This window comes from Henckelia pumila, chromosome 1 (assembly GCF_033568475.1).
Source record: "Henckelia pumila isolate YLH828 chromosome 1, ASM3356847v2, whole genome shotgun sequence".
Lineage (NCBI taxonomy): Eukaryota > Viridiplantae > Streptophyta > Magnoliopsida > Lamiales > Gesneriaceae > Henckelia > Henckelia pumila.
The window spans coordinates 167,742,201-167,814,289 of record NC_133120.1 but is presented as its reverse complement, the minus strand read 5'-3'; the positions used below and the strand labels follow the sequence as shown (position 1 = coordinate 167,814,289).

Here is a 72,089-nt window from a genome sequence, read left to right as displayed (position 1 = left end):
TTGGAAGCACAATGTAATAGGATTGCATTGCATACTTGCATATTACCTAGGATTGGACTTAGACTCGTGATTGGCAACCACGGATCGATTAGTTAATGGGATCGATCATCCTTAAATAATATATGATATTATTGATGTATGCATGTTTAGACTAAATTGTATGAATCCCGCAAGCATACATAAATTGCATGATGAGACAAATTTTCAAAATAAAATCCCTCATTTTAAATATGATTTAAAATTGATATCAAGAAATACAAAGGGAATTTAAATATTGTTTAAATATTCCTACCTTCCATCAACGATCAATGTATGAGATGCTACCCGCGGATACGGTCCGGCTCATATTATTGGGGGGGCCCGTTCGTCGGAAAGCTGTACATTGGATCGACACATGTTGTAAGTTGGGTGGAACTCCCATGGGATTGGCTCATATTATTGGAGGATCCACATGGCGACCGTCCATCACAACTTAATATTGATGGGTTATCTTGACATGTTATAATAAACAACGTCATATTATTGGGCCCTTATTGGACATGAGGTAAATACATGGGGGTTACTTTGGAAGTAATTGGGCTCTACCTTTGGAAAATTATGGTTGGCTGATATTATTCGGGATCATGATTTGTCAATTGGACTCCATGTTCTCACTAAGGAAAACAGTTTCCCGTTTTTACTAGAGGGTAGTGAAATCGTTAAAATAGTGGGAGTGTAATTCATAAAATAAAATTCGCCATATTTTATGTCTTAGTAAATTAATTAAACAAATCACTGATTATTGTCTGTTTCCTCTTCAGTATTATATTACGATGAATCCACGCAATCCACTGTTTTCAATTCTCGAACAAAACAAATTGACTGGCGCAAACTATACGGAATGGTTCCGTAAGTTGAAAATTATTCTAAACTCGGAGAAAATTTTCTACGTGTTAGAAAAGAATCCTCCAAAGGAAGTACCGGCTAATATAAGTCCGGAAGAATTGGCAAAACTTGATCAATGGTGGGACCATGATATCAAGGCTAAATGCTATATGCAAGCTTCAATGTCTGATGAACTCCAGAGGTGATTTGAGGATGCCGTGAATGCTGCTGACATACACGTGCACCTCAAGGAACTTTTTGGAGCTCAGTCAAGATCGGAGAGGTATGCCACCGTCAGAGAGCTCATGACGAGCCGCATGCGAGATGGGACTTCGGTCCGTGAGCATGGGGTGCGCATGATTGGGCTCATTGAAAAGTTGGTAACACTCGACTTGACTTTGGAGCATGAACTTAGCGCGGACTTGTTGCTTCTATCACTTCCTTCATCGTTTGACGGTTTTGTGATGAACTTCAATATGAACAAGATAGAGGCCACCCTTGAAGAGATGGTCAATATGCTTGTCACATATGAAGCCACACTAAAGAAGGATAAACCGGTACTCTTGGTTGGCTCCTCTTCTAACTCTAAGAAAGGACCAAGTGGAAAGGGTAAGAAACGTTCTGCCCCGCCCAAGAAGATTGTACCAAATAAGAAGGGAAAGGCCAAGGCTTCAATTGGGATAAAAGATGAAAACGTTTGCCATTACTGCAAGAAACCCGATCATTGGAAACGTAACTGCAAGGAATACCTCGAACAGTTGCGAACTGCAAAGGGTATGTTTTACATTGAAATAAATGTTTCGCTTAATACTTCTTCTTGGGTATTGGATACCGGATGTGGATCTCACATTTGCAATGATTTGCAGGTGATGACAAAAAGTCGTAAGCTAAGGATGGGTGAGACCCAGCTAAGGCTCGGGAATGGTTCTAGAGTCGAAGCCAAAGCTATAGGAGACATTTATTTAGTTTTGCAGAACAATTTTAAGTTATTTTTGAGAGATGTTTTATATGTTCCGGATTTGATCAAAAACATTATATCTATTTTTATGCTTGATAGAGATGGTTTTTCTTGCAATTTTGTGAATGGGATTTGCAATATTTACAAGAATGAATGTTTGATTGGAAATGGACAACTAGAAAACTATCTATATAGCTTAAAATTAAAAGACGTTCCAATTAATTATGTTGATAAACCGGTAACAACAATTAAAAGGAAGGACGATAGTCATAACCCGGCAAACCTTTGGCATGCTAGGCTAGGTCATATTTCCTCAAGGAGGATGAACAAGCTAGAGGGAGAGGACATGTTTGATATGTCTGATATTAACTCTCTACCTACTTGTGAGTCCTGCCTAAAGGGAAAAATGACTAAATCTCCTTTCAAAGGGAAACCTGAGCGTAGTAAAAATCTGTTGGATTTGATCCATACAGATGTTTGCGGTCCATTTAGGATTGGTACTAAATGTGGCAACACCTACTTCATTACCTTTACTGATGATCATTCTAGGTATGGGTATTTATATTTAATGAAATATAAGTCTGAAGCATTTGAGAGGTTCAAAGAATTCAAGGCTGAAGTAGAAAAAAAACTAGGTAAAAGTATTAAGGCACTTCGATCGGATCGAGGTGGAGAATACTTAAGTACCGAGTTTTTGGACTATCTAAAAGAGAATGGGATTCTCTCTCAGTGGAGTCCTCCGATGACACCTCAGCTGAATGGTGTTTCGGAGCGTCGCAATCGAACTTTGTTGGACATGGTTCGATCCATGATGAGCTTCACTGAGATCCCACCTTTGTTTTGGGGCTACGCGCTTGAAACGGCGGTATTGTTGTTAAACAACGTCCACACTAAAGCAGTAGATAAAACACCATACGAGTTATGGAATGGCAAAGCTCCTAAGTATTCGTACTTGAGGATTTGGGGATGTCCTGCTTACATGAAGCAGACAGTGGGAGATAAGTTGGATAGTCGATCCACCTTATGTTATTTTGTAGGGTATCCAAAGAATTCAATCGGATATTATTTCTATCATCCTGCTGAAACAAAAGTGTTTGTTTCAAGGAATGCCACCTTCTTGGAGAAGGAGTTCTTATTGGATAAGAAAGGCAAGATGATGGAACTCGAAGAAATTCGAGAAGAACCCGAGATACAAAATAGCGATCCTACACCTCAAGAATCATCACAAGACACGCCTACTACTAGGAGATCCGAGAGGACTTCTAGGCCTCCTATTAGATATGGTCTTATTCTTGAAGGGGATCAAAGTGAACCCGACATTGGATGTGATCCAAGAAACTTCAAGGAAGAAATTTCTGATGCGGATTCGAATTTATGGCTTGAAGCTATGCAATCGGAAATAGATTCGATGCATTCTAACCAAGTTTGGTCTTTAGTAGATCCTCCCGATGGAATTGTTCCAATTGGGTGCAAATGGATCTACAAGAGAAAGCTTGGGCCTGATGGAAAGGTATTGACCTACAAGGCACGATTGGTGGCAAAAGGTTATACTCAAAGACAAGGAGTTGACTATGATGAAACTTTTTCACCAGTCGCAATGTTCAAGTCCATAAGAATCCTTATTGCCATAGCAGCATGGTATGACTATGAGATATGGCAAATGGATGTAAAAACTGCATTTCTTAATGGAAACATTAAGGAAGAGATCTATATGACTCAGCCTGAGGGATACACATCCATGGGAAGCGAGCATAAGGTATGCAAGCTTCAGAGATCAATCTATGGTCTCAAACAAGCATCAAGAAGTTGGAACCAGAAATTTGATGAAACAATAAAGGATTTTGGTTTCATCAAGAACCCGGAGGAACCATGCGTGTACAAGAAAGTAGTTAAGAATGCGTTAACATTCTTAGTACTTTATGTTGATGACATCCTACTCATGGGGAATGATGTAGGGATGTTGCAATCAACAAAGATATGGTTATCAGGTAGATTCTCGATGAAGGATTTAGGCGAGGCATCCTATATTCTAGGAATTCAGATCTATAGAGATAGATCTAAAAGAATGATAGGACTCACTCAATCAACCTACATCGACACCATATTGAAAAGGTTTTCTATGGATGAGTCCAAGAGAGGACATCTACCTCTGTGTCATGGAGTTTCTCTATCCAAGTCCATGTGTCCCAAGACTGACGAAGAGATAGAGAAGATGACACACGTGCCATATGCGTCAGCCATAGGTAGTATCATGTATGGGATGATATCTACCAGACCGGATGTGGCCTATGCTCTGAGCGTCACGAGCAGATACCAAGCCAATCCCGGTCAAATGCATTGGAAAGCTGTGAAGGATATTCTTAAGTACTTGCGAAGGACTAAGAATTTATTCATGGTTTATGGAGGGAGAAAATTGAAGTTGGAAGGCTATACCGACTCTAGCTTCCAATGTGACATGGATGACTCGAAATCAACCTCTGGATTTGTATTCGTGCTCAATGGCGGTGCTGTCTCTTGGAAGAGTTCCAAGCAGGACACCACAGCGGATTCCACCACTGAGGCAGAATACATTGCAACATCAGCTGCTGCTAAAGAAGCGATTTGGATAAGGAAATTCATCCAAGAGTTGGGTGTAATTCCTAAAGCTGTTGGTCCAGTCCCGGTGTACTGTGACAACACGGGTGCCGTTGCTCAGGCAAAGGAGCCAAGGTCTCATCAGAAGTCCAAACATGTACTGAGGAAATACCACATCATCCGGGAGATCGTGGAAAGAGGAGACATCAGTGTCGAGAGAGTGGCCTCTACAGACAATATTGCTGATCCGCTTACTAAGCCCTTGCCAGGACCATTGTTTGACAAACATCGTGAAGCAATGAGATTACGTAGTATGACTAGTTGGCTTTAGGGCAAGTGGGAGATTGAAAGAGTGGGTGCCCGGTTAGCCAACTTGTGGCTAAGAGCTTTTATGGCTCTATGTAAAACAATCTTTTGTTTAATATAATTTACACTTTTATAATGGCATTGACTTTATCTTTCTTCATATTGTTATATTATGATATACTATTGTTGTTTTGATAAAGACCTTGAATATACTATAGTGTATGTAAGATGTGGTAGCACATGGGGATGGCTATCATGAAACACATCTTATAGTCACTGTATATTCTAAACTGTTCCTAGTCAATTGAGCCGTCCGCAAATAAGGATAAGGATCGCTCGAGATTGAGACTAGCATTTGCGATGCCGAGTACCACGTTTCATTGGTATGGAACATAGAGATGTTCAAAGCATGCAAATGGATATTCATATGATGAATGATCGAACTACCCTATTCGGACTTTCCAAGTGGTTATCACTTATCGAGTGGATAAAGTCCGCGGTTTTGGTTGTACACCATTGGTCCTTATTACTTGAAACATCATTGAGACTCTATATGCTAGTACTGTACTTTGACTCGTTTACCGACTCTATTGGGATCATCAGGTGTCAGGATTGGGTACAGTTACGACACATATAGGAGTCGATGCTTTGTTGTCAAGGATTCACCACATACTTGCGAGTGTGGATATCCTATGCGATCTGAGGAGATATTAGTGTGATGAATCTCTGGCCAGAGTACATGATGTGTTTTAGGTTAATGGGTTTTCCTAGTAACACAAGCGATGTCACTAATAGATCTCCAAGATGTTATGCATAGTTATCGAATCTCGAACGACTCTCGATATACCAATGGTTGTTGATTCGATCGGGATATATGGATGAAGGGACCGTACTGTATGCTAACTAAAATCTACTGGTTCTTGCAGGCACTATCAATAATACCTAGGGAATCATGGGGCGATGTTGCTAGGCGCTCTTACCATGATTCGATGGGTAAGTCGGAAATTGTTGTTCCGAGACACAAGGAGTTGTGAGCCCACGGCTAGCTGTATTCCTGAACCATTGAGGGTTACACAAGTAATGGATTACTAAAACCCTGTAGAGATAGTTAAATTTAAAGAGTTAAATTTAATGAAAGAGAAGTTGGACTTCTTAACTAAAGGGAGTGAGATTTCCTAAAATGACATAGGGATGGGCATTTTTGGAAATCACTGAATTCGGATTCAGAAAAATTATCTTGACTCTAAAAGATGCAGAAATGGTTTCTTTGCACATTGGTGAAATCAGTTTATCAATCGGAGTCACGATGAATTTTATATTAATTTCTATAACAACAGGCTTGGCTTGTTGGGCTTAAGTTATGGATTGTGGGCTTTAAGGAGTTAGAGTCCTGATACAATTATAACTAGAAATTATCTATAAATATATGTGCAGTGTTCGAAAATTACGGGCAATTCATTATTAGAATTTTCGAAAACACTACAAAATATTTCAAGAGGATTTTCGAAGTCTTCTGTTCCTTTCGGAGAAAATTCGGTCTTGTGATTTTTGTTAAAAAATTACAATCCGAATTAACAGATCATATCTGTTTCTTCTCTACTCAAACTTCTGATTGATTTCTAGTGCAGTCAATCAGAGGGTTTCTTTTTTTCATTCGTGGACCTTATTCCGGAGAAATATCGTGACGCCATCAGTTCCCGGAATATACAAGAAGAGCAGATTAAATTCTGTTGGAGTCCACAATCAAGCTTTTGCTTGACAAGGTAAAATATTTAATAGTGATTATTTGTTTTACTTACACAATTTAATCGTAAAAGTTTTGATACCCAGATATGGAATCGTTCCATATTAATAAAATAAAATTTTTAAACTTTTGCTGTACCGGGTATCAATTCTAATTGATCTGAACACCGTTTTCCAACAACACATACCATATGCGTCAGCCATAGGGAGTATCATGTATGGGATGATATCTACCAGACCGAATGTGGCATTTGCTCTGAGTGTCACGAGCAGATATCAAGCCAATCCCGGTCAAATGCATTGGAAAGCCGTGAAGGATATTCTTAAGTACTTGAGAAGAACTAAGAACGTATTCATGGTTTATGGAGGAAGAGATCTGAAATTGGAAGGCTATACCGACTCTAGCTTCCAAAGTGACATGGATGACTCGAAGTCAACCTCTAGATTTGTGTTCATGCTCAATGGCGGTGCTGTCTCTTGGAAGAGTTCCAAGCAGGACACCACAGCGGATTCCACCACTGAGGCAGAATACATTGCGGCATCAGCTGCTGCTAAAGAGGCCGTTTGGATGAGGAATTTCGTCCAAGAGTTGGGCGTTATTCCTGAAGCTGTTGGTCCAGTCCCGGTGTACTGTGACAACACGGGTGCCGTTGCTCAGGCAAAGGAACCAAGGTCTCATCAAAGATCCAAACACTTATTGAGGAAATACCACATCATCCGGGAGATCGTGGAAAGAGGAGACATCACCGTCGAGAGAGTGGCCTCTGCAGACAATATCGCTGATCCACTTACTAAGCCCTTGCCAGGACCATTATTTGACAAACATCGCGAAGCAATGGGACTATGTAGTATGACTAGTTGGCTTTAGGGCAAGTGGGAGATTGAAAGAGTTAATGCCCCGCTAGCCAACTTGTGGCTAAGGGCTTTGAGAGTCTCTTTTTGTAAACAATCTTTGTTTAATATAATATACGTTCTTTAAATGGCATTCACTTTATCTTATTATTATATAATGATATATTGTTGCTATTTTGATAAAGACCTTGAATATACTAAAGTAAGATGAGATAGTGAATATAGAGAGATCACTGTCATGAAACACATCTTATGTTCACTGTATATTCTAAACAGTTTCTAGTCGATTGAGCCGTCCGTTAATAAGGATAAGGATCGCTCGAGATTGAGACTAGCATTTGCGATGCCAAGTACCACGTTTCATTGGTATGGAACATAGAGATGTTAAAAGCAAGCAAATGGATATTCATATGATGAATGATCGAACTACCCTATCCGGACTTTCCAAGTGGTTATCACTTATCGAGTGGATATAGTCCGCGGTTTTGGTTGTACACCATTAGTCCTTATTACTTGAAACATCATTGAGACTCTATATGCTAGTACTGTGCTTTGACTCGTTTACCGACTTTATTAGGGTCATCAGGTGTCGGGATTGGGTACAGTTACGACACATATAGGAGTCGATGCTTTGTTGTCAAGGATTCAACACACACTTGCGAGTGTGTATATCCTATGCGATCTGAGGAGATATTAGTGTGACGAATCTCTGGCCAGAGTACATGATGTGTTTTAGGTTACTTGGTTTCCTAGTAGAACATGCGATGTCACTATTTGATCTTCAAGATACATTGCATAGTTATCGAATCTCGAACGACTCTCGATGTACCAATGGTTGTTGATTCGATCGGGATATATGGATGAAGGGACCATACTGTACGCTAACCAAAATCTATTGGTTCTTGCAGGCACTATCAGTGATACCTAGGGAATCATGGGGCGATGTTGCTAGGCGCTCTTACCATGATTCGTTGGGTAAGTCGGAAATTATTGTTCCGAGTCACAAGGAGTTGTGAGCCCACGGCTAGCTGTATCCCTGAACCATTGAGGGTCACACAAGTAATGGATTTTTAATCCCTGTGGAGATAACTAAATTTAAAGAGTTCAATTTAGTGAATAAAGAAGTGGAACTTCTTATTTAAGAGTAGAGGGAGTAAGATTTCCTAAAATGACATAGTGATGGACATTTTTGGAAATCACTGAATTCGGATTCAGAAAATTTATCTTGACTTTAAAAGATGCAAAAATGGTTTCTGTACACATTGGTGAAATTGTTTTATCAATCTGAGTCACGATGAATTTTATATTAATTTCTGAACATGCGGGCTTTGCTTGTCAGGCTTGAACTTATGACTAATGGGCCCTGAGCTATTAGCAGCCCACATTATAAATAAGTTATTGCATTACAGAAATTACACACAACACAGGTCAAAATTTCGAAACCCTAGAGAGCATTCTCTCAAGGAATTCGGCCGACCCCTCCCCCTCTCTCACAGTGTTCGAAAATTCAGTCTGTGAATTTTTGAATTTGCAGACTGATTTAACAGATCATATCTGTTCTATCTCATCGTAGAAACTTCTGATAGACTTTCTAGTGCAGTCTGTCAGAGGGATTAAATTTCTGTTCGTGGACCTGATTGAAGAAACGTTCGTCCATCAGTTCCTGGGATATACAACAAGAGCAGTTTAATCTGTTGGTGTCCATAATCCCGCTTCGATATTTTAAGGTAAAATTTATATTGTTTAAATTTTATGTTATCAATTTTAATCGTAGGAATTTGATACCCATATGAAATCGTTCCATATAAAATTTTAAAACTTCCGCTGCACCGGGTATCACTTTCTTTTTCGATCCGGAGAACGACCGTGTTCCAACATCCACCTCTGTGCTGCCACTTCACCAGCCCTCTCAGCTTGATCCATAAGCTCATCATACTTATACATCATTAGAAAGGTCACCGAGCCCAGGTATCCCGGCCTCCAACCACATCACTTTCCACCTTCACTTCAACTTCCATAAAAATATTTTTCATAACATGCTCTTAAACTTATCATGAAAATTCTTAATGATGCATGAACTTAAAATTCTCATTTATTTCTTTATTTCATGAAAATTTGCCCGTAAATATATACTTAATTTATTTTCTTAAAAATCCTACTTATATAACTAATAAAATACATGCATGAATTAAATATATATTTACGGTTCATTTATTTTTCCAAGGACTTGTTTGAGCTGCTGACCACTAGAGTTAAACTCAAAAATTCCTAGACTGGCCCAAAAATCCAAAACCCAACCTGACCTGGCCCATTAAGCTTCATGGGTCCCCAGGCCCATGAAAAACTAATGGGCTTACTTATAATTTAATCCAATTAACTAATTAACTTAAAATTAAATTAATAAAAGTGTTATTTAACCATTAATTATAAACTAGGCCGATAAAATTATTAAACCCAACAAATCTTGACCCAATAATTCTCATGGATCACACGGCCATGACAAATTAGTGGGCCCAATTTATTAATTATCAAAGCCCATTAAACTAGTTCAATTAATTAATTAACAAGCCCAACCCATTAATTAATTACTTAAACTCTTAATTAATTAAAAATAAAACCCAAGCCCAAATAATAAAATCTAGACCCGGACAAAAAAAAATTTTGACCCATCAAGACTTGACCCAACCCGAACCCGGACCCAAAGACCCGAGCCCGGTTCACTAGAAACCATAGAACCCGACACTAACCTATCCTTAAACCCCTTGCGGCAGCTGCCGCCTTAGCCCATTAAACACCTTGCTCCGGCCACAACCTGCCGGAGCTCCGGCACCTGGAACACCCCAGGGTCCAAGTGCAACCCCAGCCTAGGGCCTGGCTCGAGCCAAGCCCTGCATGGCTCGGCCACAACCCCTAAATCCCAAGAAACCCCACGCAACCCCTCCCCTGGAACAGCCCTTACTTCCCTTAACTTTCCGACCAGCACCGGAAACCCATGGCCGGAGCTCCAGGGGCAACTCCTGGATCAGGCCTGGCTCAAGCCAAGCCTTTCATGGCTCGGCCAAGGCCTCTAAACCTCTTGCAACCTGCGCAGCCCCCTTTTTTGGACAGCAAATGGTCCTTTGCATGTTCCGACCAGCTCCGGCAACCAACGGCTAGAGCTCCGGCACTTGGACCACCCCAGGGTCCAAGTGCATCCCTCGGGCCAGGCCTGGCCCGAGCCAAGCCTTGCATGGCTCGGCCAAGGCCCCTAAGCCAGACAGCTCCCTCTGCCCGCCTAGCTGCTGTCCCAGCCCCTTTTCACCTTGGTTCCAGCCCTTCCAGCCGTGAACCACCTTGCCTAAACCGACCCCTAGGAACCCACCTAGTCCCATGAACGATCATGCCAGCAGTTTGAACCAATCCATGTCCAGAAATAGTGCAAAACCGAGCCATGAAGTACAAAAACATGAGGAACATGCATGAACTTTAATGTTTTTTTTTCTAGATCATAACACATGCAATATCAGATGTTTTAGAATAAAATCTTTGTAATATGATTTAAATGGTGATCAAGAAGAGGAATCGAACGTGCCTTGATAATTATTTAGACGAAACGACGTAAACGACGCGTATCGGGCTCGCCAGGACGAACTGATCTTCTAAATAATCCAAAAACCTTCAAAGATCGGCTATGGGGTTGGGAAAACTCTGATGGAAAGTGAAAATGGTGGAGAAAGAGGGTGATGGAGCCGGCTAAGAGGTGAGGCGTGGGTTTGGTAGGGATTTTGGGTATAATATTTAGGATAATCTAGGTTAAATAATTAATAGATAATTATGATAATTAAATACTCTAATTTTAAACTTTAAAATACATTCTAATTTTCTAAAAATAAGTAAATCTCGAAATTATAATTAATGGGATTTTTAAAGTTTAATAAAAATCATTAAAATGACTTATTTTAGGTAAAAACTGACACATAAATATATATATATATATATATATATATATATATATATATACCATAATTTTCTTAAAATATTACCATAAAATTATATTTTAAGGCTCCTAAAAATCTCATAAAATATTTTGGGTGAAAACTAACATCTCGTCCGTCCACGGTCCAGCCTACGCGATCATAAAATAATTTTCTCAGTTAAACTCATAAATTAAAACATAGCGGTTAAAATGCTGAAATAATATTTAAAACATGCAATTAAATCACATAATTCACATAATATCCCATAAAAGCAATTTAACACATTTTCACATTATTTTAAAATTATTAAATCTCCTAGTTAAGCATGCGGATTTACGTGACGAATTTCTGGGCGTTACAATTCTCTTCCCCTTAAATGGAATTTCGTCCTCGAAATTTGATTTAACTTAGTCGTCTAATAACACATGACTAATTTTTTAAAAAAAAAAACCTATTTCCAAACTTAAATCCCAAAAACATAACTTAATTTGCGTATCTAAAATTCAGCTTAAATCTCATAAATCCTAACTTGTCAAACTTATATCTAAGAATCATAACTTAATCTACCAATTTAAATTTCAAAATTATATCTCCTAAATTATCAAACTTAATTTAAACATATATCATTTTAGTCATCCTCGTGTGTAACGTATCTCAGAGAAATACTACACAACCACATATTTCTTCGCGTAAATCGCAATGCATAACTAAGTATTTTTAACTTTAAGACTGTCATAACTTAAAATTCTCATTTTCATAAATCATTAAAAAATAACTCATGTGTCCCATACATAAAACATAATTTAAAATATTTAAAACTTACAGACTGGCAGTGCGGCTTCTGAGCTCCGAGAAGCAGACTAGTCATCCTCCAAGGACCATGACTCTGATACCAAATGAAACGTCCTAAAACTTCTACTGGTTTTTTTTAAAACTCTCTAACTATAAAATAATGAATATAAAAATATATATGCTCATACATATATATATACATCATACTTAAAAATAACTTTTTTTAATTTAATATACATCTACACGATAAACATAAATAATAATAAAAGTACATGCATGCAACTAAATACCTAACATTAATTACTAAATAATCATTTATAAAAAATTTCCATAATAAAATTTCTAAATAATAATTATACACCAAAATCCATGCAAACTTTAAAATAAAATAATTAAATCTAACAATCATGCATATACTAAAAATCTAAAGAAATTAATCGTGTGCGGAAATACATATTTTAAATCTCAACAAAAATATATTAATAGAGCTATGGTCACGAGTACTAGCCGCCTGGATACTCATACGCCCTCGCCACCAGTCGGGAACACATTGCCATAATTAACATTCTGCTCACCTGCACCATTTAAATCTAGTGAGCCTAAAAGCTCAGCACGTTCTATCCTTAAATAACGAAATGAAACCACATACAAGCACACATCATATAAAATATGTAAATAATAATTATACGTGCATGATCTTAAAATTATATGCATATAAACATGAAATAACTAATTATACAGCTTAATCATCATGCAATAACATAAATAATCATACTTCATAATTCTCATAAAAATGACTTATCATGATTTCTTAGTTCTCAACAGGTCGTATCCATGTCGGTGGACTCATACTAAGCGATTGATCAATCTAAAAACCAACGTATGCGGCGGTGGAGTTTCCACCTCTGTGCTGCCACTTCACCAGCCCTCTCAACTGGATCCATAAGCTCATCATACTTATACATCATTAGGAAGGTCACCGTGCCCAGGTATCCCGACCTCCAACCACATCACTTTCTGCCTTCACTTCAACTTCCATAAAAATATTTTTCATAACATGCTCTTAAACTTATCATGAAAATTCTTAATGATGCATGAACTTAAAATTCTCATTTATTTCTTTATTTCATGAAAATTTGCCCGTAAATATATACTTAATTTATTTTCTTAAAAATCCTACTTATATAACTAATAAAATACATGCATGAATTAAACATATATTTACGGTTCATTTATTTTTTCAAGGACTTGTTCGAGCTGCTGATCACTAGACTTAAACTCAAAAATTTCTAGATTGGCCCAAAAATCCAAAAGCCCAACCTGACCTGGCCCATTAAGCTTCATGGGCCCCCAGGCCCATGAAAAACTAATGGGCTCACTTAAAACATAATTTAAGCCCATTAACTAATTAACTTAAAATTAAATTAATAAAAGTGTTATTTAACCATTAATTATAAACTAATCCGATAAAATTATTAAACTCGACTCATCTTGGCCCAATAATTCTCATGGATCACACGATCCATGAAAAATTAGTGGGCCCACTTCATTAATTATCAAAGCCCATTAAACTAGTTTAATTAATTAATTAACAAGCCCAACCCATTAATTAATTACTTAAACTCTTAATTAATTAAAAATAAAACCCAAGCCCAAATAATAAAATCTAGACCCGGACTAAAAATATTTTGACCCAGCAAAACTTGACCCAACCCGGACCCAAAGACCCGAGCCCGGTTAACTAGAAACCATAGAACCCGACACTAACCTATCCTCAAACCCCTTGCAGCAGCTGCCGCCTTAGCCCATTAAACACCTTGCTCCGGCCACCACCGGCCGGAGATCTGGCACCTGGTCCACCCCAGGGTCCAGGTGCAACCCCAGCCTGGGGCCTGGCTCGGCCACAGCCCCTACATCCCAAGAAACCCCACGCAGCCCCTCCCCTGGAACAGCCCTTACTTCCCTTAACTTTCCGACCAGCTCCGGCCACCCATGGCCGGAGCTCCGACACCTGGACCACCCCAGGGTCCAGAGGCAACCTCTGGAACAGGCCTGGCTCAAGCCAAGCCTTGCATGGCTTGGCCAAGGCCCCTAAACCTCTTGCAACCTGCGCAGCCCCCTTTTCTGGACATCCCATGATCCTTTGCATGTTCCGACCAGCTCCGGCCGTTTGGCACCTGGACCACCCCAGGGTCCAACTGCATCACTCGGACCAGGAATGGCCCGAGCCAAGCCTTGAATGGCTTGGCCAAGGCCCCTAAACTAGACAGCTCCCTCTGCCCGCCTAGCTGCTGTCCCAGCCCCTTTTCCCTTGGTTCCAGCCCTTCCAGCCGTGAACCAGCGTGCCTAAACCAACCCCTAGGAACCCACCTAGACCCATGAATGATCAGCCAGCAGTTCGATCCAAGCCATGTCCAGAAATAGTGCAAAACCGAGCCATGAAGTGCAAAAACGTGAGGAACATGCATGAACTTTAATGTTTTCTTTTCTAGATCATAACACATGCAATATCAGATTTTGTAAGAATAAAATCTTTTTAATATGATTTAAATGGTGATAAAGAAGAGGAATCGAACGTGCATTGATAATTATTTAGACGAAACGACGTAAACAACGCGTATCGAGCTCGCCGGGACGAACGGATCTTCTAAATAATCCAAAAACTTTCAAAGATCGGATATGGGGCTGGGAAAACTCTGATGGAACGTGAAAATGGTGGAGAAAGAGGGTGATGGAGGCGGCTAAGAGGTGAGGCGTGGGTTTGGTAGGGATTTTAGGTATAATATTTAGGATAATCTAGGTTAAATAATTAATAGATAATTAGGATAATTAAATACTCTAATTTTAAACTTTAAAATACATTATAATTTGATAAAAATAAGTAAATCCAGAAGTTATAATTAATGGAATTTTTAAATCTTAATAAAAGTCATTAAAATGACTTATTTTAGGTAAAAACGAGCACATAAATATATATATATATATATATATATACAAATACCATAATTTTCTTAAAATATTACCATAAAATAATATTTTAAGGCTCCTAAAAATCTCATAAAATATTTTGGGTGAAAACTAACATCTCGTCCGTCCACGGTCCCGCCTACGCGATCTTAAAATAACTTTCTCAATTAAACTCATAAATTAAAACATAGCGGTTTAAATGCTGAAATAATATTTAAAACATGCAATTAAATCACATAATTCACATAATATACCATTAAAGCAATTTAACACATTTTCACATTATTTTAAAATTATTAAATCTCCTAGTTATGCATGCGGATTTACGTGACGAATTTCTGGGCGTTACAGGTGACCCCCCCTTGGGAAGTTTCTCAGGGTGCGTGTGAGTGAGGAAATAAGCACGCTGAAAAGATCCGTCTTGATACAGTGGGTCGTTACAGAACAGTGGCAATAACATCACAACAGAACGGCCTAGCAGAGAGAATGAATAGAACTTTTCTGCAAAGGGTCAGATGTATGTTGATTAATGCTTCTTTTCCTAAGTCTTTCTGGGAAAAATCACTATATACTGCTTGTTATTTGGTCAATAGGTTCTCATCCAGTGCAATTGGTTTCAAGACTCCAATGGAAATGTGGAGTGGGACACCAACAAACTATTCAAACTTGAGAGTATTCGGATGTTTTGCATATGCTCGTCTGAAACAGGACAAGTTGGAAGCAAGGGCCATGAGATGCATATTCATTGGGTATACTGAAAGTGTGAAAGGATATAAAGTTTGGAACCTGGAATCAAGAGGTCCAAAGTGTTTCAACACTAGAGATGTAAATCTTGATGAGACCAAACTGAGATATAAAATGAATATGGATGGAAAGGACAGTGAGATCAGTGAAAACCTCAAATTACCGTTTGAGGTAGAGTCTTCCTCATCAGATACTGATTCAGAAGAGATGCAAGATGAGAATTTGACAGCAATTGATCAAAAAGAGGATTTAAGTACTTATAATCTTGCTAGAGATAGAACCAGAAGGGAGATCAAAGTTCCAAAGAGGTTTTGAGAAGCTGATCTGGCTTGGTATGCACTTACTGTAGCTGAGGAGGTGGAGTACTCATAGCCTAATTCATATGCTGAAGCTATGGAAAGTAAACACAAAGACAAGTGGATATAAGCTATGAATGAAGAGATGAATTCACTAGAAAAGAAACAAACCTGGACATTAGTGGACAGACCGAAGCATCAGAGGACTTCAGGATGCAAGTGGATCTATAAATAGAAGGAAGTAACTCCTTGTACAAAACAGATCAAGTATAAAGCCAGATTGGTTGCAAAGAGTTTCGGTCAGGTAGAAGAAATAGATTTCAATGAAGTCTATTCTTCAGTGATCAAACATTGTTCTATTCGAATTATGTTAGCACTGGTGAATCAGCTCGATTTGGAGCTTGAGCATCTGGATGTGAAAACTGCTTTCTTACACAATGACCTTGAAGAAACCATCTATATGGAACAACCTAAGGGCTTCATACATAAAAAACACAGAATAAGGTCTGCTTACTAAGAAAATCCTTGTATGGGCTTAAGCAGAGTCCGAGGCAATGGAACAGGAGGTTTGATGAGTTCATGATTGGTATTGATTTTGTGAGAAGCCAATATGACAGATGTGTCTATCTGAAGAAGGATGAAGTATAGGTTATCTTGTACCTACTGATTTACGTTGATCCTATTCTGATAGCAAGTAAAAATAGGGCAGAGATATATATCATCATTGAAACAACAGTTCAACTCAGAGTTTGAGATGAAATATTTAGGAGAAGCAAGGAGAATTTTGGGCATGGAAATAATGAGAAACAAAGAAATGCAGGAGATTCATTTGAGTCAGAAGAACTATTTGAGGAAGGTAGTTCTGAAGTTTAACATGAATCAAGCAAAGCCTGTTATGAATCCACTGGGACAATATTTGAAGCTATCATCTAGTCAGTCACCTGAAAGTGAAGAGGACAAGATGAATATGACTTGTACTCCATATGCTAGTGGAGTAGGGAGTCTCATATATGTAATGATATGTAGTAGGCCTGATTTGGCACATGCAATCAGTGTTGTGTCAAGGTTTATAGCTAATCCAGGTACATATCATTGGGAAGCTCTTAAGGCCCCGTTTGGTATCCTTGATAAATCCGGGATTGTTTTACAAGCTCATGTTTGTCTTAATTTTTGAGCTTAGATAAGGACCTGGATTGATAGAAGACCACATTAGCACTTTGATAATCCATCCACCTTTTTTCCATGGATTAAATTTGTCTCATGGATTACAGAAGTCATTTACAAAACTACCCCTTCAATAATTGATGTGTAGCGACCCAACCGGATCAACTACCTAATCAGAGTTTAAGAGCATATTTAAGTGTGCATTAAATAAATCGTTGCAGAAGATTTAAATAAAAACAGACCGGAAGAATACAACCGGTTAGAAAAATTCAATTATACAACCCAATCGAATAAATAAGCCTAAAAGGCAAAAACCTACTGCTAATCCTGTTGTCTTCACTGGTCATTGGCTACTCCAAGATCCTTGTGCTCAATCCTGCGCCTACACCTACCCCGTCGAATGGGGTGTCCAGATACACAAAAAAGACTGGACGTGAGCTCTGAGCTCAATACGAAAGCACAGATAAAACATACAAATATGATGCATGCAAATGACCAGGTATCCATATCTGGGATAACTGTATACAACTGCTCAGTAATGGAGCCTAGGACATGAGTGGTACAACCCGGGGATCAAACCCTGCGTACACTGCTCATTCCTAATGGACGTAGACCGTGTCTTCCAGATGCCAGTGCCGGCTAACCCGTCGGTCGCGGGGCGCTCGACATCTACCGTCCGAACAGGGATGAGCGGCCCTACATGGCTCATCTCAAAAGATGGACAGACACAATATGATATGCACATACTGCATAATAATTTGACACAAAAATTCAACATATAAGCATGCAAAACCCGCTGGCTATCTCAGTCAGTACTTACGTACCTTTCTACAGGCAGTTCCTAGCAGTCCCACTCTAGGTTCCAAGCCTATCATCAACTCTACATTGCAAATACTCATGAATCATTAATTAAACTCTAAAAGCCTTAACTAAGTCATTGCATACTCCTAAATAATTTAAGGAGATCATAGCTATACATGCGTCCGTCGTCAGCCCGCTGATGGCAACTGCCTCAAAACTTAGGCACAGCTCCGCTACGACGCCAGGATCGCTATGCCACTTCCGAAATCCCAAAAGGACGCCTAGAATTCCCTAGATCTAAGCTAGAAGGCTAAGGAATCGAGAGAGAAAAAGGAGAGGTGCGAGTTGAAAATGAAATTTCGGACCCCTATTTATAGGCGAAGTTCGGAGCCTCCGAACTCGACTTCGGACCCTCCGAACTGGTTCGGATCCTCCGTTCCTCACTTCGGAGCCTCCGTTCCTGTTCGGAGCCTCCGTTCCTGTTCGGAGCCTCCGATCCTGACTTCGGATCCCCCGAAGTCCCATCAGTGATGTCACCAATGACGTATTTTTCTCGGACAGCTGGCCATGCAGTTCGGAGCCTCTGATCTTAGGTTTGGATCCTCCGAACCAGTTCGGAGCCTCCTAACCTGGTTCGGATCCTCCAAACCCTCCAAACCCTCGGAACCTTCTTGGCCATTTTCGAGTGTCCTGGATCCTTTTCTGGACTCCGTTAACCTATTTGAAATTTTATTAATCATGTTTTAATTATTCTAAACATGATTACTTGATTAATTACTCATTAATCTTTAATTAAGGATACGGGTTACTACATTCTCCTCCCCTTAAAAGATTTCATCCTCGAAATCTAGGGTAGAACCTTGAGAACATACTAAGGACCCTTGCTCGAGTGTCTGGTCGAAATAGCTTCCGACACACTCAGAATCTTGTCGAATTCCCTTTAAGCTCCATTAATGCTGAGCCGCGTTAACATTCTTCCAACTGAAGATTACTGCGCTACTGTTCGACACTCGAACTTCCTTGACACTAATGTAGACAACAAGTTCCGAATTTCTCCTCGAGAGAATCTAGTTGACACAAAGCTATACACCAACGTAACTGCTTGACACAATTTCTAGACTGCTAATCCTTCCCATGCTCCACCGAAGCAAACAAACTTCCCAAGAAATACGGGGAATTCATCCCACCATGTCTAGTGCGAATCACAGTTCACGTTTCTCAACATAACTCAACACTATGCCTTGATGAAAACTTTCATCGCTTGCCGATAATGACGCTAAGTCATCTTTTACCCATTGGCCTGCGAAGTCACGCATACACTGCAATGGATATCATCACGCCTCTGATGATCTACATCATCTCGACCATAGGTTATTCACCCATGAATTCAATCGATGGACATCCTCTTGATAGTCATACATACTCGCAACCACTGTACACTAATCAAGACTAAGGCAAGCTCCCACCAATATGCTCGACTAGGACATTTCACAGTGCACAGACATATGGAAACACTTTCTATTCCGTCTCGAAACTTGACAGTCACTGCACTTAGTATTACTCATCATGGAGTTTCTGATGATACGATCATTGCTCGTCACACCTCCCAAGGTTGAACATAAAGATCCTGGAAACTAAATCCCAACGGATTCTCCAGAGTCAAATCATTCCTTTGCTGAACGTATTAGCCATAGCACTGAAAAGACGAAGATTCCTGGCGAACACGTCATCCATGGAAAATCGCAATATTACAAAGTCTTCCAATCCAACAGCAAATCTCGTTGGATGCTAAGTCGAAATCTACTATCTATGTCGTTTCAGAGACATTGTGCATCACACGCTAGAAGGTTAGTGACACATCCTGCTAGATCCCAAAAATTAGATCCTAGCTAATGTCAATTATCTCGATCAAACAACTGGTGTTCCCTTGCTAATGCCCAATGCTCGTTGGATCATAAACCCAATAGTGAATGAAGAAATCGTCTTACGAACATTTCTTGAAATGTTCGGTTAGAAACCTTCACTATTGTCGCCCACTATCGATATGGAGCAATACTTGAGCCTTCTTTAATCAAACTTGAGTAAACTATTGCTAACGCTAAGCAATTGCTTGGATCAATTTCTGCTTCTCCTAAACAGAAAAACACTATCCTGGGAACTACCAATTCCCTTGCTTGTTTCTTTTGTCGAGTGTTAACTAACTTGATCATACAAGTCAAATTGCAATCGTTCCCGATTACACCAATCCCAAAATTTTCATCTCTGGCAATCCTAGAGACTCTAAATCATCCAAATCGCCAAATGTTCTGAGATCGTATCAAGTACAAATCCCCTTAAGCACTATGCGACAAAATGCTATTCAAGTATTTCTTAATTGATACACACCGATCATTACAGATTGGCTCAACCAATCGGACTCATCGATCTACTTAGGCTCACACTCATTAGATCAGACCACCACTGATCATCTAAACCTACGTGGCTAGATCAAACTTGGTTTCGTTTTCACAATGAACTATTCCCAACACTTGGAATACCCAAATCGCTCTGGTTTCAATACACCCATACTTGATAACCAGAAAATAGCTATTAGTAGTCTATCGACACAATCTCGTGCCTTACTACTGACAGCTGTCTCGTACACTGAACTTAGTCAACCTAACTCTAACAGAGTTAGCCAATAGCCACTAGTAGTCATTAGTATAGATCCCGTGCCACTTTAGCACTACCAATCGTTGTCTTGTTCACCCAAGGCGAACATCAAGACAAACTAAGCCCAAGATTTTCTCGCGATCTATCAACCTAGGCCATTTCCATCCCATGGAAAATCCTACGCTCAACCTCTGAAAATATCAGACAGTACTTAGCGCAAACACTGGACTCACTATCCTTGCCTCGTTCATTCAGGATGAACATCACGATTCGTCAAGTTCAGAAATCATAACTAACGAATCCTATAGATTCTCACAATCTCCGGACACACTCCTGATTATATCCGTTGCTAAGATTGTGCAACAATTCAAGACTGAGGTAGCTTACCACGATAACCCACCTGGACAACCACCAAGGCTTCTTGGGTATAGGTCACGCTTCCCTCTCATCTCAAATAGTCATGTACAATCCTTAACATCTGATATAATCCATCACAGATGAAGTCAATCATCATGGAGTAGTCCTCGTATTCGAGTCGAAGTCTCGAAACATCATCCCATTTAGTATCTTGGATGATTCCTATCACAGGGAAACTCTAACCACAACTCTGATGACAACCCCTAGTCATCGCTGGTAGAAGCCCGTCCACCTACTAGATCCACACGTCTAGCAGTAACCCAAAGGTTAAAACCTATCTGCTCAGAGTACACACTTGTCAAGGAAATTCCTCCAAGACTGGTTCCCAAAGCAGAATACTCAACCTATATCTCTGGCACACCAGACGATATCGAACCATCGATATCAAACCTGATATTAATCCAAGGTCATACCTCGTTGTGACTGTTACCAAAACTCTAGACTGAGTAGCCTTTCCACCGCCATCCCCTGAAGCACAAAGGCTCCCAGGTAACACTGGCTTAGGGTCGCGCCCCATCACGTCTATTCATGGTCATAGTCCACAATGCTCGGTATATACTGGACCTTGTATCCCGATGAAAACCCATCATCAAAAGTCTAAACCTATCAACGCTCAGACATCCTAATGTTCTAAGAAAACAACCTAGAACAAAGCCCAATGTTCTAAACCGAACAATACCCTTAATGCCTCTAGATGAGTCCACTCATCGCTAGCACTATCTTAGCCTTCTGACTAACTAGGTCAATCCTAGGAAAACGCCTAGACTAACCACAAGTCAAACAGTCACAGTCGGCCCACTCAAATCCCATGAGCTACAATAGTTGAACACTAATCAACTAAAACCAAGCCAACCTTCCGCACAATCATGCAATCATTCACGAATTTCTTAATTAGTAATACATGTATCATTGTTTCAAGTTATGTACAATTTCTTTGATTACAATCCCATGTAATACACAGTATTCAAAATACAATGAAATGTACAACCGAACTTGAAATGATACAACCATAATATGATGATTCATTACAACTGAAATATTGTTTACAATTACAACAATATAGTATTTAAAATCATCGTACTTAGTCTTCGCTCCTTGAGCATGAAGCTTCTCATCGACACACGCATCAATACAAGCGAACTCCCATCCAAGTCTCTCTACATGTCCTCCTGCGAAGAATTTCGGAGAAATGGCACGTGATAGCTAACCAGCTATGCTCTGCGTCAGTGCATGTCAGTCGACCTCTTCTGCTCATGATCTACCGTCATCTTTCTTCTTGCATTCATATCATGCTTTTGAACATGAAGTTTTCCGTGTGCCTACCGAACGCATCGATACAAGCATACCGGCAAAACCATGTTATGCATGAATTTAATGACATTACGTTCATAACCAGTTATGCCTTAGCCACTCGAGGCATTACCTGGTGAAGGTCTTTATGATAATCTCTCCAACTACGAATGGAGAATCTCTTCGGACTGGAACCACATGGGTTGTTACACACCATTAGTTCCAAAAGTCAGGGGTATCTGACGCGATATACTCGTTCTTCTCTTCCAGTTTTCCCCGGCTGAAATCCATATGTTCTTCGATCAGCATTCCAATGCATCAAATGATGAACTGTCCATAGCAGTCAGCCTATCTATCGATATGCTACTACTGGTGTTCTCATCATTGTTGCTTTCCTTATAGTAAAGACTTTTACCGCAAACCTTGGCAATGAAGAACCAAATCATCCTTCGTTAGGTCTCACAAATCATATAAGTATAATCCAAAGTCTCAGTACTATATCCCAAGTCTCTTTGCATGCTGCTCTGATACCAATAAATGTAGCGATCCAACCCGAATCCACTACCTAATCAGAGTTTAAGAGCATAATTAAGCATGCATTAAATAAATCATTGTGAAAGACTTAAATAAAAACAGACCGGCAGAATACAACCGGTTAAACAAATTCAATTATACAACTCAATCGAATAAATAAGCCTAAAAGGCAAAAACCTACAGCTAATCCTGCTGTCTTCAATGGTCATTGGCTACTCCAAGCTCCTTGTGCTCAATCCTGCGCCTACATCTGCCCCGTCGAATGGGGTGTCCAGATACACAGAAAATACTGGACGTGAGCTTTAAGCTCAATACGAAAGCACGGGTAAAACATACAAATATGATGCTTGCAAATGACCGGGTATCCATATCTGGGATAACTGTATACAACTGCTCAGTAATGGTACCTAGGACATGAGTGGTACAACCCGGGGATCAAACCCTGCGTACACTGCTCATTCCTAATGGACGTAGACCGTGTCTTCCAGATTCCAGTGCCGGCTAACCCGTCGGTCGCGGGGCGCTCGACATCTACCGTCCGAACAGGGCTGAGCGGCCCTACATGGCTCATCTCAAAAGATGGACAGACACAATATGATATGCACATGCTGCATAATAATATGACACACAAATGCAACATATAAGCATGCAAAACCCGCTGGCTATCTCAGTCAGTACTTACGTACCTTTCTACAGGCAGTTCCTAGTAGTCCCACTCTAGGTTCCAAACCTATCATCACCTCTACAATGCAAATACTCAAGCATCATTAATTAAGCACTAAAAGCCTTAACTAAGCTATTGCATACTCCTAAATAATTTAAGAAAATCATATCTATACCTGTGTCCGTTGTCAGCCCGCTGATGGCGACTGCCTCAAAACTTAGGCACAGCTCCGCTACGACGCCAGGATCGCTATGCCACTTCCGAAATCCCAAAAGGACGCCTAGAATTCCCTAGATCTAAGCTAGAAGGCTAAGGAATCGAGGGAGAAAAAGGAGAGGTGCGAGTTGAAAATGAAATTTCGGACCCCTATTTATAGGCAAAGTTCGGAGCCTCCGAACTCGACTTCGGACCCTCCGAACTGGTTCGGATCCTCCGTTCCTTACTTCGGAGCCTCCGTTCCTGTTCGGAGCCTCCGATCCTGACTTCGGATCCCCCGAAGTCCCATCAGTGATGTCACCAATGACGTATTTTTCTTGGACAGCTGGCCATGCAGTTCGGAGCCTCCGATCTCAGGTTCGGATCCTCCAAACCCTTGGAACCTTCCCGGCCATTTTTGAGTGTCCTAGATCCATTTCTGGACTCCGTTAACCCATTTGAAATTTTCTTAATCATGTTTTACTTAATCTAAACATGATTACATGATTAATTACTCATTAATCGTTAATTCTGGATACGGGTTACTACATGATGGGTTTGAGGAAGAATATTTGGGTGAGAAAGGAGGGTATTTTGGTCCATCTAAATAATATATACTAACTTATCCCACCTTTAAAAACCACACCAAACATAAAAATAAACTATCAATACATACATATCTTCCCTTATCAACCACTTATCAATCAATCTTCTAGTCCAAGAGTTATCTCATCCTTGTATCAAACGGGGCCTAAATGGATTCTCAGATATCTCATAAACACTACTGGGCTTCGGTTGAAGTTTGAGAAACAGCAAGATGAAATTGATCCTATGGTTGGATATGTGGATTAATATTTTTCTAGGAGCCTAGACACTAGGGGTGCAAACGAACCGAGCCGTTTCATGAGCTTTATGAGGCCGCTCGATAAATATTTGATTCATATTCAAACTTATCGAACTCAATCCGAATTCGAACATGTTCAAACTTTTTTACGAGCCAAACTCGAGCCAAAATTATTATGTTCGATAGTTCGGGAGCCTTAATATTTAATTAATATAATATAATTATATAATAAATATATATACATTTCAAACATTTTCAAACATTTCGAGCTTTTCAAACCATAATATCCGAGCAATAGTTCACGAATAGGTTCGAATGTTTCGAGCCGAACTCGAACTCGAACTTCATTTTTAGCCGAGTTCAAGCCAAAATATTTGAAATTATCGATGTTCGAATCGAGCTCGAACTTGAATATACTCTTATCGATCCGAATTCGAGCCTTAAAATTTTACCATTATTCAGCTCGATTCAGTTCGTTTGCACCCCTACTAGACACTAAGATGTCATTGACTGGATATGTGTTCACCTTTTATGGCACATCAATTACTTGGAAGTCAAATCTACAGTGAGTGGTTGCCTTTTCTACCACTGAAGCAGAATTCATAGCTGTTACCGAGACCATAAAAAAGGGTTGTGGCTAAAAGGGATGATAGCAGAGCTTGGGGTGAAGCAAGATCAAGTTGTAGTACACTGTGACAACCAAAGTGCGATACACTTGATAAAACACTAAGTCTATCATGAAAGATCCAAACACATAGATGTGAAAATTCATTTCGTTATAGATGTCATCGAAAAAGGAGATGTGATCCTTGAGAAGATATCATTAGATGAAAATCCTGCAGATGCTATGACAAAGTCACTGCCGTATGCTAAGTTCAAGAAGTGTTTGGACTTAGTTAATGCGGTGATTGGAAATTAGCCAAAGAAGGCTAGATGGAGAGCAGCAGTCAACCTGAAAGAATCAAGGTGGAGATTTTTGAAGTGTGCTTCTACCAACTTGACTGGAAAAGAAAAGAGAATGGATCAGGTCGAAGAGCAGTGGTCTGATGAGCTTAGTGTCAGATAAGTTCATGATCAGATCAACTACTGATTAGATCGGATCGAAGTTATATGGGCAGATGAGTTCCTCAGGAAGATCGATTGCTCAAATACTGGGACTTGGTCAGAAGTCAGATGAATTGTCCACAAAGCTGGAGTGAAGCTTGAAGGCAGATCAAAGTATGAGAACATAACAGATTGATGTTAGAGGCTTATCGAGTTGGGTCATGTTGAATGAAGAATGGGCCGAGCAATTTTCTGACCTAAAAGCCCAAGAAGAAAGTCGGTGGTTTTTCACTATGTAAGCATATGGAAGCAGCTGCAACAGAATAACAGAAACAACTGATTCTTCAACTTACAGAAACGATTTCGAGAGAGAAGAAGGAAGAGAATTCAGAGGGAGAGAACTGATGCGCATATTATGATGAGAGAATTCAAAGATTTGAGTATTGAATTGAGTCTGTATCTAGCGTTAGAGTTGGTCTGATGTGAATTGTAAAAGCTCTGTTTCTGGGCTTGAATTATATCTTCTTCTTGGTTCGTGATTAATAAAAGTGTTGTGTTGCTCTCCCGTGGATGTAGGCAAATTCATTGCCGAACCACGTAAATACTTGTGTTGTTTAAATCGTTTTCGCGTGAGTTTGGTGATTGATTTGTGTGTTAGTTTTATAAAATTTCTGGAATTGTGTTCTTGTTGCTGTGCGTGTGGTGAATTTTTTGAAGAATATCGAATATGTTCTATTGATCCTAACAGATATTGTACTTCATTCGCGGGATGAAGACGATCAATGGATAACATTTATACTTAGAAAATACGGATAAAATATAAGAGGAAATGTAATTAAAGACGACATATATATATATATATATTAATTAAAATTAAGGCATTAGAAAATTATTGTTAGGTAAATCTTAAATTCCCTTTTGATTAATAGATAAGTTTGCAAACGTAACTCGTTGATTATCATGGGCAAAGATTGATTCATGATTGTATTCTTGCGATATTTAAGTTTCGCCAATTTTAAAATATTCAACTTTTTACATAAATGATACACGTACCCTTCATACTATTTATTTATATAATTATATTAAATAAACTATACGCCTTTCAACCTTGATTGATTTTGCCCAAAATCAAAAGTAACCACGGTATATATTTATATTATAACTCGCTTTTTTTAACAAATAATAAATAAAAACCATAACTTGTTCTTCAAGGTGGATCGGTGTAGGTTTGATTAATTTGTAGCCCAAAAATTTAAATTTGTTCAAGTTGGTGCAAATTGTCCAACCACCCATCTGCTAATTTAAGACATACAAATTTTCTTGATCAACACTAAAATTCTTCTGTGTCCTAAAATAATAGATTACTTGAAAAACCAACCATTCTTTCTGCATAATCATCCATTCTTTTAGAATTTCGTTAATTCTACATTCTCGCCATATTCTTGTCTATATAACACATCGCCCAAATCTTGACTTGGATTATAAATTTCGATGGCATTCGCAACATATAATAAGCATGGTCCTGCAGTAGTTTTGATTTTCATTTTCATCTCCTCTTCCACTTGCAATTTTGGTATATATGTGCACATTATATTATAACTTTCAACTAGCCAAACACAAATTGTCTCTTTATTTTTGTAATGAATTGACGTATATATATTTCGATGGGGTCGATGTTGTCTTGCAGGAAGGGCATATGAGTATCCTAATTTAGGGGCCGCGGGAGTCGTCGCGAACGACTATTTGCCGGAGGCAGGAAATGAAGGAGGGTCGAGTGGGTACTTGCCTCAAGGAGGTATTGTAGGCACAAGTTCTGATCTTATATACAATAAAGCTTTGGAATGTTTCGGTGATAAGTATGTAAGTAGCAATTTTCCCTAATATGATCAGTACATATATATATATATATATATATGCTTTTTCAACACGCCCATCTTTAACATGAAGTGAGGATTTGGAATCCAAACAGATATATAGTAGCTGTGGTGCAGCATACAGATTGAACCAAGGCGGAGAACTCGACGTGCCGCCCGATTACGCGGATCAGTACTGCAATGGACCCTGCGTAACTGAGACACAAAACGTCCTAGCCTGCATACATGGCATATTCGATCAGTTTTTGTTCTACAACAGAGCTACGCTAAGCGATATACGCGACACAATTGCATCTGGTTGCGGCAACGGACCCAAAAGAGGTATCATATCTGTACATATATATAATTCATGTCAAGAAATTATTGGCGTGCGTCACGTTTGACTAATTTTTTCGTTCTATGTTTCATTTAATAACAGGTAATTTCGATGTGGCTGAGCATATTCAAGCCAATGGGGCTCCTGCAAACAAGTTACATTACTCTGCTCTTTGTGCTAGTTTGCTGCTGATTAGTATGATTTACTATGTGTTTTTCTAGTTTCTGAAGAGGTAAAATATTCAAGTATGTATATCACGCTTGTATAAACATGACAATTATACATACATTAAATTGTCATGTCTCATTATATAGAATGTTTAATTAATCATTAACCCATTATTGATTCAATATAGACAAACAACAAAACGAATTAAGAGAGCACGACAAAGATTAATATAACACAAGCTAGCTTTATTTAGAACATGCATGCCTTAATATATATATAGGCGCGCAATTATGTTCAACAACTGTGCTATCTTTAGTCAGATAGCTAGCTAGCTAGATATCAAACCATGACATATATATATAATAATTTATATATAAATAATCAGCCCTTAGCTTTAACACAAATTAACTTAGAACACAAGGGAAACTAGAGGGGCTCTTCCTTCTTAACAGAAGCAAATGCTTTCGGAATGGACGGCGCCGCACATGGCGTGACTCCAGTACCGAATATGCTGCTCTTAGCTTCAATTTTGACAACTGGTTCGGGCTTCACCTTCACCGCAGAACATACCGGAGAGTGTCGAATTACACGATTCGAACAATTGTACACATTGTTCACTCCAGCACATCCACCGCAACAATCCCTAGTATAACTTTCCATATCAGCGACAATATTTCAGGATATTATTTATTTATTATATGAAAATTAACAGGCTTTTTTTATATGGTAATGGAAATGGGTTGTCAAATTAAGATGAATATTCATAGGCAAAAATGAGTCTTTTCATTTGTCTCCCATCATTCATTAATAACCGAAAATAAATTTATCCAATGTCGCTTCATTCATGCATGCATGAACGACGATCAAAAACTTTTCTGTATCTGTGTGTATATATTAATGACATATAGCTTAGTTAATGTCTCGAAACAAGTATAATACCATTCAACAGTTTACCATATATACTCCGCGTATTTTAAATGATTTGGATTTTATTTTTAATTTATTGAAAATCATGAAAATTAGAATCTGATAAATATGTAACAATTAACTAATTTATTAATATTATATATATATATTATATTATTATTATATTATATAAATATATATATATATATATTCAATCTTATTTCAATGCATTCATGAATGATCACCAAATATCTGAAATTAATTGTGTACCCGTATATTAGTTAGTCTTAGTCCAAATGACATAAGTTCTTTTGTTAAGGAAATTCCAATAATAATAATTTATTAAGAAATTGCAAATACGCTTTAGTTTTAGGGGTACAGACTACTTGATCAATGTATTCAAATTAGAAAAATATTGCTAGATGTACACCTTGGTTTATATCCTTACTTAAAATTTTTCTAATTTTCCTCATTAATTTCCCTCATTAATTGCAAAATATCAATGATAAGAAATAAATATCTAGTTAATCAAGGAAAGTTTTATAATTATAAAGAAGTGTGTAAACCAAGGTGTACACTGAGATGTACATCTAGCATTTCTCTTCAAATTATCGCTTAACACAAGTCAAGACCAGAAACGAATAATGGATTGACATACTGTAACATTATATATATATCATCTATGAAAAGAGATAAATAAAAACTGAATATATACCGTGCAAAGCACGAAAAATATACATGTGTTATTATATTTAATTATATATCCATTAATCTCACCTTTTTAAGTATATATAATCGTACATATATAAAAAGAATTATCTCGCATTTTAATTTGTTTTTTGAACTAATTTTTCGCTGATAGCCTGATAGGTATACCATGTGTTCTTGTTCCAAAAGTTTCTGAAAGGTAACTAAAGTACTAAACATATGTAAACAATTTATTATTATTATTATTATTATTATTATTATTATTATTATTATATAACGTACATCTTCAACGTAACCATGCACGCTCTTAGCATATGTCAAATTGTTAACTATATATTTAAAATTTTCGGTTCATCATTAATTCAAATTATATATTATATATATGTATAAACCATGCATATATCCATACTCATTTCATGATTGCTATAATTTTAACAATCCTTAGCATGATGATGCAATATAATCCAGTACTACTTCAATGATCATGAATTTAAGCCTTAATTGGTTTGTTTATGCTGATGCACGTATATATATAAATTATACAAGCTAGCTACGTATTAAAGCCGACCTGAAATCTCGAATCGATCTGTCTTCGGGAATTCGATCAATTTTTAACGACAATGAAAAGAAGCGATATCGCATCGATCGATCGAGTATTAATTATGATCAGAATTAATAACACAACAATCTAGAACATACCTTAATATTATAAAGGCATTTTTATTAATTATAATAAGTTTGCTATCTTTAATCAGATAGCTAGGTAGCTAGATCAACCAATAACATATTAATTATTCAATCAATAACATATTAATTAATTAATTCCACTTAAATAATTAAGCACTTAGCACATAACTAGAACCCAAGAAAGCCTAGCTAGCTAGCTAGCTACATGGGCTCTTCTTTCTTAACAGAAGCAGCTGCGAATGCTTTCGGGGCGGAAACTGGAACACCAGTAGGTTCCTGCTTCACCCCACCTTGTTCAGGCTTCACAATATTGACAGCAACAGAACATGGTTTGGTCTCACTCTTTACGGGATTCGGTTTCGAAAATGGTGACACATTCTTCGCTCCAGAACGCCCACTGCAACATGAACTCCTATTCATTTCAGCAACTTCAAATATTTCAATATCAGAGATTCTTTTCTTTCTTTTTGTAGTCATGCAAAGATATATGGCATATTTATAGTTGAAGAAAGATATTGGTCTTTTCATTTGTCTTCCACCGTTCATTAATAACACAACAGATAATAAATACATACATTAATACCCTATATTCAACAATTCATGACTCCTTAATTACTCTTACAAATTTGACTTTTGAGTTACTAAAGAAACGAATCGATACCGTCGATCTAATTATCAATCAACCTTGTGGATATATATCAATCAGTTGGCTTTTAAAATTCATATATATTATAAATAATAAATAACAAATGATGTGTGAAAAACGGTTAAGTCGATGCTACCTGCAGGGTAGTGCCCTGCGAGTGACGTGGCAGCGTGGGGCCCACTGATTTTAACCAATCATGACGTGTAAGGGCACTACCCTGCAGGTAGCATCGACTTAACCGTGAAAAACATATACTCGATCGTATTCTAAAACCATTCCATGTAATTAAGTTAATTTTATTTTTTTGGTTAAAAATAGTTTTTTTAATGCATACATCGATCATCGCTAATTAATTTGTACGCAATTTTATGTGGATATATATATCATTATCTCTTGGAAAACAAAAATATTTACATACACGTAAATGATTATGTACGTTGGAAAGCAAATCATGCATATATTAATTGTGAATATTTATTAAATATATATTTCATACAGAATGTTTCGTCTGATCTCCGAAAAAAGATAACTTATTAGATGCTCATCTTGGAACAGAAAAATTATGATTGAAAGCCTTCATTAATATTTCTTTAACTTTTTTTATAAAAAAAAACTTTTATTTAGTTTGCTTATTATAAATTCTTTTATTCAATTCGATTTGTTTGGTTTTAGGCGTGAAAATCGTCTGTTCGAGATTTGGTCGAAAACAGTATCGGTTAGTTGATTCGATCGATTTGGTCGAAAGCAAGCTAAGGGCATGCAGCAAAGTTAGACGTGAAAGAGACTAAACAATTTTGAATAGATTAAACCATAAAATAAACTTTATTATAAGATCATATAACTAATTAACTAATACCTCAATGTAAAGGTATATTCATATCAACAACAGCGCTAATTAACTTTGATTATTGATATTCCATTAATTATATATAAGCACTAAACACATGATATCTAGAACTTAAGAAAACCAGCAACGACCTTCACATACTCTTCTTTCTCCATAGAAACAACCACTTTCGACTTCGTTGTTGACGTATAGGACGCCACCACACCAACTTTGCTGCCCTTAGCTTGCTTCTTCATCACAGCAGCAGAAACTTTTGTCTTTGTCTTTGTGGGGTACGTGACATTCTTCCCTTTATTCACAACCTCTTGTTTCTTGCGAGCCGCAGCCGCTTTTGGGGTCGGCGCATATGATGTTAGGGGAACAATCTTTTTGCCATGAGCTCCCTTCTTCTCTACTTGCTTAGCCTTGGCATTCGGGGCAGCACAACATATTAGCTTCGGCTGCGCCTTTATGGGATATGATAGATATGATGAGCACTCACTGTTGGATCCAGAAAATCCACTGCAAAAGTTGCCTATATAATCGTCCATTTCAGTGATGTTTTGATGTGTTGCATGCCAAAGATGAAATATTTATAGTTGAATACTACTCTTAGAATTTAACTGTTGAGTTACTAAAGAAATGAATCGATACCGTCTAATTATCAACCTTGTGGATATATGTCAATTAGTTGGCTTTTAAAATTCATTTCTGAATAATAAAATATCAAGTGACGTGTGAAAAACATATACTCGATCGTATTCTAAAACCATTCCATGTAATTAAATTAATTTATTTTTGTTAAAAATAGTTTTTTTAAAGCATATATCGATCATCGCTAATTAATTTGTACGCAATTTTACGTGGATATATCATTATCTCTTGAAAGACAATAAATATTTACATACACGTACGTAAATGATTAAGTACGTTGGAAGGCAAACTAAAATAACATAACTATAATATCATGCATATATATATATACATATATATATATTGTGAATATTTATTAAATATTTCATGAAGAATGTTTCTGTTGAAGTATACTTCTATCAGATTGAATGGGAATAGAGAAGAGATCGGATCGACTAGTACAGATTAGATGAGCTCGGTGTTCAGATAAGTTCATGGTCCAGATCGAATACTGGGATCAGATCGATGTGATGGTCAGATGAGTCTTCGGATGAGTTCATGTAGATAGATTGCTCGAGTATTGTGACTTGGTTAAAAGTCAGATGGAGTTTCCGTAAAGCGGAAAGCTTGCAGGCAGATCGATGCAGATCGAAGTACAAGAGTAGATCAGACTGATGAATGAAGGCTTATAGGGTTGGACCATGTTGACTTTATAATTGGGCCGTAAGTTACTGTTGACCTAAAATCCAAGATGAAAGTCGGTGTAATTTTCTATATAAGCAGATGGAAGATAGCCGCAACGAACATAACAGAAAATCAAAATTCTTCAAAATATAATCGTCCATTTCAGTGATGTTTAGATGTGTTGCATGCCAAAGATGAAATATTTATAGTTGAGTATTAGTCTTTAATAGAAAGGAATCAGATTTAGTTTTTGAATTTTCAAATTTCAAATTTCCTTGACCAATTCGGTGACTTAGTCTAACGAATTCCTTGTCCAAGTTTAGGAATTTGTTTGTAATTGTGTGAGTAATGTGTATATATTTACATTGTTGAAATTGAAATGAGAATAGACTAACACAATTCCATCAATTTATATCTCTTTAGTCTTTTCATTTGTCTTCGCACTACAAAAATTCTTTGGTTTTAGCCACGCCCAAAACCAAATTTAACCACGGTTTTAGCCACGGTTTTTGAAACCGTGGTTAAATCAACCGTTGCTAAGGTTAACAACGGTTTTTTAAAAACCGTGGTTAATTTAGCAACGGTTTTGAAAAAACCGTGGTTAAATTACCAACGGATTTCTAGGAAACCGTGGCTAAATTAACAATGGTTTTATAAAAACCGTGGTTAAATTAACCACGGTTGTTAAAAAACCGTGGCTAATTTAGCAACGTTTTTTTAAAAAACCGTGGTTGATTAACCACGGTTTTTTTAAAACCGTTGGTAATTTGGGCCACAATTTTTGTCAAACCGTGGCTAAATTAACAACGGTAGATAAAAACCGTGGTTAAATTAACCACGGTTTTTATAAAACCGTAGGTAATTCTACCACAGTTTTTAAAAAACCGTTGGTAATTTAGCCACAGTGTTTCTCAAACCGTGGTTAAATTACCAACGGTAGCTTAAAACCATGGTTATTATTACCAACGGTTTAAAAACACCGTGGTTAAGATAACCACGATTTTTTAAAAATTCGTGGTTAAGATAACCACGATTTTTGAATAAACCGTGGTTATTTTTACCACGGTATTAAATAATCCGTGGTTATTGTATCCACGGTTTTTTTAAAATCCGTGGTTAAAATAACCACGGTTTTTGGGGAAACCGTGGTTATTTTAACCACGAATTTTTAAAAAACCGTGGTTTAAACAACCGCGGTATTAAAAAACCGTAGTTCTTTTATCCACGATTTTTTTAAATAACCATGGCTAATTTATTAGCGAAATTTAAATAAAACCGTTGTAAAATTAGCCACGGTATAATTTTTCAAAATACCGTAAAGATCATCAAAAAAGTTATCCACGATATAATGATTTCAAAATACCATAAAGATTAACCAAAAATTAGTTATTTCTGACACATACTGACCGCAATCACCATTATTTTTTAACGTCGTCGAATAACATGAATATTTAACCTCACTAAATGACCACAATATTAGACAACATATGAAACAACTATACTGTTCAATCTATTAGTCACGTAAAAGAAATCCCAACATTAGTTCAAACTCCAAACATACTGACCATATATGTGCTCACATATTCCGCATGTGTACATCAATTACAGTATGACGAATTATTCAATCTCAAAATTCAATAAACGAAGTATGAAATGTATTTGAATACCTAGTACTGCTGAAAAGGAACTGGAGCTGGCAGATATATCCTGGAACCAATGAAAAGAAAAATAAAAAGAAAGTAATACAAATTAAGCTCGTACATGCAAGTTCTATTCGAAAAAGTCTACAATCTTGTAGACATGAAGTTGTTTTTATTGAAGCATTAATTTCATCATCCATATTAATTCTATATGAAAAACTAAGCATAACATTGAACGCAATATATCAAAAACTACGGACAAAAGCAAGGAATACAAGTACTCACAGTTTTGACGCACAACCTACTTGACATCCTTCTTAAATAAAAAAACTACGAAATCACAGCCTGTATAAAAGAAACAACCGGATCCCTTAAAAACATGGTAAACCTGAAAAAGACATTGGACGCAATAGATCAGAAACTACATACAAAAGCAAGGGATACAGGTACGCACAGTTTTCTTGATACAAGAGAGAACTAAGGTATTCTGATAAAAGTAAAAGTAAAATATTTTTAAGTTTGTCTTACCATTGTTTTCCTGTGCGTATGGATATGATAACACGACAAATAAATACTATAAACTATTTCAAGACAAGAGTCCTATGATTATTTCATGAATTATGATTCACCTACTTGACATCCTTCCTAGCTACATAATAAATAATCAAATCCCATACTCTATAAAAAAACACAATCGGAACCCTGAAAAAATAAGCAAATTTGAAGGGGAAGCATGATATTAATAACTAATTACCGGTAAAAAAGATATAAATATTAAATCCATCATACCTTTCTGCCTATGGTAGGAGATCGAAACATAACCACATGTTATTCCACTTCTCATTGTCTCACAAATCATCGGCTACCTGAAGCATTAATGAAATCCCAAATATCATAAAACAATTTACTATTCGACATAGATCTCACACCATCGAAAACATACATACGTTAAGTAAACCAAAAGTTTTGGAAAATACTAATATAAGAACGAGGATGCAATTGTTATAGGACGATTAAAAATTTTTAATTCATTTGTATCTCAATCAATTTAAATAATGTAATGGAATTCATGGTTAGGTCCTAAGTTTATATCTTACAAATAAGCACACAACCAATTTCAAACTAATTTCGAACTAATGTTTAGTAAATACGTAATCTATATTTTTCAACTCATTCCTCCATTATCTACATTCACCCATTATGCACATGATCAATAGCATCCAATGACACCGTTCAAAATGTAATGTCACGACCAGAAGCCAAGCAGATGGCTTGAAATAAAATATCATGCATCCTTGTATGATTGTATGGATGCCAATTAAAGAAGGGGTAACATTTCTTGTTCTATCTATATATTAACAACTATAAATTGGTAGGCCTGAAATCCGGCCTTATCCTATCACTTTAATATCATCACGCCAAGTGCGCTTAATTAACTTCTTGAAGATCTCGTGAATTTTAACACCAAAATCTGGTGTATTATATTTTGTCAAGCATAAGGAATGAACATGATCAGTACCTTACACAACATCTCTGTATAAATTAAATAGGATTATCATGAGTATTATTCCCCTTTTTTCACCATGTACCATGAAACCATCCCAAACTGGTGCCTTTTATTTTTCTCCAATTAACTTCGATGATTTCAAATTTTTAATACACTACAACCACCCAAAAACTTATAGTCTTCCCAATTGGATAATTAAATATCCAAATATTTCATTATTAAATCAAATAAATCGAATCTGAAATATATGTAACAACTCACCAAACTTAAATCCCTCATTTTAGAATAAAAGACCTCAAATAAGCCTCTAATATACCATATAGAGCAGCCGGACATCTAAATAACAGAAAAGTAACCTCTCGTTGAAGTATAAGTCATGCACAAAATCAAAAATTGCATAGGTGCAATAAAATTCTATCCTTCATAATTATGTAAATGTGCACTTTCCTAGTATAACCAAATATGTAGCAATTTTAGCAGATCAAGTGCATAATATGCAAAAAAGTTGAACTCTTTATTTTCGGGTCCTCGAATGATACTGATCCGCCACGGTGCTCCCAGTTCTTGATAATTCGTATCCTATTATATTATAATAATCTATTTTGAGATAGTGGCAAAATAAATCCTGAAGTATGAGAAATGCTCAAAATTCAAACCAAACTCATAGAATCTACTTAATTCCCCGTAAATATATTTTGAATTAAGTTTGAAAAACACGAAAATATGTTGAACCCAAGCATTTTTCATTATGTTGAATTTTGTCTTTAGTGTTGGATAATTAAATATCCAAAATTTTTATACTCTAATCTAACACATATAAATACCCAAATATTTCATCATTAAATCAAACAAATCGAATGTGAAATATATGTAACAACTCACCAAACTTAAATCCCTAATTTTAAAATAAATGACCTGAAATAAGCCTCTAATATACCATATAGAGCAGCCGAACTTCTAAATAACGTTGGTCCTCGGAACTGGCGGCGACGGCGACGGCATCTGACGGAGAAACAAGCGGTGTCCGGGAACTGGGTTTCAATACAAAATCTTGAAACCGTGCAAAAAGGGTGTTGAAAGACTGTCCTCAGAGAGAGGTTTCCAAAACTACTCTCGGATCTTAATTTGGTTTACCAACGGTGGAGTAATCGGCATTGGAAGTGAACATGAATAGTGAGTGATTGGGAAATATGGAGGAGAGAAAGAAGCAGAAGAGGGAAACGTGAGAGGGAAATGTGAAATGAATTGTGTTGGCAATGGCGCGTTGTTTTTTAATATCTAAGTGTTGTGTTCAAAAAATTTTGGTTTTTATTTCACCAATTTTTTGTCAATAAATATTTTTAATTGTAATAAATAATGTGCACATTCGATCCAATTGCAGAAATTAATACAGCAATTGACGTTGAAATTATATAAAGCTTTTAAATTTAAATGTAACATATCTGAAATATTTTTAATTACAAAACAAATTTAAAAAACACAAACTTTCCGTAAAAAAAAACAGTGTAAATTATATATCTTTGACATATATTGACAAATATAATTTTTTTTAAAAATAAATGTAATACAATAATTTATAGGGGTGGAATCGGGTCGGGACCCGTCCCTTAATCCTCTTACATGATTATCATCCCAATAAGAATTGAGATATTTTTTTCTTCCGATACCTCATCCGAGAAGTGTCGGGACCCGAATATTTGTTCGGGATCCCGTCGGGTTGGAAGAGAGTAATCACGAATAATATTTTTTAAAAAAATATTTCTATGAAAATATTTTTAAGAAAAAAATTTATGAAGAAACTCAAATAAGTTAAAATTTCTTTGTATATACACATTAAAAACTAAAATATCTTCTTAATACATTTCTTTATTTTGCATGTATTTATTTTATTTTTGTGAGTTTTGTTAGTGTTTTATATTTTGTGCATGCATTGTACTATCTTGGTTGAACTTTATAGAAAACTAAAGCATTTTTTGAATCAATTATGCGGAAATAACGCGCGCGCGCGAGATATCATTACTCTCGCGCGCGCAAAAGAAATCTACAGAGAGTTTGATGGAATCCGCGCCCGCGCTAGGTCGCCACCTCGCGCGCGCGCCGCTTATCATTCCAGAGGAGAAGGAAGAGCACCGCGCGCGCGCGAGGCTCTTCCTCGTGCGCGCGCATCAAAGATTTTCAGAGGAACACAAATTGCAACGCGCGCGCGCGAGGCTCTTCCTCGCGCGCGCGCGGCATAAAAGTCCAGAGAATCCCAAATGGCACCGCGTGCGCGCGAGGATCTTTCTCGCACGCGCGCAGCATAAAATTTCAGGGCCTCGAATCCAGTCACGCGCGCACGCGAGACACCTTCTCGCGCGCGCGCGAGAGGCGCAGAGTGAAAGTTAAAAAAACGGGACTCTTGCTATAATCCCATCCTCTTCTTCATTTTTCTCTTTCTCTCCCACCAAACCCTAAATCCCCAATTCCCTACTCTCCAATTCCTCCATAAATTCTTGTCAGAATTGTCCGTATTTTGCAGATTCTTGGAGTTTATCATCGCAATTCAAGTTTGGGTCCGCCAATTTATGTCAGAATCCTCCTATTTTGCGTTCCTAACCACCACGCCGCCGTTCACCGCCACCGCCACCTATCACCGCCTCTGATTCCAGCCGCCCTCCACCATGTCAGCCAAACGATTCCGTTCGTTCGGCCCCGCCGCCGCTAGCTCATCCTACTCCGCTGCACTCTCCAATCGGTTCGTCTCTCGTGAAGCCCAAGAGAGGTACGAAAATGCTAGACTCAATCGCAATCCTATTGCTGAGCTTGGTTTATCTTTGGACTGTAATGATTTTGTCGCTTTGGGGATTAATAAGAGAAAATGAAATGTCTTTTGCAAAGTGCCCGAACCCGCCATTGTTCCGGTGGTTCGGGAATTTTATGCTAATGCCCCTGTTTTGGTGGGAGGAGTTGGATGCAAAACACATCGCCCTCGTATAAACATGTTCTTCTTTCGCCGTAATTGGTGGTCAATGGGCAAAAACTTCCTGTGGTTGTCGAACCACGACGTCTTACCACTGTGCACAAGGGTGAACGCTTCCGAATCAAACATGCAATGAGGGCATGCTTGTTTCCCGGCTGTGCTCCAACCGGAAAGCATCGCATAAGTTGGGAAATCACTTATGGTCCACAACAATGATGCTCTCATCATTCATATAACCATTTTGCAGTCTACGATACATCCATCCTTTGTCCGTGTGATTCATATTTTCCTACCATAATCAAAGGAAGGAGATATTCTTTAATGCTTATAACAATCATATTTATAATTATATATATATATATATATATATGTATGTATTCATTAATCGTTACCATTATAATATATATTATCCTAGTCTTATTTCATAGTTGTATTTTTTACAAATAGCTTGTTTTATAAATTATACAAGATTAATTATAGCTTTGATAAAATTTAATATATCATGCCAAAAATAATTTTTTTAAAATTTATATACTATCTATTTTATATTACAATAAATATCAATTGAAAATTGTATGTTAAAATATATATATAATGTTCGTAAATTTAATTTGGGTTTGCCATATATATATATATAATCAACATGAAATCATTAATGTAACTAATTCACTAAATAATTAAATAAAAACATCCAAATTCATCATGAATTAAATCTACAAAAATAAAAGCTGAATATTTTTACGTACTTACTTCACCGGATTTATAAAAGCTGAAATTATACTTACAGCTAGTTTTATTTCATAGTTGTATTTTTTTACAAATATTCTTGTTTTATAAATCAAACAAATTTTTTTATTAAAAAAAAATTCAATCATCTAAATCCATTAAAAATAAGCTAAATAATGGTATATATAGTTACGTTGTTTCAAATTAAGGAGAAACATATATATATAGATATATACTTCGTGAAATCATTAGATAATTAAATCAAAGAAAAATACAAATTCATCAATAATTAAATCTAGAAAAATAAAAGCTGAATTTTATATACTTACTTCACCAGATCACGGACAATGGCTTCCGATCCGAAATTGGGTTCGACGGAACAAGTTTTTTTTTAAAAAAAAATAGGTATTGGAAGAATTCATCAAATACGAGGATTCCGGATCTACTCTCCGATCTAAATTTTTATTGAGGACAAAGAAATTACTGACGGTCAAAAGTAGTGAAATTTGGAAGAAATAAAATGAAGTAATCGAAGACGTATGTCTGGATCGAGAAAGATAGAGGTTGCAGATATAATTGCTATTTTAACCATGGTTTTTTTAAAATCGTGGTTAAATAGCCACGGTTTTGAAAACACCGTGGCTAAAAATAACCACGGTTTTTAAACCATGGTTAACTCCAAACCGTGGCTAAATAACCACGGTTTTTAAAAAACCGTGGTTAAATTTATCCACGGTTTTTTTAAACCGTGTCTAAATAGCCACAGTTTTAACCACGATTTTAAAAACCGTGGCTACTTAGCCACGGTTTTTTTAAAATCGTGGGTATAAATTAACCACGTTTTTAAAAATCGTGGTTAGGATAAAAACCGTGGCTATTTAGCCACGATTTTTTTAAAACCGTGGGTATAAATTAAACACGGTTTTGTAAAATCGTGGTTAAATTAACCACGATTTTAAAATCATTGCTATTTTAGCCACGGGTTTTTAAAAACCGTTGCTACAATAGCCACGGTTTTAAAACCGTGGTTACATAACCACTGTTTTATTAAAACCGTGGCTATTTTGCCACGGATTATATGAACCGTGGCTAAAATTAACCACGGTTTTAAAAAAACCGTGGCTAAATAAATAATTTTTTTGTAGTGGATCGGTCATTAAAATTAATTGATTGATATTTATTAATATAATTAATTAATCAAGAATATCGATTATTATTTAGTAATTAGTAACAGCAAATATGTATGTATGTATGTACTCAATGTTACAATATGTTTTCTTTTTTTCTTTTTTTTTGAGAGGAACAATATGTATTCCTTATGATTAATGCATGCATGAATGATAATCAAAATTTTAGAAACTCTTATGTATTTATTAGGTAGTCGTATGTGGTACAATTGGTACGTTAGATCATATTTATACAGGCACCACCTTTGACATAGATTTAACGGTGTACATTTATCAATAAATGTGGACTTAATTATTTTTAGTGGACCCCGCATGTATTGATAAATGAGAACATTTAGATCTATCATGGGGGTAATGTCTATAAAGGTAGGTTGAAATGAACCTGGTACAAATGATGAGCAATTCAATGATTCATTAATGGTAAATTTACGGGTGACATTTTAAAACTTCTACTTTATTTCAAGACTGTTGTACACAATGGCTGTGAGGACCTTGATTCTAATCATCAAATCAAAATAAATCATTCAAATAATCCACAGGAGTCTGGACAAAAGGTAAGAATTTTTTTTAAAAGGCATGCCCGGACCCTGTGCACACATCTGTGCACTGGTCCGTGCATTAACCTGAAGAGTACACGGACCCCGTGCCACCTCCGGGTCCGGTCCATGCATCCAAAATAAACTAAAAGTCCAATTCTCTGTTTTGGGCACGGACTCTGTGCACCCTCCGTGCTCGGGTCCGTGCCTAACTTTTCAAAGACAAAATTTTCCAACCTCGGATCGAACCCATCCGGATCCATGCACGGACCAAGGCACGGGGTCCGTGCATGAACAAATATCGACCATTTCAAAAAGCGTAGGTACACGGACCCCCACACGGACGTGGCACGGGGTCCGTGCCCTGCTACACCAGCAAAATAAAAGGCAGATAGCAGAACGCGCAACTCCATTCCAACTCCAATATACATAATTCAACATGCATAAACCCATATATACAACTCATATCAAAACAGTACAAGATAGTTCTACAGCTGATCAACTATTCGGTAAGTAGAACCTGCATCAGATTCTAAGTTCTCCAATTCAAATACAACAATACAAAAAAAGATACACCATGTTCGAAATACAAAGTTCGACTTCTAAACCAAGTCCTCACTTCAATCGTCACAATCCTAGTCTAGTCATGCTTGTCTCTGACTCGAACATGCCCCACCTGTTTCCAAGCACACATACAAAGACAAGACAACAGCCGGATAACTCCGGTGAAAATAACATTCCCAGTAAAAGAGACAAAATAGGCAATATCAAATAGTATATCAAAAGATACATCCACAACCCGACATGTACTTCCACGTAGTGTATCAACCACATGAATAACAATAACTCATTTTGAAATGCAATAAAATACAATGCATGTCTTTGGGGTTCAAAATTATCTAATCAGATAATCAAAGAATTTTGTTTCTAGATTAGGATCCTGAGGCCGAGATATATCACCGCGATCTCATCGACTTTCCCGATCGAGATAAATGCGGCATATCTCGCTCCTCTAGACTTTGGAGCATTATAGAGAGTTAGTCGGGTCACTGCAGTTTGTCTCAACTACATATGCCCCTCAACTATAATCCCCAAATCGTCTAATTCGAACTATGAACAATCATTGGTTCAATATGTATGCATATGATAATCTTAATACATTTAAGAAATTCAACTCAATGCATTTAATCAACCTAAACAGGTAATCATGCATGTATGTGATTTAGAGACTCGTGAATCAATCGAAACACGAGTATTCATCCCTTATCCAATCGATATCGTCTTTTACCTCTTCTTTGATTCGACGTAGCTGCAATCCGGACAAGCTACAAGAACAAGAATTCTAATCAGAATCCATTCAATCGTAAGTCAACGATTAAAGTAAACTCTTTACCAATACTCGATCAAATCTTCAACGATTCGGATTCTACGAACTCTGAACTCCACGATTTTCAACCAAATTTGAACGGAGATAAATAAAATTCAATATCAATCAATCCAATTCAAATCAATCCCAAAACTCAATCAAACTCCAAAAATCCGAAAATCTCAAACCGGTTACATAACAGCTATATATTCGACTAACCGGAAATACAAACATCAATATAACAATTCCTACAACTCACAACAACAATAATCCTTCCAATCCAATCCATTTCCAACAAATCCCAAAACCCAAATTATCGAATTAAGCCTAAAAAAATCATAACAAATTCGAACGACGTTTTTTTTCGATCCGACTTCAAATATACAATCTATCCTAGCTCAAGAACGATATATCCAAAAATAATCAAATTCTAACAACATCCAAAAATCTAAGTGTAACCGATCGAAGAAAAACTTACGGTACAACGGAGTTCTTGCAGCCGTGATCGCGAATATACCTTCAGATTGAAATTCTATCGGACGGATCGAGCACGAAAAGAAATCAGAAAGCTCAAAGGGGTGTTAATGGTGGAGTCGGCGTGAAGGAGAAGAAGAAATGGGAAGAAGATGATGACTCACGCCTACACCCCCTTAAATATCAAGTGAAAATGGTCAAATTGCATTTTGATCCCTGAATTCCTCAAAAATTGCAATTCGGTCTCTGATCAAATATCAATTAAATCCTCAAATTTCTTAATCTCCGATAATCTCAATTAATCTCATATAATCTCGATTAGTCTAATTTTGGGGTGTTACAGTGGCGGAGCTACATGGTCCCGAAAGTAGGCGATCGCCTCCCTGAAATTCTAAAAAAATTTAGTACTATATATATAATATTTTTTAAAAATACAAATTTTAATGAGTGATCCTATATGTACAATAAAATTTGTACATCAAATCTTACGACATAAAAAATTCAACAAGAATTTAATTTATCAAAATCTCACGATACATTAAATACAATATCTCGCGATAGTAAAATTTCACGATATTATTGGTGTAAATATCATTGTACACGATATTTGTTGTATCTTTAGCATTTTACAATTTTAATTGTACAACCTTCTCCTCAATAACAAAAGAGTCACATCTATCTTGACTATCACTGAAAAAAGATCATTTTAACTAATATCGTTTTGAAAGATTTTATGAAATGACAGATTTTCAGAGATTTAAACATATATCCTTTTAACTGGATGAACACAAATTTTTTGTCATGTATAGCATGTTTTGATCCATCAAATTCATTTTTTTTACTTATTATAAGAAAAATTATTTCAATTTGCTCAGGTTTATCATCTGATTTCTTTTTAATAGAGTTAGCGCGTCTTGAGCACCAACATCATACATTTATTTGAGATATGAAGTATCAATCAATTTTCTGATTTCGCAGAAATTAATAGCGAGATTGATAAAAGGATTGTTTAATATAAATACATCAATTATTTCATTTGATATATTTACTTTGAAAATTGGCATTGTAATATATCCGTTGTAACTGCAATTGTAGAGAGCGTTTTTTGAGTATTGAAAATTATTAAAACATCACTTTGTAATCGGCTGAAATATGATCAAATAATTATTTGGTACCTTATGTGTTTGATACAGTTGATAAGGAAATATAATTCATTATTTTCAAAGCATGAAATTTAGGAGAGTTTTATTGTAAAAAAAAAACATATAAAGTTAATATATGATATTTATTGTACAATTTTTTAAATCTATTAAATTCGCCCCCTCTGATCGAAAATTCTAGGTACGCCACTAGTTGTACATAATATACATACTAAAAGCACACTCATTAGTACGTATGTGATACAATAAATGATATATATATACTAGCTACAGGATACACGGGTTGCCTGGATAGTCTAATATTTGAATATAATCAAGTGATGTCTTATATAATCAATTAGTATGATATATGATTTATTAGGATAAATTTACATAAATTCTAAGCTGGGGAAAAAGAAAAAAAAATTGAAATCGTGTGGAAGGATTGAGGATGGAGAATAAAAAAACTTGGGTGGGAAATGGTGTTTAGTACATGCCGCCCGCAGGGTACTACCCTGCGGGTGATGTGTAATCTCATGATTGGTCAAAATTAGTGGGTCTCATGTGGGTCCCACTAATTTCACCAATCATGAGCCGCCACGTCACCCGCAGGACACTATCCTACGGGTAGCATCTACTCAACCGGGAAATGGATAGTGGGGGAGGTTGGGTTTGGTCCAATCTTTGTTTTGCCCTTTTGATTTTAGATCACAAAAAAAAAAAAAAAATAGTGGCAATTTTGTCCGTTCACATTTTTAGCCAAATTCAATTTTTCTAGTGGCTTTGTGCATTATAATATAGTAAAGATAGTAAAACTAGTAAAGATATATGTATATATATATGAGTAAAATGTATTTTGGTACACGAACTATTGGTAAAATGTTATATTGGTACACGAACTATTGAAAATGGCTTAATTGGTACATGATCCAATTAAAAAGTCAATTTTACCCTTAATAGGAATTAATATTATATTTATTAATTTAAAAGAGTAAAATGTATTTTGGTACACGAACTATTGGTAAAATATCATATTGGTACACGAACTATTAAAAATGGGTTAATTGTTATATGATCCAATTAAAAGTTCAATTTTACTCTTAATAGGAATTAATATTATATTGATTAATTTTAAAATATCGTATTTATTTAAAAATTAATTATATATATAATGATAAACAATTGTTAAGTCAAATTATACAACAAATATTATAATATATGATATGATAAAAATATATATCACCGAAGTCTGTTGATCTTGTGTTTAAATGATTGAAACAAGCATAATCACCATTTTAGTTTTTCAAAATTTAATATAAAAATTTTTAACATTAAAAATTAAATCATGAAAAAACAAATATCACAGAAAAAAATCTCACTCATTATCTCAATTTACGTAGTTCTAATAACCCAAAATTTTTTTTACTCGATTTAATAATTTGTAATTTTATATTTTTTTACTCGCACTTAAATTATATATAAATAAATAAATATTTATTTAATTATTTTTTATCGTTATTAAATATAGTTTAGTCTTGCATATGATTTATTTATTGATTTTGTGATTTTATTATTATATAATTTATATAAATTTTTTTAAATGGATAATTATTTACATAGATAGCAAAAAATACCATTTTATTTTATATTATTAATATTTTAAAAATATAAATAATTTATTAATGAGTATAATATAAATATATTATAAAAATATTAAGATACTTATTTTTTATTATTTTTAAATTAATATAAATTTTAATTTACAATAAATAAAAATTAATTTAAAAAATAAAATGTACACTTAGTTGAATTTATTATTAAAAATAATTGAACTTAAAATAAATTACTAAAGGATAAATGAAACTTTTTAGTTAAATCATGTACCAATTAAATCATTCTCTTATAGTTCGTGTACCAAATTGACATTTTACATATAGTTCGTGTATCAAAATGAATTTTACTCAATTAATTTTTAAATAAATATGATATTTTAAAATTAATAAATATAATATTAATTCCTATTAAGGGTAAAATTGACTTTTTAATTGGATAATGTACCAATTAAGCTATTTTCAATAGTTCGTGTACCAATATGATATTTTACCAATAGTTCGTGTACCAAAATACATTTTACTCATATATATATATATATAAGTTAAGAAAGTGCAATGATATATTTAAAATATTAGTTTTAGTGAATAATAGTAGTGTAATTTTTATACAATCATTAAAATGACTAAAAACGGTTACTACATAACCCTCTTACATTATAATATTGTATGTATAGTTATTTTAAACTAAATTTTTTAATCATATAATGTAATTTTAAAAAACAATTTATGCAGTCAAAATATCATTTATAAATTATATATAGGTCAAGACAAATATGAATATTAATCACACTCCATCCCCAACTCTCTGCATGCCAAATACATAGACTTGTTTAATTTTCACACAAATTACGAATATTAATAGAAAAAAAAAAACAAAACAAAATTTACAAACAAAAGTTACTATTAAATATATATTTATTTAATTTATTCGAAAATTCCGCTTATATTTTCAAAACTTAGTTAATATGATTATATTAATGCTAAAAGTAAAAAAAATAGATTATATATTTCGTACAAGTTTTTATTTCATATCGGGGACAGAATCAACTGTGTATTGAAAAGACCCTTTTGTGGGCTGATCTGGGCCCATTTAAGTTGTAGTTGGACAATTGTGACCCAACAAGTCGTAAAGCGCGGCCCCTTAGGCCTCAAGTCCTAAGCGAGCTCTGTAAATTTTTGGTTCCAACTCTCTTCGTTTGCTTGCCGGAGAATCAATTCAATTACCGCCGGAAGGATCCCCAGCTTCTACCGCGAGAATGAGGCGGGCGGCGTTTAATGTTATGACGCGTAAAATTGGCGTGGACAATCGGATCTCTCTTCGCAATTACTATCGTATCGCGGATAGTCTGCTCAAACAGGTACCGTAATACGATCAGCCTTCTACGTGTTTCGGTTGAAATGAACGGATTTTGCATCCTTTTTGCTCATGATAGATGCTTGTAAAGAATTACGTCCATGGAACCAAGTGGATCAGATCGTGCTGTTGGTTTTTATCGTTTTGGGTGTGATTTATGTGGGAACTATGTGTTTGTGCATTTACTTTTTGTATCTTCTTTGAAGAGTCCAGTATTTTTTTTTATTCTGTTGGTATTTTGTTTCCAAATCTTTTTTTCTTAATTTTCTTGGTCGAAATTTTTTTTTGTGGTTCTATGTTGATCAATTGAGGTTGTTTATTTTAGCCCTTGTCTAGGGTTATGGCATTCCGTGTATTAGGTATGCGGGAAGACAACCCTGTTTGGATGACTGATTAATTTTCTTTATGTGCAGGCAAATATTTATAGGGAGGAAAAAAATTTGATTGACTTGTATGTGATACTGCTAAGATACTCGAGGTAAGGCGGCAATATCTGTGTGTATGTTTTGTTTGTTATTTATGAACATCTCTCCGGTTTGTAATGCTGTGAGTTTATGTTTTCAATTTGAGCAGTTTGGTGTCTGAAACTATATGTGACCATCGAGATTACCTTGCATTATGTCAGAAAGAAAGAACTTTTTACAAGAAGGTAGGTATAATGTCCTTATAGTTTCACATGAAATCCATGGGTCCAGTTGACATAGCAGTTGAATTTCTTTGTATATTGGTGTTGCAGAAATTGTTGGATGTTCTAGATGAGCTAGAACAACTAAAGCCACAGGTGCGGCAATTGTTAGATGAACTTGATGAAGTTAATACCACAACTCAACTGCATCAAACTGATGGCCCAAACAAACTTTCTTATGCGTTTTCTGTGAATAATAAAGCTTCCGTAAGCTACAGCAATGTACAGGTATTAAATATGATTTATCTTGTGCTTCTACATGGTAACAAGGTGCATATTATTTTTATGCATTTCATTAGAACTTTTGCATTAACTTTTTTGTGCACTTTGGGAGAAAATAGAAAAAGAAACTAACTACAAAGTTTGTGATAGAAACTCAAATTTTTTTACCCTTTTTCATTTGTTTAAGAGTAATTCCAGTAATTTAACTTTATTTGGGTCTTTGACTAGAAATAAAATAAATATGGCTTCCGAACTGGTGCCATATATGTCAAAAATACTCTTTCTGCACCAGAAACTGGTTTCAGGGAAATAAAATGTAACGTGGTTCGATAAATTACTAAGTGCATGGAAATTGGAAACAAATTATCTGTACATATATTTCATTTTTAGTACCTCATATGAATGGGATTTGTTGTTTTTTCCTGCTCAAGCCATGTAAAATATAAACATTAAATTCTCCTGGTCACGGTTTTAGTGAAAATGTATTTAAGAAGGAACAGCTTTTTGGTAAAGTAGAAATGTATTGATGGAAATGAAGCTACTAAGCAAGATGTATTCAGATTAACATTTCGGTTACACCACAAGTTTTCTTTCTGCCTGCAACTTTTATCTTAGGTATGATAGTATGCTTCATATAGATCATAAAGCATTACATGCCAAGTGAAAGGAGATTGTTGCTAACCAGTTTGATCTGTCTTTGTTTTTTCGGTCTATTGGTCTATAGCAAGTGTGCTCGGGCTTACTTATCGATTTTTCTCCTTCCTTCTAGTGGAGTGCAAGGGGTGTTTCAAAGAAAACGATTAGCAAACTCAATTGAAAGAAACTAATATTATTCTTAAAAATATTTTTATGACTGAATTTGCTGACTGAATTCAAAATGCTTAAATATAGTACTAATTCTAGTCCTAGCACAATTAGAATAATAAGTGTTCTTATATAATAATCTAGGCCAAAGCCAATTAGGATACTAAAAATCCTAACATAAATAAAATACTAATAAATATCCAATTCTAATGCATTTGACTAACTTAAAAAAATCTGAAAACTAATAAATGAAATATGAATGGGAAAGTATTGAACGTGTTCCATTTAATCATAAGTGCATTTGTTTTGGTATAATGATTTAGTACTTAATCATGTTTCCTTGTTCATATGTAATTTTTTTTTCAGACTTTGCCGGTCATCTCCGCACCTTCGTTTTCACCGAAGCAGAATAATATGTACACTGGAGTCTCATCATCAAATTCCATTGACTCACAGTTCCAGAAACTGTGAGTGGTTCTTGAAAACATTCATGGTGTGATTTTAAGATATATTATGCTGTTTTGTAGTTGATTGCTACAAAAATATGCAGCGCTATTTGGTATTTCTCCCATATCACGAGCTATGTTAATTACTTCATTCTCACCTGAGTCTTCGTCGTTCTTCTCTGGCATTTGTAGTTCTGCTATTATTAATTTTAAAAAAATCTTCTTCCTCGTGCATTTAAGCAAGGAATGGTTCAACTTTATTAATTATCAAAACTCAAAGGTGATTATATTTTGGATATTCAACACGTCAATCAATAGCTTTCCCTAGAACGTTTTAAAGAAACACTTAATCCTGTGATTACTCATTGAAATTGAAAAATGGTGTAAGAAATTACATTATCTGAGTATATTTTCTGTTTTTGGGGAGCTGAAAGCAATCGTGTGAGTTATATATATGTAAACAGTTTCTGCTGGTTGCCAATCACAAGTTTAGAGTTTACGTATTTGTTTTCTCATACGTGGTATCTAGCTTTCTTGTCAGCAGACACGTGTATAGTACCTTTGGACGCCATTGTTTTGTTGTTTTGTGTATTGTCTTACTTTTCTGAGTGGAGCTGGCATTTGCTATCTTGTTCCATACCTAAATCTACCGTGATGTATCTTTTTTAGATACCTACTTTGTATATCTTTCTCCTGATCTTCTTTGATCTAATTGCTAAGTTTCATCTGGGCAAATAACCTATGAAAGAAACAAATTGTATCAAACTGCTTTTTCAGTTATGGAAGGCTGTGGAAACTGATATAGTTGCTAAATATTGCAGGTCTCTCAGTTTACCTCTTCCAAAGCAGGAAACATTGTCTAGGCATTCGTTTTTGGGACCAAATGGTCTTCGCGGTCAATGGATGGTGCCAGCGGCAGAGATTAAGGTGGTCGGAGTAAATTTTATTGTGTCCACTTGCTTGGTTTTCCCATTTAAAGAAATAATTTTATTCTATCTCACTGATTTGGTGTTCAGCTCAACTTAATTGTTTGATGAATTTTCATAACCCAGGTTAACTATCCAACCAATATAATCGTGGATTCAAGTGAAATATCAAGGTACAGATTCTATCATGACTGAATGTTTGCCAACGTTTTTTCAGTGTTTTCTCTCTCTCCCTCTCCCTCTCCCTCTCCCTCCCCCCTCCCTCCCTCCCTCCCTCCCTCCCCCCTGGGAGTGGGTGGGGTGAGCGAAAGGTTGTGTTGGTAAATGAATAGTGTCTATCGTACCCTCCAAATTTACAATGATAGTGTCGTGACTCATCACCGGTGATTGATAGTTGTCCTCGTGTATAAGACACACAGATGCACACATGTACTTTTAGTTAATTGGTTTTAACAGTTCAAGATTATGCCTATATGTTTATAGCTTGAATCAGGGTGTGCGACTTGACCCTGTCACAGTAGAAGACAGTGCTTCAAAAATGGAAACATCAGCCATGGACTCTGTTCTATCTTTAGATGATGGTAGATGGCTACGTCCTGTTGAGGAATCTGCTCATCCACTAAACAATGAATTGGAGAAGAATGATTTTCAGTTGGGTAATATCTGGCAACCTTCTCCACCTCCTGTTCGTGCGAAGGTACAACCAGAGGTGCTTCCTATATGTCCATCAAAAGTTGCTGATCCAAGGCCAGGGCCACCAAAGCTCTCTCAGGATGGGTTGCCCAGTTCAAATTCTTACCAAGATCTTCATATAGTGAGTTTGCGGTCTTGATCCTACAGTTGTAAATAATAGAAAATCATGGCTACCCTTCCGTTTTCTTATCATTTCAACTTAACCCCGATATTTTTTAATATATTAATATAATTCTTGCACTTGTCTGTGATGGTCATTTGTTTGCTTGTGTTGTAGCCAGTTAAGATGTTGGAAGATTTTTTGAGAGTAGCACGAAAAAATACTGAGAAGAATTTGGAAACTTGTGCTGTTCTTGCTGGCTCGCTAGTAAGACCGAGACTTTCTAAAGGAAAAATTGTACAGCTTATTTGAAACATGTTCTGTTGGTGGTATCTAATATCTTTAATTTCCTTGGTAATGCAGCGGAATAGAGTTTTTCAAATTACTACGCTCATAATCCCCAAGCAGGAGTCGACTTCAGATTCGGTATTATATTTGCACAAATTTATGTACGAGGTTTTATTTCACAACCCCCTAAAAGCATGGAATAAGTTGGTCAAACTATTTTTTCAGAAAATTTTATTAAAATATGATTAGTTTATGTTTTTCGGAATTATGGGAAATTTAAATTTAATAATGGTAACTTTTATCATTTCCAATCTTCTGATCTTAAAAAGGTTCTCGATCTTTGGTATAAAAAGATTTACTGCCTATAGCAACATATATTTCTATTTACTCGTAGGACAAGTAGATGACCCGTGTTAAAGTTGAGTTTTAAATATCATGTCTTTCTTCCATAGTGTTGCTCACTAATAGCCGATATGAATTCCCCCATTAAATTTCAATATTGATTGGGATTCTGAGCATACTTTTTAGCTATTTTAGTTTTCAACGACAATCTAATTGAAGTTACCTTGTTTATGTTTAGTGCCAAACATTGAATGAAGAAGAGATTTTTGATGTTCAAGATGCGCGCTCCCTTTTTCCACTTGGGTGGATTCATGTAAGTCTTGTACCAGCTTTGCGCATTAGCCACTAGTCCACTACATTTAACCTCTTAGGCATAATTGGCCTTTTGTAATCTTGGATTTGATTGTTGTGTGGCTTTTTCCAATATTTGGCTGTTGGAAATTAAGAAATGACTGGCATAATTTTGATGATATGATATATTAACAAAAGCATCAAAATGTTGTTTTCATTCAGTCATTTGTTTCTGTTTCCTTGCCTCCTGTCCTCAACATTCTGAATTCGCGTGAGCACCAGAAATTTCTCTTTTCTGTCTTCTACATTCAAGTACTGCAGATATAGCTTTCTGTGTATTGAGAACCTGGGTGTTCATGTAAAGTTTCTTCTTCATTTGACATGAAGAGGCTAATGTTTTTCTTATCTGCAGTTTGTGATCCTTGCTTGGCAGAGGCTTCTGTGTTGAAACATTCTGTTGAAATGCATAATTCTTGGGACCGATTGAATATCTTGTTTTAGAAGCTCTATATGATAATTTATTTTTCCTTAACTAGATAACTTTTCCTATGGGGAATTTGGGCCTTTACAGTTGACATCATTTACAATATTACCGTGTTGATTTTGAATCTTAATTCTTAACATCTGCCATCTTTGGTTGCCCATTGTCTTGTAGGGTATTTTTCGCGATGATTTCTAACATAAACATAATAACGACGAAAATGTATTTGAGAACAACTCAAGGGTTGCTCTGCGCGAATATCGTATAGTTCATATAATTATCATCTGTTAATCCAATATAATGTATTTTTCACAATCTGGTTCTTGATTTGCAGACACATCCAACACAAACTTGTTTTATGTCTTCGGTCGATTTGCACACTCATTACTCATACCAGGTACAGTAAAACTGTATGGTGTTGATTTGACTTCACTAGCCCAATTCCTCAAAATTTTCATGCTGGTGCATGTATGAGTTATTGTGCCAATCAGAATATTTTATCGTGTAACCGTGAGTTCCTCATATTTGGTACGAAGGCCCATTGGTAAGATATTATGAGCAGTTTGATCGTAACTTGTACTGAAAATTGGCTGAGAAAAACTGCATCTGGTTTCTGGAAGAATATGATGTAGACATTTTCTTTGTTGGAAGACTGTAATAAGGGGGAAGAAATCATTTCCTGAGTGGAAAAATATCAAATGGGAGTCTATTTACTTCAGGAGAATGCCTATCCATGTTGTTTTATTGAGTTTTATTCTTTTCTTTTGTTCTCTTTCTGCTCTGCTTTACTTTGCTAGACTAAACAATTTTACTCTTCATAAGAACCTCTGACTTGTTTCTAGGTTATGTTACAAGAAGCGATTGCTATTGTCATGGCTCCTACGGACACATCAAGGTATAGTTTTACTTATTTCTGATAAATTACATCCGCTTTACTGTGAAATCAATAATTTTCTCTTTCCCTATTTGTAATCAAGGGTTTTTCCTTTTCCTGTCAATCTACCCTAAAGACCATGTTCCACATCAGTGACCCGAAGCATCACCAAATGCAACAGCTTATTTTTATAAACTTTATTTATTGGGGATGGTAATTATCCTGTGGACCGGTGTGCGGTTGATGCCACATGGTTTTCTACTTATTTGAGAATGTGTATACTACATTGTGAAACACTGGCCCATCTTATGTCTTCCTTAAAGATTTTACATGGATGTTTCGCTAAACAGTTTTCATCTTTGGTCTGAGGTCTACTATTATTTTAATGCACGTGGATATTTATTTGATATCGTTTGCACAGCGTTGAGGAATATCGATGCTGCCATTGTTCTCTTTCTAGATCTGTTGAATTAATTTGTATATCTGTATTCATTGCAGCCCTCATGGAATATTCCATCTTTCTGATCCTGGTGGTGTTGCTGTTATTCGAAACTGTCAACAGCGTGGTTTCCATCCTCATGAAGAGCCAGACGATGGAAGTCCCATTTATGAGCACTGCTCCCATGTTTATATGAATCCTAATATGAAATTCGACGTGGTTGATCTTCGGTGACCCAAGAGTGTACAGTAACACAGTCATTATAAACATCGCTCCCTGCTCGTGACATTTTGTACATTCCTTTCAGATTTTGTGAATATAAATCGACTTTATATCTTATTAACGTGTACATGAGCGTGTCTTTTTATCTTTTCTATTATATAATTATCCCTTTGTTCACTGCATTTCTCGTTTTTTTTCCTTTTGTTAGCTTTTCTTTCGTTTTTTCAATTGTTCGACTGGATTTTGGACTCCATCAACCACCATAGTCAATATGTCTTTGCTTGTGTCTATTGATTTGCCGAATTTGAACAAGAACTTACAATCATCTTTTTCATATTGTTCAAAGGGATTATTACTTTTTGCATCAGGTGCAAATTCCTTGACAAATTCCTTGACGAGAAAAGAAACAATATTTTTGATACAGTGAAAATGACTTTTTAAGATGGAGTGTGACTTGCTTAAGCTCAATTCTTAATACATGATACCATCCTATCATTTTTTCCATGGGAGTCTATAACCCAAAGTCAGAAAAAATCAACCCCACTGTAAATGTAACATTCTAATTTTTTTTAGAAGGTACACAATTATCTTTTTTTATTATTATTAAGATAACTATCTTTAGGAATTGAATTTTGGTTCCTAACATTTTAGGAATTACGATATAAATTGCAATCTTGTGGCCACCATCTATTCTAACAAACGAATATTATTTTTCAATTTATATTTGACTAAAGTCATTTCCCAAATTCGCCATGTACCAAATATCAAATATAGGCAAAAAAAATTATTATAAATTGACAAGTAAATTACAACATTTACGTGGCCTAAAATTGAAAACAATGCTCCTAAACTACTAAAGTATAAAAATATACAAGACTAAAAGTTTAATCAACCTTTTTCAATAATTTAAATTCTTGATTCTGTTAATGCTTACTTGGACTCGTATTTGTAATGAAAGCAGTGCCCCCAAAATCACTCACAGCTAGTTTGCACTGGATTTCTCTGATGATAACTATTGAATGCATACTATGTATGCTTCTGCATAGTGTTTGGATTGTAGCAGCTTCCACCTTGCTGGATTGTAAGTTGTGCTAGGAGTGGTGACAGGATTGGTTATAGGTATCGTGGGACCGATTGGATTCATAATGGGAGCAGTGACCGTCGTCACCGGAGATGAGATATCGGGTGGGATGGTAACGGTGGCAGGAGTGGTGACTGGATTTGTTATGGGAGTGGTGGGATAAGGAGTACTAACGGAGGGATTGGAGAAATCGTGCCGGATGTTTGCGATATATGCCTTTCGCCATATATGGAGTGCATGTTCATGATCTTTTGTTTCTAGTTCTTTCTGCTTAAAATCCTTGACCACGGCACAACGTGAAATGATCCTACACATGAAGCACATCCAAGTGAAATTTCATTCGGGTCGATCCGAACCAAATACTTGCATTTGCTACACATAAACAAATCTCATTTAATATGCTAAATGAAGGAATAGAAGAATCAAACTATAATTCTTACCTGAGGAGCAAGAAATGTGGATTGCCAGAAGGAAACACAAGTCAAACATTGAAGCTGCACTATCCATTTGAATGAAGGTGTATTTTGGAGTTGAATATTGGGATATCTGAATATGTTGTGAATGTGAGTCGGAAATTGAAGCACTTAAAAATGCCATGTAGTTTGAAAGACATAAGTGAGAAATTATATGAAATCGACTCATTTATATAAAGAAAGACGTCATCTCAAGAAATTACTCTATTTGTTGCTTGTATCGTATCATAATATCACCCGCTTTTACTTCATGATTTGGAATATTTAGATAGAAACGGGCGATAGGCGACTTGTATAAGAATAATCCGGTATGGATTCATTGAAAAGAAATATTATATGCACAATGAAAATTACATGTTGTACTAAAGGTTTGCTTTGAAATTACAAAATTATCCATTCATTTTATTTCACAAATACTTTTTCAAAAATACATTTAAAATAATTTTATGATCTCAAATACATTGTACAACTCAATGCATTGCTCCTATTGTACATAAATGATAACTCTGCCTTCATAAAGCAAAAAATCATTCTTAGATTTCACATTATCCTTAATTCTATCCACAGAAGGTGCATATATGGTTGCAGCCATATATGACCGATTTATCAAATACAAAGGGATTCCTCGAGAACATGAACAAGAGGTAAATATTATTTGTAGTCTAGACACTAATCCAGATGTCGGAAATAACTTCATCTACCAAAGATTCAAGAATGCAAAACTCAATCTGTACCCCGAGTTCAAACGCTTCAATTTCAAAATCGAGCCATCTACCCTGTTGCCTGCTCATGTCCTTATCTACAAGTTCATCAACATCAGTGTCTCCGATGGCTCCCCAACTAGAAATTTCCCTGTACACTTCTTCCGCTAGTCGCTCCTGTCGCTCCTTTCCTCTAAGCACCGATACACCCTTGGCCCATAATCTGCATCCTCCACCGACATATCGCCTGCATCTTAGGTCCAAGCATTCGCTCACGCAATTAAACAGAACCAATTGGTCTAATCTTGGAACGAGCCCACGGCCATTCAAACACTCTGTCCAACTTTCCAATTGTTCAAAAAGACGAGGATCAATGATTTCACTTGAGTGTCCTAAAGCATAATCTATAAACATCAGTTCTATATTACATAACATCTCCTTCACATACTCTAGTTCCCACATTCTTGGCTTCTCACAATTAATCGAGACTAAGGTTGTCTCTTCCCTTTTTCCTATCCTTTGGAAAGAAGTTGAAGAAGCTGAGTCTGATAATTCAGTATCCCCTTGGACTGAACCTAACACTTTCAAAGTATACAAACTAAGCACTTCCTGTACTTTACTTGATGAGCACTGTTTGCTACCTGAAATTAGTAGTAAAAACACAGTAATATAAAGTTGGTTAATGCACTTATCATATTTATTATCATGTGCCAATTTACAATATAAGCATGTTAGCTACCTCCGGAGCTATTACTCTCCGTTGTATCTGAAGAATTGCAACTGTCCACAAAAGAAGAATGCTCAAGAACTGATACTGGACTAAGAAGCTGGCAATCGAGTAACTTTCTGTATTCAGATATATAGCTGCTACACTTGCCAATTTCTTCCAGAACCCCCTACGTGAACATTAAGCTTATTTGTTAAGTTTTCTCAACACGATGGACAATCTAAGCAAACATTAATGTTTCCGCTGATTTTCGACAAACAAGCTTCATAGTAATGCCTGCATAATCAATTTTGTCTATGATTTAAATAAACTAATATCAAGGAAACTGGCGAGCATTTGTTACCCCGTGAAAAATTTACAGAAAATAAACAGAACTGAAAGTTGAATTCATTTCTGGAAAGTGGTAATGCCTGATTACTTTTTGCAAATAGAAGGAACTAAGTTATCAGCAAAATAAGTAAATAATATACATCAACCCCCATTACAGAATAGACAAACACTTTCATCTGCTGATTATTAACTGAGAAATTGATTTTGAAATCATTTACTTTCCAAATATGACACGATATTCAGAAACAAATCTTCTCAAGAAACTTCAGATGAAAAGTGAGAATTTATCCACTAATTCAAGATATGCCTGGCACATCTTTCGGGTTGTGGATCCCTTAATATTCATCAATTAAAGCATGAGCCAGGTTGGCTTACCTGGTTATCTGTGTGCATTCCATCTTTGATATTGTTTTCTTCTTGCACCGTCGAGCTCATTAAGGCATCCAGACCTGGAGCAGCATCATGTAAAAGTGAACCTGATTTAGGTGGCGAAAAATCTATCTTTTGAGCCAGTTCTTTTAGCTGTTGCTCCAAAACGGTGCTTAATGGATCACCTCCTTTAACATTACGACCAAGAATAGAAAATGTTGAAGCAAATGTACCATCAGAGTTAAGTGGTGTCCTTTTACTTTGAGAATTTCCATAGATTATCTCACAGTTAACCCTTTTCTCAGAGGGACTTCCAGATAGAGCTCCCAATCGCGTCATTGGAGCACTGAATGTAAAAGAAATAACATCAGTTCCTGTCTTTCCACCATCTTGATTCCAACTACTTTGTCTTTCCACAATAGCACTTGATTGAATGACTTTCCCATTTTTATCTATCCGAACATTATGAGCATCCTGATTTCTTGCACAGAGGTGATTCCCATCAACTGATCGTTTTTTATGAGTAAAACTTTCAGAAATAGAAGAGGAAATTCCTCTTTTATCATCTTTAATCTCTGAGCCCAACTTCCTTGAACTAAATTTAGAGGTGCCCGAAAGTTGATATGAATTGCTTTGCCCAGCAGAAGAAACATCTCCACTCGGTTCTCTCCCACCTCGTGCCTTTGATGGCAAAGATAATTTTCCTTTATCAGCAATGCAATTTTGCTTCCGATTGTTTTGGCGGAGCACACTTGAACCATTTGACATAGATGGCTTCTTAACTGTACTTTTAAGTTTCGTGGATTTGAACTGTTGGTTAGGACTAAACTCACTTGTTTCTTTATGAATGGCCAAGTTTCTGCTGCCACTCAAGGCTAGGCCTTCTCTCTTCTGAACATTTGCCTTTGCCTGTAGAGCAAGTGAAATGGAATTCCCTTTGTTTTTCATGCCAACAGAAGATTCTTCTGAATCTCGAAAAACCCCCGTAGATATTGCATCCACTGATCTTTTTGAACTCTTGTTCGTAGAAATCCCCCTAAGATTCTTGCTAGAATAAGATTCACCAGATCTCTGAGAAGCTTTAGAAAGGTTTGATTGTTTTTGAGCTGCTTGGGCCTTCTCCTTCAAATCCTTCAATCTTAGAGGCAATGAAGAAGATCCAACAGGAGGTAACTTTGTTTTTTTTTTAACCTGAAGTCCTGGATCAATGATTTTAGCAGCAGCTTCCATTATGTGAGCAGCACTCTTCGATGGTATAAAGTTCACTCTTTTAACAGGAGATAGAAGTCTGTGGTGGGTGATTGGAATTGATTTCGCTGATTTAGGTGGCAGCACTTCAGTTTGAAACTTTTTAATGCGCCGGTTCATCTCCTGATGTTTTGGCTCCATAGAATTCTGGACTGATATTTCTGTATTTTGACATCCAAGATTTTTGGTTTCATAATCGGTAACACAGGGTGATTGAGAAGTAATACATGGGGTAGAGGAAGGCTCGGAGATTTTAGATTCTGGCAAAGATTCCAATCCCATAAGCCTGGCAACAACCCCAGGGGCCTTGGGTCCATAGAAGTCCTCATCAGTGACTGATGAAGCACAACTAAAGTCACTACTTTCTTTAATTCTCAATCCAGCAGCAAATTCATCCTCATTCAGCTGGACATGGCAAAAGAAATATTTTAGCCTACAAAACTGTAAACAAAAGGCTCCAATCATTTGCTATCTATCATTACCGTTTGAAGCTGGGCCACTTGCGGATATCCATTAGCTCTTTTTATCTGTTTGGATTGCCCTACATTAATGAGAATAATAAATGTTCAAGCCATGAGAAAATATAAATACGAATGTGCATTGTTAACAACTACGGCAACACAACTGGAACACATTCAGTTGTACCTGATAATTCTGAATTGGTTAAGAACAACTTCTTACGAGACTTCGCATTCCAATCAAATAACTGGAGGAGGCTGTCGACATAATTTCCACCTTTGGAAACTTTTTTCTCCATTCCCCTCTGCTAAGCGAAACAAAATTTGACAAACTGAAAGTTACAGCGAGGATGCAAATTTTATCTCGCATCTGTCCATCTGCAACTCAATTAAAAATAAAGGGTGATTTTATGTTCCCCCCAAGAAAATTTGGGTGAAGAAAGCTTAGAGAAATACTGTCCTGATGTCACAACAACATATTCTTGCGACTTCGCATCTATTATTCAAGTTACATATCAGAAAAATATTTGCAACATAAGGAAAGTCTTTGCCAAATGTAGTTCAGACTAGGAAGCATAAAAATGTAAAGGTTTCGGACGAATGAAAAATATCAAATCCTGATGCATAAATGATGATTGGTTGGTGACCACCTCACATCAAAATAATCATTTCAAAAAAAACCTTTGTTCTATTTACTAAAATTTCTAAAGAGATTCATGATTGTACGTTTTGACTTTTGAGAGATTCACGTTTGTCCGCTTTAAGGAAACTAAGAAATCAAAAAATAAGTACAGCGATGCAGCGCATGAAAACAAAACAGATTATGCCCAACGGATTCCAAAAAAACTGATTCCAACCAAAAATCTCTACACTGGCATCAAAAACATTATTATCCTCATCGCATTGTATTAATACTGAACCACAGGTAAATTTGTGTATTCATGGTTCAGACATGTAGCATTAGAAGTTTTTTCTTCCTCGAAGACTGAATCCTAGCTTCAAACTATAATAGATTTACAAACTTCTTATACATAGACACCTGTCTAACAATTGAAAGAACCAGCATTAACTCTTTCAACTTGACTACTAGGAACAAAATAATCGGTCCTAGGGACGGTTCTTCACCGTGGACAAGTGAACAACAAAAGCGAGTTAAATTTAATGTTACCATTAGAGATCCTTTCTCCAACCCGAGCATGGAGTTTGAATAATTATGATTTTAAGTGGGTGGAATATTATCATTGAAATGATTCAAAAGTCATCTTGTAACTCAAGTACCAGATCCTATTAGATTCTAACAACTAATGCGTAGTTTTCTACTTCATTCGGATAGCATTTAGATCAACAGAGTCACAAAGCCAGAGAAAGTTCCGCAATCAAGCAATCTGATCGTACTCCTATATCCACTAGAGACTTAAGCTAATCCACAATCCTGTTAACTAAAACATTAAGAAAAAATAAAATGTGCGACCAGTTGAGGTCAAGATCTCTTCAGATCCCCACCGGAGTAGCAAACCCCCATAAAATTGAAGACCCATTTCGTTTTCCAAACACCGGAGCAGTAAAACAATGGTAAATCAAGAAAACTCACACAGCCCACTTGAGGTCAAGATCTCTTCAGATCCCCACACTGGAAAAAGCAGCGAACTTTATCACAAAGAGCCTACATTTATCAAGAAAATGTATGAATTTTTTCTTTTCTTTTTTTTTTTTTTGGACAATGTATGAATTAGAGGTAGAGAATGCTGGATTTGAGAAGTTTTGAGAGAGGAAATGGACGTTTATGGACAGAAGAGAGCAGTGAGTTGGAGCTGTCCTCCATGAGGGGTGTTGATATGAGATGGAAGCAATAAATGATGTGAGACCGTGGCAATTATTTCAGATTTTGCTCTTTCAAATCTTACTGTAAACTGTTAACACATCTTGAAATAGAAAAATATAACATGGTAAATGGTCATAATTGTGGGTGATTCGGATGTAGTCGAGGGTTTTCTTTGGTTGCACCGTCTTTTAATATTGTTCGATTTTTATGGTAAATTTCAATCTATCTTAAGATTATTATTTTAATCATAAATTTAATCTCACATGATTCATCACATCAACAATATATCATTAATTACGTTTATGTGAAAATTATGAATCATTTGATATATGGTTTGAATATTATCTTTAGTGTAAAATCTCAACTAATCTTTAGTAGCTAATCTACAATTGTTATTTCGCCCCCTCCATCTTAACTTCCAATGCAACTCAATAAAACTTCTTTTCTTAATGAAAAACAAAAAAAAAATGCGATGAATATAATACAAATACGATAAAACTATTTTGTGTGTATATGTCAAATATTGTATTATTTTAATAATGAATTATTTTTAAAAATTAATTTCTCCCCTGACTCGGTCCCTGGTTAATATTATTATATTTTATAGTAAAATGTTAGAATCAATGTAACGTCACAGGAAGGGATTTTCAAAATTCTAAATGCCAGACAACGTGGGGTCCACTTGTGTGTCTCTCTTTCTTTTGAAGCACTGCTCAAGAACGGAGTTCACGTGTAAAAGTAAAGGAGATGGATAGATTTTACTCTAAGCTATCGGTGTGAGTGTGATACGTGTTCGTATACTTGTTTGTAAAAACATGACATAGTTTTACGATTTAATTTCATAAGAGAGATTTTTTATTTGAATTATATATAAAAAATATTATTATTTGTGTAATAAATATTTTATTGTAAATTTGAACATGATTGACAAGTTTCACATATAAAATCTATGCGATCATTTCAAAAAACATCTAATAGATGTTTTATATATTATTTTATAATAAAGTAAGGGGTACTATAATAACTATATATGGTATATTTATGTGAACTTTTAAATTTACGCTTATTAATTATTATTAATATGCAACCTCTAAATATAATTGATTATGAATTCTTTTTTTTGCAAACACTAACTAAATATCATTAATTTTATATATTATCAATTTATATTGGTGAAGTTTAATCTTGGGAAATAATTTTTGTCACCATATAATTTTTAACAACTTTTACAATTTATTTCTATTTCAAAATAAAAGTCAAGTTTTTTCAGATCAATTTTTTAATCTCACTATAATTTTTTAAAATTAAAAACAAAATACAAACAATATATGAGTGCAATAATCATTTAAAGATTCAAAATTTTGGATAAAAATAAGAAAAATATTTTAATAATTTTTAAATTTTGGAAAGTAGATATGATAGTTATAAAGGAATGTTTCTGAAACATATTTTTATTAATAAAAATAATATATATTTTAATTTTAGAGAGGTATTGTTTTTTTGTATTTTAAAAAATCACAATGACACGAAAATTAATTATTATAATATAAGATTAATTTAGAGACGGATAGACCTGATCCAATTTGTCTTATTTTATAAGAAATGAGAAAAGTATAATGATGCGATTTAGTAATTAAAAAAAGTAGTTTTTGGAAATAAAAAGTCGTGCCAAAGAGACCAAATTCGATTATTTTGAGATGACTGTTATTTGGTTAACGGCAGAAATATATTATTAATTTGAAGGGGGATGAATTCAAAATTCTTGAAGTTGAGGCTCCATTTTATTAATTCTCCATTGATTTGATTTGACCCAACAAACCACAATTAAAATATGCAAATAGACAGACAGACTTGTATTTATGATATCTGGAAAATCATATTTTTTTGTCTTTATATGATTCACTTTAAATAGACATTATATAGTGACACTCACTTTGCCTAAATCTTTTTTACGTCAAACTAAATCCAACATTTTTAAAGTTGTTTGTTTCTCACCACGAAAGTTAGCCAACACACGTAACATCTTCATTATTCAAATGTTGAATATATATATACACACACACAATATACTTTCTTTTTTAATAGGTTATATATGTAAAGAAATTATATAAAATTAAGTTTATTTTATTTAAAATTTTTTTCAAATTGAATGTAAAATTATTGATGAATATTTTCTTGATTATTTGGACAATAGAATTACTTATTAAAGCTTGGAGATGAATGTGTCACAAAAAGATAGTATAAAATATGAATAATATGACCATCTCTGCTACCCTTTTTCCCCCTTAGTTTCCGCCTTTAATTTAGACTAAAATTTTGGGGAAATTACTGATTTTGTAATAAAAAGTCATGGCCGGCGTCGGTGACATATACATATATACATCTTCTGTTTTGCACTGTTAGACTCGGTTTATAATTATTTAATATGTGTCCACATTATTGTTGGATTCTTACATATAAAAAATTAGAGTAAAATCACTTTAATTCTATTAATTAACAATCGCGTTATATTTGTTAGATCTTACAATCGCAAAAAAGGAAATTTTTTAAATTGATTTCCATCATAACAAAATGACATTGCGAGAACTTAGTAAACTTGCCCGCATAATTAATAAACTCTTCCTTAATTACTTTACAAAAATGGTTGTCACGTACAGGTTTTTATAGTCAAAACACTTGTGAATCATTTTAATCTTTTTATTTTCAATCATTAATGTGAAATGAAAACATCACATCACATTCACTTAGGGGTGCAAATGAACCGAACATGTTCGTGAGCTTTACGAGCCCGCTCGATAAATATTTGATTTGTATTCGAGCTTATCGAACTCGAACAAATTTGAACATGTTCGAACTTTTTTCGAGCCGAGCTCGAGCCGAAATTACTCTGTTCGATAGTTCGCGAATAGTTCGCGAACCTTAATATTTAATTAATATAATATAATTATATAATAAATATATATACATTTCGAACTTTTTCGAGCTTTTCGAGCTTTTCGAACCATAATATCCAAATAGTTCACGAATAGGTTCGAATATTTCGAACCGAACTCGAACTCGAACTTCATTTCGAGCCGAGCTCGAGCCAAAATATTTGAAATTATCGAACTTCGAATCGAGCTCGAACTCGAAAATTATCTTATCGAGCCGAATTCGAGCCTTAAAATTTTATCATTATTTGGCTCGATTCGGTTCGTTTGCACCCCTACGTACACTCATCCTTCGAAATGCGATGGACTTTGTTGGCCCATCAACTTACCGCGTGCAAAAATCTAGAGATAGTTCTCATTCATGTAGCATTTGGAGAGATTTTTTATATACACAAAACTTTGCTGATCAAGCCAACAAAAATGCACCTACACTATGAGTTCTTATATCAACTATTAATTTCGTATTTTCCTTTAACTAGTTATTTAGTACAACTTATAAACCATTTAAACTTTAACTTTCAATCATGGGACAAATAATGCATACTTAGTAATCCACGCACGCGAAAATTCACGTGCATAAATAGTTTATATTATATCTAAAAATAATGAATATTTTTTTATATTTTTAAATTGAAAAAAAAAATTGAAATATGATAGTTATAAGTAGTAAGAGACATTTTTGTCTATCTATTAATTTGATTAAGGTGGTTATTTTAAGGGGTTCATGCATTATTATATTTTATAGATTATATTGTATGGATATAAAAATTTCAAGACTTACAGTTTCTGCATAATATTTAACATACATATTAAAATCAATGACAAACCTTTCTTAAAAATAAACTTATGATCATAAAAGAAATAAATAAATTATACAAAGTATTGTATAAGGACAGGGAAAAGGGAACAAATTAAATCCTTCTCTAAGGGCATTTATACATCTTGCCTTGTGCATTGTTATATCATACATTTTGCAAGGCAATTTAATTAATGTGCATGAAACAATAGTTAATTAATTAACAGCCATGCACAATGGATGAATATTTATTTTTCACCCATCGGAAGCTATTACGAATGGAAGCCTTTACTTTCCCTTCAATTGCATATGATTTGTAAGACATGATTCTCTGCTTCCTCTTCACATCAGAATTACCTCGCTGCCAAGTGGACAGCGTGTAGGACGGAGATGACGACGTGAGCCTCGTTGTACGCGGAGGAGTAACCATGGTGGTTCTTACGGTGTCAAAATGTTGGTTCGTGACATAGGACGATAAAAGATTAGCCGGCCGGTGCTCGTCCATCCGTCTCATCGGTGGCATATAACTTGGTATGCAAATGAATGAGAGAAAAATGGAAGAGAAGAAAATAGAAGAACCTGAGCGATGATATTTATTTTGGGGTACAAATTGTAGAAGTGAACAAATCTTTGACATATCAGGGAAGGTCATTTTTTTAATGTAAATAATTAAATCGATACAACGAATATTTTGGAGCATTAATTAATTTATGTGTAACTAATTGGTCAAAAAGCATCTGAAAAGAGTGGGAGACAGATGGTCAAGTGGATAACCTTGAATTTCTCCAAGGTTATGGTAGATTAGCATGAAGGGTTAGCATGAAGAGGGATTGATTAAAAAAATAAAAACAAGCATGACAAAAAGGGATTATAGGCTAATGTCGATGACATGTAGCTTTCCAATGAGATCTCATGATCAATTTGAGATTCAATTGTAACAAACTTCACTTTAAATAAAAAATTAAAAAAAATTGATTACTTTGGGAGTTTAATTTAGTGCACAAGACCATTGCATATAATTGACTTTGTCACAAAAAATATACAATGCTTCATTCGAGTGAACATAAATTGGGTGCCACACATAAAAATGGCATAGGGCGGGGTTCGTTAATTTATTCTTTCTCTAATTAATTTTCACCTCAATTACATTTATTTCACTAAAATCTTCAAGAGTCGAGAATTAGGATAATTTCATCCTGGCTAAGCACTACCTCAATGATGTATTTAGAGGTAGATATTTATTAATATTTGTGGAGTCCACTGAAAAAATAGTAGGACTCGCATGTATTGATAGATCTCAACCCTGAAATCTTGTTGGGTTTTGAAACACAATCAATCTTGAAAAAGTGGTTGAAAGACGAAGATGAACGTCTTGCAAAGGCATGGTGCAACGCTTCTATCAATCTAACACTTGGAAATGACCAAAACAATGTTAGTTTTTGGGGAATGGTTGAAAAAAGAATATAACCAAGAGTTGCCAATGGGATGAAAAGTTCGTTCTAGGGACAACATGCGCAAACATTTTCAAGATCTTGCAAAATGAGTTTTCGCTTTTCGAAACAAAATGAGCGAAATAGAAGCCCTCAACCAAAGTGGATCGTCATTTGAGATGAAGGTAGTCTTAAAATTTTATCACCATGTTTTATTCTAATTGAAATTAAAAAAAATGCTAAATTATTATTTTTAATTAGTATTCTCAAGCTCAAACAATGTTTGATAAAGATTGTGAAACAGCATGGTCTGACGAGAAAGCTTGGTTAGTCCTTAATGATCAACTGAAATGGAGGATTTGGTCGTTAGCAAAATATGAAGGCGATGCGGCAAATGCGAGACCAAAAAGCTGAAAAATATTGATGGCGAATCATCTCCATCTCCTTTCTTCACGCCCACTGATACGCCTACAACCGATGAAGGAAATGACGTACAAGAAGTGGAGAAAACCATTAGACCAATGGGAAGAAAGTCCTTCAAAGCGAGCATGAAAGGATCTGGCTCAAAAAATTCCATGAAAGATTTTTATGAAAAAATGCGTGAGGATCAGACAAAATTTTATGAAATTGAGGATGCGAAGATTTCTATGGCAAAAGAGCATTATGCAAAAGTTGAGGAACGGAGTCCAAGAAGTAAGAAATAGAGTTGAGGAAGCAGAAAATGAAGGAGAGGAAGCAAGCGATGAAAGAGATTGAGCTGGAGAGGGAGCAAGAAAATCGAATCATGGAGAAAGATATTAATGATCCAAACATGAATGATGTGCAACGTGAATATTTTACGAAGATGCAACAAGAAATTTTTCGTAAAAGGTTTGGGCAGTAATTTATTTTGTTGTTGGTAATTTGCTTTAATTATTTGTACTTTTTAAAATTTCTTAATTTCGTGTATTTCTGTATTTTCTGTAATATTTAAATTTTAATTATGTGTAATTTTAATTTTTTTAATTATGCAAATTTATTTTGTGTTTAAATAAAAAAAAATATTTAATGAAATAAAAAATTAATATTTCAACCTCCTCTCTACAACATCTCACCCTCGCAGAACCAAACAATGAAGTTATCATCGCTGACATCATAATGCAATGAAGTTACCAACTTTCTCACACCAACTTCATCTCACCCTTGTACGTGCTCTTATATATTTTTTTTAAGAAAAGATTTTTGTGTAATTATATTGGGGTTGTTTTGATGGTGATACCAAAAATTAAGGTAGTATTTGCAATCTCTAAAAATAAGTAATTATGGATTTTTTTTAAAACAAATTTGTAAAAAAAAATCATAATCACTTATGTTTAGAAGTTATAAACACTACGTACCTAAATACTCTAATACCTTCATTAAATGCATGTGATGATCAAGATATAATATAGTATAAAGTTGCCGTAAAATAAGACACTGTTAATGATTGTAAAAAAAGATATGTGAATGCGCGTCTCAAAAGTCCGTGAGATAACGAATACATTTTCCGTCCTAAATAAGGGTCATTCAACCCTGCATGAAAATTGTGGGGCCCAAATAAAAATGGGCCAATCCAAGCCATCCAAATACAGAGGGGGTATTTACCCCCTCTGTAGGGTCGAAGGACCCCCTAAATAGAGGCTATTGCCAACAGTTCATGAATTTTGTCATCTCTTCTTTATAATTAATTTTATATGAGTTATAACATGATTTGATTTACCCAATTCAAATCTTTCTTACACATACATCAAAATCATAGAGCATGCGGTGGGACATTGCCATATACATAATCATCATAATTATAGAAGCATACTATACACTTTAATTTGTCTAATATGTTCATATTAAATGAATTAATATTAATAATGGTTGGGATTATGCAGTACTCAATTAGATCAAACTTTGATATTATAATCTCAAGCATGCAGTAATTAAGTACTAACTAAAGCCAGTTAACTTCTTTTTTCAGAAGTTCAAGTAAAATAAATAGATTCTCAAAATTTAGATATACATAGTGATATGATTTTATTAACTAAATATTTCTTAAGTTATTACAAAAATGAACTCAAAATTAAACACAAAGTACGTGCAGTGGTAAACAAAGGTGTGTACTGATCACAGATGAAGATCAACGTCCAATCCCTCCGCGACACCTATCGTCTCCGCCACTGTGAAGGGCCCCACCTCCCCAACGCCACCGCCAAGCTCCGCCGGTCGCGGTGGAAAGATTTGAAACCCGCCGGGATACCTCAGAGGCACTCCTGACAGGACACGAGGAAACCCTACGGAGTTGCGATGAGGATCATGGCCCCCCGACGAGAGAAACCTTGCTCCATAGGCATTAATAGGCGCGCTTGGGCTATTGAACGACCCCGATCGCGTCGCATGTGGGCCGATCACGTGCGCGTGAGACGACCCTAGTTGCCGATGGTGGTCGACCATGTAGTGGGCCCGCTTGACCCGCTGCCGCTCCTTCTTGTGCGCGTTCTGGTGGCCGCCTAGAGCTTGAGAGTTGGAGAATTTTCGATGGCAGTGGTGGCACACGAATCGCTTGTTCTCCGCGTCGGCTCGAGGATTAACTTTGTGCTCGACCGCGAAGCCGAAGAGCTTCGTGACGGAGGATGGATGCTGCCCATAATCTTGAACCTCATGATGAGGTTCGTAAGAATCATGCACTCCTACTAAAGATGTGTTTTCTTCCATTAAATTTTGTTGTAAATGAGTACATTTTGATGCCACCATGTGTGGGGTGTTGTATATATAGGGGGAATGGTAGACAAAGAATTCAAGAAAAGTGTACGAGTTTTTACTTACGTGTCACTCTAATTAAAAACTTACACTTTTTGTAGTTTATTATTATGTATATTTTCTTATATATTAAATGCGAATCTATATTCAATAATATTTAGATTATTTATGTTATCACAATGGCTAATTAATTAATTAATCTTTGATAGCGGCTAGACTACAACAACCATTAGCAACTATACATGGAAAAAGCAAAACACGTAAGTCGACTACACATGTTTGCCTCATTGTGTGCGTATATATATGTATGTCATGGTACCCACGGTCAAATAAAATACAATGTCTAAATCTACTTGTAAAAGAATTAAGGACTCTAGAGTACTTATATATATTTCTCAAGACCTAATCCGCGTGAATGAAAAATTAATTGGTCAAGTAATTAAACTTGTTGCGGGTCCAAAACTCGTTACTTCTCAAGAGATGATAGTTAGAAATTAAGGCTAATAAATTGAAGAGTTTATAATTAAGATATCTTAGAAATTAAACATGGAAAGGTTGAACGAAGTCGCACTTATAGAATTCTCTCCTTAATTATTCGCCCCTAGTAATTTATCTCATGATTTAGAGATAATATTTTTAGTGATCTAAAATCTTAAAAATTATCGTAGCTTTAAATATGATTAATTCCGATAGTTAGAAATATTCAGTGTAATATTAAATATTCAATCTCTGTAGGACGATATTCTACTCACCTAATTTATTAAAACTTGACCCGTTCAAATTAAGAGATAGAGTTAGAACTCTTGTCTGATCTTCACCGAATTATGCTATACAACTATGACGCTAGCTCATGAACCAAACAAGCAGCGGCAAATGTGGCCAACTAAGAGAAAGGTGTAAGAAATTACTTTATACATTTTACGCTTAATAAATGTAATGAAATACTGATATATATATTAAAAAATATATATATAAAAATAAATATAATGAAAAAGTACATTTTTTTACTGATTCTCATATTGATATCCTGCCGTGATGTGTTTTTATTGCTGTGAAAATTCTTGTCAACTTCAATAATTTGACGTAAATATTAGACACGAAACGTGCACTTGGCCCTTGATGTCTACTGAATAATGATGACTAAATCCCATGCGAAATCCAGGCTTCTTGACCAGTTATGATTTCATATTATAATCACTCAAAACTCCAAACTTTGTAACCTAGAGATATATATATATATGCGTTTCATATGCTACTAACTAACCACCAACCTTGCCACTATCTTAATTACATCGAAACCAAAATTATTTTGAGGATTAAATTAAAGTACCCTTGATTTCATTAGATATGATCCTCTTTGGGTTATATATAATAATGAAACCATTCATATATATTGTATAATATATTTCTAATATGATCTTTATCTTGGATCGATTTAAAAATAAATAGTTTAAAACGATTTATAAAGAACCTATATATTGTGCGGTTGCACATGACCATCTCGCATACCATCATTGGATTAAGCAGACCACATGTGGGATCCACTTGATCCAACGACTCTGCAACGTGCAGAGGATACTTTCATGTGGGTTCTGTATGCTATATCATCTCTCTCGAAACAGCAGGAAATTCAAAGTAGCTAGCTAGGAGGAATGTTATGTCAACCTTTGCACTTTATACATGGTATACAAAGTAGTATCCAAGTATATATGATGTTGCTGCTTGTTTTCTTCATGTGAAACCCTTTTCGAATACACGTGATTCGGGGGTCGGCCTGCGTTAACTTGTCTTCCATGTGGCTGGCCCATATAACAAGTACAGATTTGGAATGCATGGAAGTGGGGGATAGATAAGAATTCAAGTTGCGTCTCCCTTGTTGTCTGAAAGTTATTTTTATAGTACGTACATTGATGTGGATGCTGTCCCAATGCCATTTAGTACAAATAATTCCCACTCTCTTTTTGATGCCCTTTAGTTAATTATAAGTATCCAATGAAGTGTTCCTGGATCGGGCCTTTTTCATCAGCTTTAATCAGTGAGTACTTGTGTGCACACAATTGAATCTTGATTCAGATTTCACAATAGGGAGGGAGGGGGGCATCTAATTTCTTTCTTATCCTAAAGCCACTTGATGTGTGATGGCTCAGGCAAGTGCATCTAAAATACGACATTTTTTGCTTCAATAAGACGGGACACATGAAAGGGGGAGACAAAGACTGGTGGTGAAAGGCCTAATCCCAGGAATAGCTAGAGTAGATGTGACTTAAAGGTTGACGAATTAATCGCAGCCCTTGATCAATCCATACACCTCTACTAGTTCGTCGCTCACCTCATGATCATGGTTCGCACCCACTACGTACAAAGAAAAAACGTACAGGCACGGTTAATTTTGATAAAACCATCGGTTAATTAATTGTTTGATCACGGTTAATGTTATACCGTCGATCCCAATATTTGTGACGGTCAGATTGATAAAAACCCGTGTTTAATAGTATATAATACGCTCATGGACGGAGTATAATTAATAGTAATTAGTTGT

General features: G+C 35.7%; 3 protein-coding genes and 1 long non-coding RNA gene across 5 annotated transcripts; 2 read left to right on the top strand and 2 right to left on the bottom strand.

Annotated features, from left to right (window-relative positions):
- Positions 1–27,022: 27,022 nt before the first annotated feature.
- Positions 27,023–28,174, top strand: LOC140874465 (uncharacterized). Its single transcript, XM_073277779.1, has 4 exons — positions 27,023–27,230; positions 27,345–27,517; positions 27,627–27,852; positions 27,950–28,174. The coding sequence occupies exons 1-4, from the start codon at positions 27,149–27,151 to the stop codon at positions 28,066–28,068; spliced, it is 600 nt and encodes a 199-aa protein (XP_073133880.1). The 5' UTR covers positions 27,023–27,148; the 3' UTR covers positions 28,069–28,174.
- Positions 28,175–34,593: 6,419 nt separating this feature from the next.
- Positions 34,594–37,665, bottom strand: LOC140876223 (uncharacterized). Of its 2 annotated transcripts, XR_012148713.1 has the most exons (4): positions 37,190–37,665; positions 35,535–35,611; positions 35,031–35,133; positions 34,594–34,812 (listed from the first exon to the last, which is right to left on the bottom strand). It is a non-coding gene; the product is annotated as an uncharacterized lncRNA (long non-coding RNA). The 2 variants fall into 2 exon arrangements; XR_012148712.1 differs by lacking the exon at positions 37,190–37,665 and having other exon boundaries at positions 35,535–35,866.
- Positions 37,666–47,390: 9,725 nt separating this feature from the next.
- Positions 47,391–54,594, top strand: LOC140880698 (AMSH-like ubiquitin thioesterase 3). The gene is made up of 14 exons (XM_073285369.1): positions 47,391–47,610; positions 48,020–48,084; positions 48,180–48,255; positions 48,343–48,519; positions 49,684–49,784; positions 50,585–50,690; positions 50,816–50,862; positions 51,173–51,503; positions 51,660–51,749; positions 51,846–51,908; positions 52,351–52,425; positions 53,219–53,281; positions 53,727–53,779; positions 54,257–54,594. The coding sequence occupies exons 1-14, from the start codon at positions 47,509–47,511 to the stop codon at positions 54,429–54,431; spliced, it is 1,524 nt and encodes a 507-aa protein (XP_073141470.1). The 5' UTR covers positions 47,391–47,508; the 3' UTR covers positions 54,432–54,594.
- A 1,842-nt stretch (positions 54,595–56,436) lies between these two features.
- LOC140888600 (uncharacterized) lies at positions 56,437–61,651 on the bottom strand. The gene is made up of 6 exons (XM_073296297.1): positions 61,398–61,651; positions 59,994–60,184; positions 59,831–59,889; positions 58,107–59,753; positions 57,414–57,570; positions 56,437–57,315 (listed from the first exon to the last, which is right to left on the bottom strand). Exons 2-6 carry the CDS (start codon positions 60,103–60,105, stop codon positions 56,636–56,638), a joined length of 2,655 nt encoding a protein of 884 aa, XP_073152398.1. The 5' UTR covers positions 60,106–60,184; positions 61,398–61,651; the 3' UTR covers positions 56,437–56,635.
- Between the last annotated feature and the right edge of the window lie 10,438 nt (positions 61,652–72,089).

Bases quoted from the DNA above. Each gene is read 5' to 3' on its own strand.
- LOC140874465 (XM_073277779.1), top strand. From the start codon at position 27,149: ATGGCATTCGCAACATATAATAAGCATGGTCCTGCAGTAGTTTTGATT. The intron at 27,518-27,626 runs GTAAGTAGCAAT...GAATCCAAACAG, and splicing joins AATGTTTCGGTGATAAGTAT to ATATATAGTAGCTGTGGTGC. The intron at 27,853-27,949 runs GTATCATATCTG...ATTTAATAACAG, and splicing joins CGGCAACGGACCCAAAAGAG to GTAATTTCGATGTGGCTGAG.
- LOC140880698 (XM_073285369.1), top strand. From the start codon at position 47,509: ATGAGGCGGGCGGCGTTTAATGTTATGACGCGTAAAATTGGCGTGGAC. The intron at 48,085-48,179 runs GTAAGGCGGCAA...CAATTTGAGCAG, and splicing joins ATACTGCTAAGATACTCGAG to TTTGGTGTCTGAAACTATAT. The intron at 52,426-53,218 runs GTAAGTCTTGTA...CTTGATTTGCAG, and splicing joins TTCCACTTGGGTGGATTCAT to ACACATCCAACACAAACTTG.
- LOC140888600 (XM_073296297.1), bottom strand. From the start codon at position 60,105: ATGGAGAAAAAAGTTTCCAAAGGTGGAAATTATGTCGACAGCCTCCTC. The intron at 59,890-59,993 runs GTACAACTGAAT...TCATTAATGTAG, and splicing joins AACCAATTCAGAATTATCAG to GGCAATCCAAACAGATAAAA. The intron at 57,316-57,413 runs GTAGCTAACATG...TACTAATTTCAG, and splicing joins GGAGAGTAATAGCTCCGGAG to GTAGCAAACAGTGCTCATCA.